Raw genomic sequence first — 72,089 nt, 5'->3', positions numbered from 1 at the left:
TGTCGTTTTTGATTGGACAATTTGAAGCTAACCTATGAACCCTCCAATGGAGACCCTACTGGATTCGAACTGTTGTCTATAAAAACCAGGTGTACGAGAGATCATTACGGCCATTACCAGCTCGATACCCGCCATTTTGCAGACTTCGTAGCTATTATGGCCCACTTTGCTGCGACGCCATTTTGAGAGACTTTGATGCTTTCTCTAATCGAGAGAAAGAGACTTTAATGATTCTTGCCCTAGAGACTTTAACTTTGAAATGCCCTTTGCATGAAGTAGCAGTTTTACCTTGCCGCCGTGAGGCAATTTGCCCGTCCACCCCTGCCCCTTTGCCCCGTCCCATGCTGATCGAGAAACGGTACCTGTGAGACGAAGACTTCCTTGTACGCTGATCGTAATTGGTAAATATGAGAGGAAATTGTAAAATTGCATTGTGTTTCTTTTAGGTACCCAACTGCTGATTTTGATAAGAGCCCTAGCTAGGAGTTTTCTAAATTTATGTTGCTAAATTGTTTTTGCATGAAGTCCCACATGCCGATGCTAATTTGAGGTTAGATGAGGATTCCATATGTTGCACGATGCAATTTGAGATCTTGTTATGCTGACTAGATGTATGCAATTAGTTCATTACAGATTATCGTATTAGTGCTTTGCATTGCCATTATCGAATGCCTTGTGATTCAAATGCTACATAGATTACACTTGTTTCGCCGTTATGGACAGCTATTAATGTTCATTTATGTTTATCATTTGGTGTTGAGACACATATATATTGTGTTAGCTTTGTTAATATAGGGAAATAAATTCACTAACTTTGCAATAAACTGGTGTGGTTATTCCTGACTGAAAGGTCAGGGTTCGCCGAAATGTATTCTGGATTAATTGTTAAGTGTTATGTTGAGCAGGGTATTGCTTATGTTCGCTATTGATTATTGATTTGATACAATTGATCGATATAAGAGTACGGAGAGTTCCCACTTAGTCAAAAGATTCATCGGCCTAAAGAGCGTCCGAACACAGGTAAATTATTACTACGGACCGCTCTATCAAGGCCTAAGTGCGAACTTCCCTCAAATAGCCAAAAAAGGTCTCAGCACTGAACGTGTGTGTGGCGGGGCGGGAGGGGTGGGGGGGGGGCTGGGGGTGGGGGGGCGGGGCGGCCAAGCAGCGAAAGGGTTAAACCAAGCTAAAATACAGAGCTACGGAAATTCTTAATCAAATACCAACATCTGCCCTAGTTGGACATCGAAACGGAAAACGGTTGTATTTTTCCTCATCAAAATAGTACAGCGTCCTCTGCGAGATTGTGTGTTTGTCCTTGTATTTTGTAGAGCAGGGCACGCCGCGGATCAAGAGGCTTTCCATCACCTGCCGGGTCATCCATGAATGATGGCGAATTGTATTTGAAGCCAAAGCAGACCTTTTGGATTATGAATATAGGAGTGTGTAGAGACTGCATTTTAGGCTTGATAGTGATGGCACACAGCGCTATTCATGGTAAGCGTTATGGGGTTTTCTCTGAAACGAGTCCACGCAAGCCAAATAACAGATTCAGGTCGGTGCCAGGGCGAGCGAAGCTCTATTGCCATGCATAGGGAAGCAAAAATACCTTCTGCTAACATTGCAAGCCAACGTAAATAAATAAATAATCTCCTGCTGGTATAGCAGCATGCGGAAAAGAGATTATCTCTATGAGAGCCCTGTAAAGGAAAGTTGCTGACAGAGTTGGACAATCACTGGAGTCCAGGGGAAATTAAGTCACTGAACACTCCTTCACAGACTCTATACAGAACACCTCTTCAACAACTGACCAATCCATCAGCTCTCAGAAAGTGCCCACTAGCACCCAATCACGCGCTGTGAGTCCAGGAGCCACCGGCATCCTCTGCGCATGACAGAAGAGAGGGGAGCCCATGACTCGGGTCTGCTAAAACTGCAGGTCTCTGAAAAGCAATGTAGTCTTGAAGAGAACGAACTACGTTTCGAGACGGCAGCATTAGCTAAAGATGGATGTTAGATTCGCAGCACTGTTCAGGTACATTTATGCCTAGAATTCATTCCAAGCGGTCAGTCCTTCCCCACAGGGCTACAAAATACCCTGCTGTCAGTGTTCGATTGGCCTAGAAGAGCAATTTACAGTGCAGTGAGGTGCCCAAGCTCTAACAGACGGAGACTCAGGAGAGCTGTGTGGAAGGCAGATGTGGGCCCCCACCACATCAGCAGCTACCACAAGACTATCACGCAAACCGGAAGTTTGGACTCCTGGTCATAGTGCTAATGCACTTCTGTAGCCTGAAGCTTGTCTCTTTACGGACTTTTGGTGCCCTACATTAACAAGATGGATGAACACCGAAGAGGGCCGACCCGGAAACTGAAACAGACCGATATAAAGGCTTGGCACAGTAGCATCACCAAAATGCATGTCTTGGAGGGTGTTAGGGATGGGTGGCGAATGAGGGAACATGCATGAGAAGGTTGTTGGAGGAGATTGACAGGCAAGACGAGTAATGAGATTGTCACTGGGACAGCAGCAACTGGACTGCTACAAATATGGTCTCTTTAAGACTTAATAGGATTCACTGATAGGATGATTTTGACTCTCTGCGTCAGGATTGCTAATATTAGGACAATCAATGAAGAGGTGACTATCAATTGGACACACTGTCAGGGCTGCCACTAATCAAACTGTCTATGTTAAGACTTCCTCTGATAAGACTACCGCCAATGGGACTATCATGAAAGGGACAGTCACTGTTCAGTCTCAGTGATCTAATTATCTGTCTACCGATAATGGCATTTATATCGTGCAAATTACACATATAATTCCTTTGGCACCACTGCTACCTAGTCAATTTAGAAAATGTATGAAAGCACATTTTACAATAACCAGACAAGGTGAAGGATTGGCTAATCTGATCTCGCAGTCTAAAAAGGTCAAACCTACTACAAAAAGATTTTGACTTAAAATGTACATTAGGGAATAGCTAGTAGTTTTTGGATTAGTTCAGTGACTGACCTTATGGTATGTTGGGGAGTAAGAAGCTGGTGAAGGAGTGAGGATCAGCTCATTAAATGGTGGGGTGCTAGATTAATGAAGTACTTGTCCAGCCAGCCCTTACTTTGAAGCAATGGAAGCTAATGGCCATGACATCCTATTTTAGTAATATTATTATCTCTTGTATTGAGACAAAAAATTAGGTGAACAGCAGAATTTTGTGTCATATGAAGTTGATTAAGCTGGGTATCAGGAAGGCTGCCACTAACGCAACAGTATTCTTTCTTGGTATGTACTGCAGGTACTTACTACCAAGTCTCTGTGTGATGAACACAACAGACACAGGCTGGGTTTCAAGCTAGGCAATTGTTGGAAGCAGCTTCTCATCGTCGAACTGATCTGAGTGCGAAGAAACATAGCCGCATCAATCATAACCTCAACATTCTTGACATTCGTTGCTCTTATGTTTTGCATGTGATTTTATGATATGGTCAGCAATAGCAAATTTGATCTGCTTTTAGTACTAAAGAGGATAATTTTCATCTTGGTGTTACTGAGCTGCAAATAGTTTGTACCTGTTAGACCTGACAGCCTTAGGGTGGTCACTCCTAACTTTTTGCCTGCCTCCCTCCACTTTTTGGACACTGTTTTTGCTGGCTTTTAGACTCTGCGCACTTTACCATTGCTAACCAGTGCTAAAGTGCATATGCTCTCTCCCTTTAACTCATGGTAACCTTGGATCATACCCAATTGGACTATTTAATTTACTTATAAGTCCCTAGTAATGTGCACTATATGTGTCTAGGGCCTGTAGATTAAATGCTACTAGTTGGCCTGCAGCACTGGTTGTGCCACCCACTTAAGTAGCCCCTTTACCTTGTCTCAGGCCTGCCATTGCAAGGCCTGTGTGTGCAGTTTCACTGTCACCTCGACTTGGCATTTAAAAGTACTTGCCAAGCCTAAACCTCCCCTTTCTCTACATATAAGTCTCCTCTAATGTGTGCCCTTGGTAACCCCTAGAGCAGGGTGCTGTGTGGGTGAAAGGCAGGACATGTACCTGTGTAGTTTACATGTCCTGGTAGTGTAAAACTCCTAAATTCGTTTTTACACTACTGTGAGGCCTGCTCCCTTCATACGCTAACATTGGGGCTGCCCTCATACATTATTGAAGTGGTAGCTACTGATCTGAAAGGAGTAGGAAGGTCATATTTAGTATGGCCAGAATGGTAATACAAAATCCTGCTGACTGGTGAAGTTGGATTTAATATTACTATTCTAGAAATGCCACTTTTAGAAGGTGAGCATTTTTTTGCACTTAAATCTTTCTGTGCCTTACAATCCATGTCTGGATGGGTTTAGTTGACAGCTCCTTGTGCATTCACTCAGACACACCCCAAACACAGGGTACTCAGCCTCACTTGCATACATCTGAATTTTGAATGGGTCTTCTTGGGGTGGGAGGGTGGAGGGCCTGCTCTCACACAAAGGACTGCCACACCCCCTACTGGGACCCTGGCAGACAGGATTGAACTGAAAGGGGACCTGTGCACTTCTAAGCCACTCTTTGAAGTCTCCCCCACTTTTGGGTATAAAACAGGGCCTCTGCCCTACCACCTCAGACACTTGCTGGAGAATAAACCTGAACCTGCACCCTGACAAAAAGACCTGCCTGGATGCCTAAAGGACTCACCTGACTGCTTTCTACAGAGGACCGCTGTCTTGCTGTTGCCCTGCTGCCTTGCTGAACTCTTGCCTTGCTGCAGAAGTGCTCTCCAAGGGCTTGGATAGAGCTTGCCTCCTGTTCCCTGAAGTCACAGGACCAAAAAGACTTATTTCTTTCGACTGGACTCTTAGTGCGGCAAAAAATTCGGCACACAGCTTGCTGCGTGGTGAAAAATTCACCGCTCGCCGACCCGGTAAGACGCCGCTCGACTTCGCCAGGAAAAGATCAACGCAGCGCCTGCCGTGAGGAAGAAAATTCCACGCACAGCCCACCGGAACGACGCGCAGCCGGACCGCAAGCCCAGGATTCCACGCACAGACCCCGGGGCATCTGAAAACCCCGCGACCCACAGAGGAGACCTGTCCACGCGCCGGAAATCAACGCAACGTCTTCCCCGCATGGAAAATAACGACGCAAGTCCGTGTGTGAAGGGGCGAAACCGACGCACACACCATTTTCCATGCATCTCCTCCTCTGCGGCCCTTTGCGGAGATTTTTCACTCCAAACCAGGTACTTTGTGCTTTAAAGAGACTTTGTTTGCTTTTTAGACTTAAGACACTTTATATCACTTTCCAGTGATATCTTTACAATCTCTTATTGCATCTTTTATCATTTTGACCTGCAAATACCCAGATAAATATTATATATTTTTCTAAACACTGTGTGGTGTATTTTTGTGGTGCTATATAGTGTTATTGTATGATTTATTGCACAAATACTTTACACATTGCCTTCTAAGTTAAGCCTGACTGCTCAGTGCCAAGCTACCAGAGGGTGGGCACAGGATAATTTGGATTGTGTGTGATTTACCCTGACTAGAGTGAGGGTCCTTGCTTGGACAGGGGGTAACCTGACTGCCAACCAAAGACCCCATTTCTAATATTTGTGATCAGCGGTGAGGATAGGACTTGTATTTGTGCAGTGACATGCATTAGCTAAGTATTTCACTACCTACCCACAGTTGAAGGTCAACTTGATTTTTATCTCTTTTTGCAAATGTGTTTTTCCTGACAATTTTCTAAACCTAAATCCTCACTCAACATGTCTCTGGCTGGGTGTCAAGCAGGAGATTTTGACCTAGCCCTGGTAGAGACATATACTGTCAAACAGCTAAAAAGGTTCTGCAGGGAGATGAGTGTAGCCACCCAAGGGGCCTCCAGGAAGGAGGACTTTCAAGTGGCGCTGAGGACCTGGGCAGAAGCCCATTTAGAAGAGGATGTTGAGGAGGAGGAGCCAGAAGATGCCCTCCCAGAGGATTTTTTGCCATCAGTGGGTAATGTTACCACTGCAATTGTGCCCCCTTCCAGACCAGGGAACAATGTCTCTAAGCAAAGCCTGACTGCAGAGGAAAGGAGAGAAGAGAGGGAGTTCCAATTACAAATGGCAAGACTGAAAATTGAGGCTCAACAGGAGGAAAGAAGGGCAGAGAGAGAAGCCAAGCAAACTGAGGCTGAAAGAGCAGCCAAACAGATTGAAGCTGAAAGAGCTGAAGCTGCAGCTGAGAGAGCCTTGGCTGAAAATAAACTTTTGTTGGCTCATGAACTGAGTCTCAAGGAGCTGGATCTTAAGGCAAGACAGTCTGAATCCAGCAGTAATGGTGGCAGCATACAGACAGGACCTGCTTGGGAAAAGAAGGTTCATACACCCAAAAATGTGGTGCCCAATTTTGTGGTGGGAGATGACATTGAGAAATGGTTAGCTGCTTATAAAGCTGCACTAAGGGCTCATGAGGTTCCTGAAGGGCAATTGGATACAGCTATATGGAGTTATATGCCACCTTTGGAGAGGGACACACTTCTCACATTGGACAAACCAGATCAAAACACATACCCACTTCAGAAAGCCATTTTACTTGCCAAGTTTGGACTGACCCCTGAGAAATACCGTCAGAGGTTTAGGGACAGCACCAAACTATCCACACAAATATGGGTAGATTTCTTTGACTTTTCCAGTAAGGCACTGAATGGATGGGTTCGGGGCTGCAAAGTAGATGATTACACAGGATTGTATAATTTGATTCTGAGAGAGCATATGCTCAGTATTTGTTTAACAGAGTTGTGCCAGCACCTAGTAGACAGTAAGCTGACTGATCCCAGGAAGCTTGCTGATGAGGCGGACCTCTAGACTAGTAATAGAGTGTCCAAAAAGGTATCTGGGGGGGACACCCTCAAAGGTGGTCAGGGTTCCTATCAGAAGAAAGAGGGGGGAGAAAAACATAAAAACAAGGAGTTCTCAGAAGGCCCCCAAAATAGTTCCAGAGGGAGTAGTGGTAACCAGTCCCGGTCTGATTTTCAGAAGAAAGGTTTTACTGACCATAAGACAGGGAGGTATGTACCCCACTGTGCAGAGTGTAATGAGTATGGGCACTCTGAGGGCGACTCCAAGTGTCCCATGAGGGCACAGCCCCCCAAAGGAGGGCAGACATCTGGGTTGGCTAGGGTAGCACTCGGGGAGGAGATGGTCCCAGTCCGTTTTGGGGAGCAGACAGAGGTAACACTAGTATCCCTGGGGGATGCAGAGATGGTGCCAAAAGCCCACATGCCTGCCAATACTTCCAAGTATAGACAGTGGGTCACCATCACTGGGCAAAGGGTGGAGGCTCTGCGTGACACAGGAGCCAGCATGACTACTGTCAAGGGTCAGCTGGTGTCAGCAGAGCAGGTCATCCCCAATACATTCCACCAAGTCATAGTCGCCAACAATCGTGAGAGCCACCTACCGGTAGCACTGGTTCCCTTTGAGTGGGGGGGGGTCTCTGGTACTCCAAAAGTAGCTGTGAGTCCTGCCATGCCTGTAGATTGTCTGTTGGGCAACGACCTTGAGCACACTACCTCTAAGGAGGTAGAGCTAAGGTCTCACTTGGAGATGTTAGGATTGCCTGAATGGGTCTGCATGACCACACGGTCCATAGCTGACCGAGAGTGAATTCAAGGGTGTCTGGAGCCTGGAACAATGGCCCAGACAACTGCCAAGAGGAGGGGCAAGGGGCGCGAGAAACTGGTCCCAGAAGTTCCCGCAGTAGTTGAAGGGGTTGCTGAGGAGGAGGCCCCCGAACCAACTGGGGAAGACATTGCCGCTCTAGGTGCCCTACCTGAGCTTGCTGGCTAGCAAGTTGAGGGTGGGCCCACCAGGGAGGAATTCTGCAAGGCGCAGAAAGAATGTCCCACTCTAGAGGGCATGAGGCAGCAAGCCTCAGCCCAGGCAGCAGATGAAGCCTCTGGCGATCACCACATATATTGGGAGAATAATCTCCTCTACAGTGAGCCTAAGGTTCCGGCCATTGGGACAGCGCGTGCGCTGGTGGTCCCCCAGTGTTACCGAACCTTCCTACTGGGACTGGCTCACGACATTCCCATGGCAGGACATTTGGGGCAAGATAAGACCTTTGCCAGGCTTGTCACCCACTTCTATTGGCCCAGAATGAGGACAAACTCAGATACGCTCTGTAGATCCTGTCCTACCTGCCAGGCCAGTGGTAAAACAGGAAAAAGGGTTAAGGCTCCCCTAATTCCACTACCTGTCATTGGCACCCCCTTTGAAAGGGTGGGCATCAACATTTTTGGTCCCTTGGACCCCAAAACTGCCCTAGGCAACAGGTTCATCCTGGTTTTGGTGGACCATGCCACCCGTTACCCAGAGGCAATCCCTCTGAGGACCGTAACTGCACCGGTGGTGACCAGAACTCTGATGGGGATATTTACCCATGTGGGATTCCCAAAGGAGATAGTGTCTGACAGAGGCACTAACTTCATGTCTGCATTCATGAAGTCTATGTGGGATGCGTGTGGTGTAACCTACAAGTTCACCACACCCTATCACCCCCAATCTAATGGTCTTGTGGAGAGATTCAACAAGACCTTGAAAGGCATGATCGTTGGCCTCCCTGAGGCCCTGAGGCGTAAGTGGGACATCCTCTTACCATGCCTTCTCTTTGCTTACAGAGAGGTACCCCAGAAGACGGTAGGGTTCAGTCCCTTTGAGCTCCTCTATGGGTACCCTGTCAGGGGACCCTTAAGCATTGTCAAGGAGGGGTTGGAGAAAGCTCCAAAGGAACCCCCTCAGGATGTGGTCAGCTACATGCTGGCCCTTCGCAACCAGATGAACCGCTTCTGGAAAGAGGCCAAAAGTAACCTTGAGGCCAGTCAAGAGGTAATGAAACGCTGGTATGACTAGAAGGCCACCCTGGTAGAGTTTCAACCTGGAGACAAAGGTGGTCATTCTGACCTCGGCGGTAAAAGGCGCCTACCGCCGGTCAGAAATCCTCCATAATCCCGCCGCGGTCGCGGAAACCCGCCACGGTCATTCTGACCCGCAGAAGGCAAACCTCCGAAAATCCGACCGCCACAACAGACCGCCAGACCAGCGGTCGGCGGAAAGGTGGAGGTGACCAAACCTCCACCGCCACGCCAACAGAAATACGCCCATCCCATTACGACCCACGAATCCACGCGGCGGTCATTCAAACGCGGTATTCCATTGGCGGGACACACCGGCGCGGTCAGAATACACACCAACGAACAAAACTCACCCACATTGGACGATTTGAATCCCACACACCTGATACACATACACACACCACTCCCACACACACAATACAATATAAAACACCCACCCACATCACCCACAAACCCCTACGCTTACAAAATCGTAAAGAAGGCAAGAGTGAGACACCAGCATCCAAAACATAACAGCCACAGCCACTCAACACCATCACCCACACACTATCCACACACAAAACAACACACACCACCACACTCAACTCACTTAAATACACATACTCCACCCCACACATCATACACACCACCCCATGGCACCCCAAAGACAACCCCGCTTCACAGACGAAGAACTCAGGGTTATGGTGGAGGAAATCGTTCGTGCAGAGCCCCAGCTGTTCGGCACACAGGTCCAATACACCAGCATTGCCCGGAGGACGGAGCTATGGCAGAGGATTGTCGACAGGGTGAACGCAGTGGGACAGCACCCCAGAAATCGGGAAGACATCAGGAAGCGATGGAACGACCTACGGGGGAAGGTGCGTTCCATGGTATCCAGGCACAACATCGCCGTGCAGAAGACTGGCGGAGGACCCCCACCTCAACCCCCACAATTCACATCATGGGAGGAGGAAGTCTTGAACATCCTGCATCCTGACGGCCTCGCAGGAGTCGGCGGAGGAATGGATACTGGTAAGTTGAAGCTTCAATACTGCTTCCCCCCCACCTGCATGCCAAATCAGACCCCAACCCTCACCCCCATCCTCGAACCCCACCCTCACCCCCACCCTCACCCCCACCACCATCCTCACCCCCACCACCATCCTCACCCCCACCACCATCCTCACCCCCACCACCATCCTCACCCCCACCCCCACCACACCTATTCCCCGCCAATGTCTCACCATCACAACCCACTCATCCCAAAACCTAGGCCTGCATGCGTCCACTAAGCATGGACACCCATCACCAAAGCATGCCCAATGCATATACACATCCCCCCCACAAGCCACCCTCACCAAAGCCCCCACACACGAATGCCAGCACTTGGGGACACGAGAACCCACAGATACTCCCATATGCGACACATTGAAACTATAACCATACCTCTATACCCCTGCAGGACCCGACCGTCAACACACCGCGGCGGAGGGGCCAGAATTATCCACACCCCCCACCCAAGAGGCCGTCAGCGATGACAGCAGCTCTGTCGATCTGGACACCGATGACCAGCCCGGACCATCGGGGACCTCTGGACAGTCGGTTCCCCTCACACAGGCACAGGCCACTATAGACCCTAACCCCTCTGGGAACACCAGCACAGCTGCCACCCAGCGGGCCCATGCCTCTGTCTCCAGGGCGCGTCAATCTGCGGTGTGTCTACCACTACAGGGCACCCAGGATAACCCACCACCCCAACAACAACAGGGACCTGGGGGCAGTGGTAGTGGGCACACCGGCCAGGGGGCAGAGGCCCAGGGAAACAGGGCAACTCGGCGGGCAGCTGTGCGACAGGGGGGGGAGGAGAGGCCCAGGGAACCCACTCTCCACGAGGTCCTCACCACCATCATGGGAGCATACAACCGCTCCCAGGAGACGATGGCGACGGTACTGGCCCGGTTCCAGGAGATCCAGGTGCTGCAGGAGGAACACTATCGGGGGTACAGGGAGGACATCCGAGCCATCAACACCACCCTGGTTACCATGGTAGGGCTGCTGCAGGACCTCGTAAACAGCAGGGCGGACACTGAACAACACCCAAGGGCCCCTGCCACTAGCCGGGACCAAGAACAGCCATCCACCTCCGCCGGCGCTAGTGGACAGGAGGCCCCCGCACAGCAGCAGCCCACCAGACCCCCACCTCCTGCAGGAGAAGAACCACCCCGCAAGAGGGCCCTGAGATCTCGCAAGACAGAGTAGGATGTCAAGACCCCCGCCAGCAATGGATACCACCTGATGTCATCCCACTGTCCCACATTGTCACCCTGTCCATCCTCGAACTGCCCATGCTCCATCTCTCCACAGGCCTCTGGACAATGCACCTGTGTGACTGTTACTCTGGACTCTGCCATGGACATTCCTTCACCATAGCCCCCACCCACTTGAAACCACCCATCCCATTTTGAGCACTTCAATAAACACCTATTTTGCACCAAAATATCAGGAGTCTGGCTGTGATTTCAATAGATTGTAATTGACATGACAGTGCAAATATGTCCTTGTACATGGTGAAGTCAACAAACAGCTGCCACAAAGCTGTAGTCCATGGGGAAACGAAGCACAGGACTCGTAGTGGGGACCCCAGATCTGAAATAGGGAGGGAAAAGCCAAAACTCAGTCATCATACACTGGGGCAAATAGACAGGCAGCAGAGATGCTGCAGAGTAGTTAACTTTTACTAAATTATCTTTGAAATGTTACCTGTGTCCTATTGGAAGTACTGTTCAATGATTCTGTCCCTGTTGTCTGTTTCAGCCCCGTCGTCTTCCTCCTCGTCACTCTCCTCAGGTTCCACCGCTGCCACAACACCACCGTCTCGACCATCCTCCTGCAGGAAAGGCACCTGGCGGCGCAAAGCCAGGTTGTGAAGCATGCAGCAGGCCACGATGATGTGACACACCTTCTTAGGTGAGTACATTAGGGATCCACCGGTCATATGCAGGCAGCGAAACCTGGCCTTTAGGAGGCCAAAGGTGCGTTCGATCACCCTCCTAGTACGCCCATGGGCCTCATTGTACCGTTCCTCTGCCCTGGTCCGGGGATTCCTTACTGGGGTCAGTAGCCACGACAGGTTGGGGTACCCAGAGTCACCCACTAGCCATACACGGTGTCTCTGTAGCTGTTCCATCACGTAAGGGATGCTGCTATTCCTGAGGATGTAGGCGTCATGCACTGACCCTGGGAATTTGGCATTTACATGCGAGATGTACTGGTCAGCCAAACACACCACCTGGATGTTCATTGAATGGTAACTTTTTCTGTTCCTGTACACCTGCTCCCTGTCTCTTGGGGGAACCAAAGCCACATGGGTCCCATCAATGGCACCAATTACGTTGGGAATATGTCCAAGGGCGTAGAAATCACCCTTCACTGTAGCCAGTTCGCCCACCTCAGGGAAAATGATGTAGTTCCTCACGGATTTCATCAGGGCAGACAACACTCTGGATAACACCTTTGAAAACATGGGCTGAGACATCCCAGAAGCAATTCCCACGGTTGTCTGAAATGACCCACTTGCCAAGAAATGGAGTACTGACATGACCTGCACCAGAGGGGGAATCCCTGTGGGTTGGCGGATGGGGGACATCAGGTCGGGCTCCAGCCGGGCACACAGTTCATGGATAGTGGCACGGTTAAGACGGTAGGTCAGGATAATGTGGCGTTCTTCCATTGTCGACAGGTCCACCAGCGGTCGGTACACGGGAGGATTCATCCGTCTCCTCGCCCAACCCAGCGGACGGTGCCTAGGAAGGACAACATGGAGCACACAGTCAGGCAACCCTCAGGTACGTACTCACAGCTAGCACAGTATACGATTCTCTATGCAGTGAATGGCGTGTATGAGTGGCTATGCAAGGCCTAGGCCTGTGTGACGCAGTTGAAATTGAGCCATGTGGGCCCTGGAAATGGCGGCTGCCTGACCTGTGAAGTGTGACAATGGGATGTGAGGTCAATGCGCTGGCGTGGCACACCGCGGCGGGCGGCGGGCCAAGACCGCGGCGCGAAGCCGCATTGGTTAACATTGAAGCCTATGGGTTTCAGGAGCCAATGGCGAAGGGCGCCGGCGGTGGCGGGACACACCGCCGCGGTACGCACCGCCGCGGACGTGACCGCCATTTTCTATCTACTTATCCACTTGCGACTTGAACTTTCACAGGAGAGGACCTATACTGCAAGTGTTGCTGTGACCTCGGTCTGGAAGGGACAATGGCTGCTGCGACTGGGGAAAGGGCCCCTGCCTTCACTGGAGAGGAGTTGGAGAAACTTGTGGATGGGGTCCTCCCCCAGTATGCGCTACTCTACGGTCCTCCAGACCAACAAGTGAGTTTAATTCTATCTGGATTTGGGGCCACTGGCTGGCTTGGGGGCCTGGCGGGGATGGGGGGCATGTTGGGCCTGGCGGGGGGCCTGGCGGGGATGGGGGGCAAGTTGGGGCTGGCGGGGGGCCTGGCGGGGGGCCTGGCGGGGATGGGGGCCATGTTGGGCCTGGCGGGGGGCCTGGCGGGGGGCCTGGCGGGGATGGGGGGCATGTTGGGGCTGGCGGGGGGCCTGGCGGGGATGGGGGGCATGTTGGGCATGGCGGGGGGCCTGGCGGGGGGCCTGGCGGGGATGGGGGGCATGTTGGGCATGGCGGGGGGCCTGGCGGGGGGCCTGGCGGGGATGGGGGGCATGTTGGGGCTGGCGGGGGGCCTGGCGGGGATGGGGGGCATGTTGGGCATGGCGGGGGGCCTGGCGGGGGGCCTGGCGGGGATGGGGGGCATGTTGGGGCTGGCGGGGGGCCTGGCGGGGGGCCTGGCGGGGATGGGGGGCATGTTGGGGCTGGCGGGGGGCCTGGCGGGGGGCCTGGCGGGGATGGGGGGCATGTTGGGCCTGGCGGGGGGCCTGGCGGGGGGCCTGGCGGGGATGGGGGGCATGTTGGGCCTGGCGGGGGGCCTGGCGGGGATGGGGGGCATGTTGGGCATGGCGGGGGGCCTGGCGGGGGGCCTGGCGGGGATGGGGGGCATGTTGGGCCTGGCGGGGGGCCTGGCGGGGATGGGGGGCGTTGGGCCACTGGAAAGGAAAATGCTGAGTAACTTGAACGTGGTATTTCTCCCTCCCTGTACGTGTCACATAGGTCCGCGCCCATGAGAAGATCGGGATTTGGCGTGCAATCGCCAAGGAAGTCCGGGCCCTGGGGGTCCACCATCGACGGGGCACCCACTGCCGCTAGAGATGGGAGGACATCCGCCGCGGGACCAAGAAGACCGCCGAGTCTCTGCTGGGGATGGCCTCCCAACGTAGGCGGGGTGCCTGCCGTCAACTGAGCCCCCTGATGTTCCGGATCCTGGCGGTGGCCTACCCTGATTTGGATGGGCGCGTGAGGGCAGCACAGCAGACACAAGGGGGTGAGTACAAGCATCATCTACTCTGTTGTCGTGCAGTGGAGGTGTCTGGGTGGGGGAGGAGGGCTGTGGGTCCCCCTAGGCCAGGGCGATATCTGTAGGCTGGGCACCCCCGTAAGCCCCTGTGTCCCCAGCCACCACCCTCAGTAGTGTGTCAGTACAGCCATCCCTGGGCCGTGTCATCCATGGGTGCAGTTGTCAACTCTAGGCGTGTAGGGCATGTTCCACGGAATGCGTAGCGGACCCCAAGTGCGCAACTTAGTGCAGGGGGCATCTGTGTCTGTCATGTCCGCTAACTGTACCGGAGATCCATGTACTCAATATCCCTTTATTTATCTCTCCCCCCCCCTTTTTGTTTGTCTTTCTGTGCTTGTGTGCATCAGCATCATCAGGCGGAGGAGAAGTGGCATCGGGGCAGGAGGGAGCTGCATCTCACATGGCCCAGGAGGGCCATGCCACAGAGTCAGACTGGACCAGTGAGACGGAGGGCGAGGGGAGCTCCACGACGGGGACGACTGGAGCCTGCAGCGACACGGACACGTCCTCGGAAGGGGGCTCCCTTGCGGGGGTGGCACCATCCGTGCCCCCCGCCATTACAGGTACAGCCGCCACCCAGCGCACCATCTCCGCCCTCCCAGCAGCCCCTCCGCGTTCGCCCCGTGCCCGCTCTGCCAGGAAGCCGGGCATCTCCTTTGCCCCAGGCACCTCAGGCCCTGCCCCTGTTACCCCCGCTGCCCTCAGTGAGGAGGTCATTGACCTCCTCCGAACGCTCATTGTTGGGCAGACTACCCTTTTGAATGCCATCCAGGGGGTGGAGAGGGAGGTTCATCGCAGCAATGCGTACCTGGAGGGCATTCATTCGGGTCAGGCTGCCCATCAGCGATCGTTCCAGGCTCTGGCCTCAGCACTGACGGCAGCCATTGTCCCTGTCTCCTGCCTGCCTCTACTAACTCCCTCCTCCCAGTCTCCTGTTCCTCTGCCTGTCCCACCCACACCATCAGACCAGCCTGCACACACCTCAACACCCAAGAGAAGCTCATCCAAACATAAGCACCACAGATCACGCAGACATTCACACACGCAACATTCCGATGCAGACATGCCAACAGTCACTACCACCTCTGTGACCCCCACCTCCTCGTCTCCCTCCTCCCTCCCTGTGACGTCTACACTCACACCTCCATTCACCTCACCATCAGCCAGTGTTTCCATCACCAGCACACCCTCCACTCCAGTCCGCACACGTGCAGTCACCACCCCCACTGCCATTTACACGTCCCCTGTGTCCTCTCCCACTGTGTCTGTCACCCCCTCTTCCACACCACACAAACGCAGCCACCCACCCACCCAACAGCCATCCACCTCACGACAGCCTATCCCTCCTGCACCTGCACCCAAAGACAGCAAACGTGACTCACCTACAACCACATCCTCTCCCTCCACTCCCATTCCCACTGTACCTACCACTCTCCATTGTCCCAAGAAGCTCTTCCTCGCCACTACTAACTTCTTTCCTGACCCTGAGCCCCCCCCTCCTTCTCGTCGGGGTAAGAAGAGCACCTCAGCCACCACCAGCCCTGCAGCCCCCTTGACAAGGGTGCAGGGGTATTGGAGCCCGCCAGCCCGCATGTCTGGATCTTCGCCCAGCAGCAAGGGGACAGCCAGCCCACCCCCTGGGAAGAGGAGCAGAAGGCGGAAGGGGCGCCGCAGGAGCCCGCCTTCTACATCCCCCCCGGACACCACCCAGAGACAGTCACCAGCCACAGCTCCAAAGGGAGGAAAGGGCCACAGGCCGACGACTAAGGAGGGCAAGGGCAGCAAGTTGGAGAGGTCAGGCAGCAGGCCTGCTGCCCAGGAGGAGCCCACAACCCCCATAGCCGCTGCCCCGGGAGGAACCGGCACAGCTGCCCCGGGAGAGCCCACCAGCCCCATAGCCGCTGCCCAGGGAGGACCCAGCCCAGCTGGCCAGGAGGGCCCCACCACCCACAGCCCAGGTGGGCAGTGAAGGAGCACCATCCCCGCTGCCCAGGAGGGCACCACCAGGCATTTAGCAGTTGGCCATAGACCGTCCGCCGTCTCAAGAACCGCTGAACTGGGCCCTTCAAGGCAAGAACCGCTGAACTGGGCCCTTCAAGGCAAGAACCGGTGAACTGGGCCCCGCCGTCTCAAGAACCGCTGAACTGGGCCCCGCCGTCTCAAGAACCGCTGAACTGGGCCCTTCAAGGCAAGAACCGGTGAACTGGGCCCCGCCGTCTCAAGAACCGCTGAACTGGGCCCCGCCGTCTCAAGAACCGCTGAACTGGGCCCTTCAAGGCAAGAACCGCTGAACTGGGCCCTTCAAGGCAAGAACCGCTGAACTGGGCCCTTCAAGGCAAGAACCGCTGAACTGGGCCCCGCCGTCTCAAGAACCGCTGAACTGGGCCCTTCAAGGCAAGAACCGCTGAACTGGGCCCTTCAAGGCAAGAACTGCTGAACTGGGCCCTTCAAGGCAAGAACCGCTGAACTGGGCCCCGCCGTCTCAAGAACCGCTGAACTGGGCCCTTCAAGGCAAGAACCGCTGAACTGGGCCCTTCAAGGCAAGAACCGCTGAACTGGGCCCCGCCGTCTCAAGAACCGCTGAACTGGGCCCCGCCGTCTCAAGAACCGCTGAACTGGGCCCTTCAAGGCAAGAACCGGTGAACTGGGCCCCGCCGTCTCAAGAACCGCTGAACTGGGCCCCGCCGTCTCAAGAACCGCTGAACTGGGCCCTTCAAGGCAAGAACCGCTGAACTGGGCCCCGCCGTCTCAAGAACCGCTGAACTGGGCCCTTCAAGGCAAGAACCGCTGAACTGGGCCCTTCAAGGCAAGAACCGCTGAACTGGGCCCCGCCGTCTCAAGAACCGCTGAACTGGGCCCTTCAAGGCAAGAACCGCTGAACTGGGCCCTTCAAGGCAAGAACCGGTGAACTGGGCCCCGCCATCTCAAGAACCGCTGAACTGGGCCCCGCCGTCTCAAGAACCGCTGAACTGGGCCCTTCAAGGCAAGAACCGGTGAACTGGGCCCCGCCGTCTCAAGAACCGCTGAACTGGGCCCTTCAAGGCAAGAACCGCTGAACTGGGCCCTTCAAGGCAAGAACCGCTGAACTGGGCCCTTCAAGGCAAGAACCGCTGAACTGGGCCCCGCCGTCTCAAGAACCGCTGAACTGGGCCCTTCAAGGCAAGAACCGCTGAACTGGGCCCTTCAAGGCAAGAACCGCTGAACTGGGCCCTTCAAGGCAAGAACCGCTGAACTGGGCCCCGCCGTCTCAAGAACCGCTGAACTGGGCCCTTCAAGGCAAGAACCGCTGAACTGGGCCCTTCAAGGCAAGAACCGCTGAACTGGGCCCCGCCGTCTCAAGAACCGCTGAACTGGGCCCCGCCGTCTCAAGAACCGCTGAACTGGGCCCTTCAAGGCAAGAACCGGTGAACTGGGCCCCGCCGTCTCAAGAACCGCTGAACTGGGCCCCGCCGTCTCAAGAACCGCTGAACTGGGCCCTTCAAGGCAAGAACCGCTGAACTGGGCCCCGCCGTCTCAAGAACCGCTGAACTGGGCCCTTCAAGGCAAGAACCGCTGAACTGGGCCCTTCAAGGCAAGAACCGCTGAACTGGGCCCCGCCGTCTCAAGAACCGCTGAACTGGGCCCTTCAAGGCAAGAACCGCTGAACTGGGCCCTTCAAGGCAAGAACCGCTGAACTGGGCCCCGCCGTCTCAAGAACCGCTGAACTGGGCCCCGCCGTCTCAAGAACCGCTGAACTGGGCCCTTCAAGGCAAGAACCGCTGAACTGGGCCCCGCCGTCTCAAGAACCGCTGAACTGGGCCCTTCAAGGCAAGAACCGCTGGCCCTTTGGCAGACGTGGCAGGGCAGGATCTATCTCGGGCAGGGCTGCAGGATGTCCTCTGGCCAACTTGCCTCCTCCAGTGGCAGTGGGGTCTGTTATGGACTGTTTGGACTGTGGCTTTGCTCTCCCCAGGATGGCCCAGTGGGCAGGCCACCCACTGTATGGACTGTATGGACTGTGGCTTTGCTCTCCCCAGGATGGCCCAGTGGGCAGGCCACCCACTGTATGGACTGTATGGACTGTGGCTTTGCTCTCCCCAGGATGGCCCAGTGGCAGGTCACCCACTGTATGGACTGTTTGGACTGTGGCTTTGCTCTCCCCAGGATGGCCCAGTGGGCAGGCCACCCACTGTATGGACTGTATGGACTGTGGCTTTGCTCTCCCCAGGATGGCCCAGTGGGCAGGCCACCCACTGTATGGACTGTTTGGACTGTGGCTTTGCTCTCCCCAGGATGGCCCAGTGGGCAGGCCACCCACTGTATGGACTGTATGGACTGTGGCTTTGCTCTCCCCAGGATGGCCCAGTGGGCAGGCCACCCACTGTATGGACTGTTTGGACTGTGGCTTTGCTCTCCCCAGGATGGCCCAGTGGGCAGGCCACCCACTGTATGGACTGTATGGACTGTGGCTTTGCTCTCCCCAGGATGGCCCAGTGGGCAGGCCACCCACTGTATGGACTGTATGGACTGTGGCTTTGCTCTCCCCAGGATGGCCCAGTGGGCAGGCCACCCACTGTATGGACTGTTTGGACTGTGGCTTTGCTCTCCCCAGGATGGGCCAGTGGTCATGGAGTCCCCTCGTGGATCTGGCGTCGTGTACTCAAGTGGCTGAGGTGCCCCCCCTTCCCTTCCCCCTGAGGTGCCTGTCCTATTTTCTTTCTGATGCCCCTGCAGTGTTCTCTCCGTGGAGTTCTTGTCGTGGGACTGGGCCTTGCCCCTTTGCACAGGACCCCTGTGATCCACGGACAGTGGTTGGACTACATTTAGTAGCTGTATATATTTTGTACATAGTTTATTTATTTATTGGGATTAATGGCGTACATATTTCAATATATCTGCCCGTTTATGATCTCTTCTTTTGGTCTTTGCATTATTTCGGAGGGGGGTGGTTTGTGGGTTGTGACAGTGATCTGTGGGAATGCATTGATGTGTGTGTTGTAGTGGGTGTGGGTGGGTGGGTGTGTGCCGGTAATCTTTTCCCTCCCCTGTGTCGTAGGTGCAGTACTCACCGATGTCTTCCGCGCCGCCGGGCGTGCTCCTGGTATATGAGGAGGAATAGGAGTGCGGGGATGACCTGTAACTCTGGCTCCATACTGCCGGAATCTCGCGTGGAGTGCGTAGAGGTGAGCGTTTTCCCGTTCGTAGTCTGTTTCCGCCGTGTTCTTATCGGCGGTGCTCCCGCCCCGGAAAAGGTGGCAGATTGGTGGGTCGTAATAGGGTGGGCGGTACTTTGTCTGCCGCCGGGCTGTTGGCGGGAACCGCCACGCTGTTTGTTTGTACCGCTGTGGCGGTCGGAGTGTTAAGTTGGCGGGCTGTGTTGGCGGTTCCCGCCAGGGTCAGAATGCCATTTTTAATACCGCCGGTCTGTTCGCGGTCCGACCGCCGCCTCTCCGCAGACCGCCAAGGTCAGAATGAGGGCCAAAGTCTGGGTAATGGAGCCAGTAGAGCCTAGAGCTCTCCAGGACCTCTGCTCTGGCCGATTTGAAGTGAAGGAGCAGAAAGGGGAGGCCATTCACCTAGTGGACCTCCAATCCCCTCGGAACCCCCTAAGGGTGCTCCATGTCAACTGACTGAAGCTTCATTTTGAGAGGTCTGAAGTCAACATGCTTCTGGTCACAGATGAGGGCATGGAAGAGGACCTCCTCTCTGCCCAAGAAGGTGATGGGTCAGTGGGGGGGTGTCATTCTTTCTGACTCCCTGACTCTAAACCAGAGAGGAGACTGCTATGAGCTGTTGGAGCAGTTCTCCCCCCTGTTCTCCCTTACTCCTGGACTGACCCACCTCTGTGTTCATGACATTGACACCGGTGACAGTCCCCCTATGAAGAACAACATTTACAGGTTATGAGATAAGGTGAAGGCCAGCATCAAGGAGGAAGTCTCCAAGATGTTGGCTTTAGGGGTTAATGAAAAATCCAGTAGTCCCTGGGCCAGCCCTGTGGTGTTGGTTCCTAAGGCTACTCCCCCAGGTGCGAAGCCAGAACTCAGGTTCTGTGTGGACTACCGGAGTCTCAACTCAGTCACACAGACTGATGCTCACCCCATCCCCCGAGCTGATGAGCTCGTTGACAGACTAGATGCTGCCAAGTTCCTGTGTACATTTGATCTTACTTCAGGGTACTGGCAGATCACCCTGACTGAGGGGGCTAAAGAGAGATCAGCATTTTCCACACCTGATGGCCATTACCAGTTCCGGGTGATGCCATTTGGGTTGAAAAATGCCCCGCTATCTTCCAACGGTTGGTTAACTGGGTTCTTGCTGGCAAGAATGCCTACTGTGCAGCCTACCTGGACGACATAGCTGTCTACAGTTCCAGCTGGGAGGAACACCTGCTCCATCTCAAGGAGGTGCTTCTGGCTCTGCGACAGGCAGGCCTGACCATCAAGGCTAGTAAGTGCCAGATTGGGCAGGGTTCTGTGGTGTACTTGGGACACCTAGTAGGTGGTGGCAAGGTGCAGCCACTCCAGGCCAAGATTGAAACTATCAAGGCCTGACAACCACCTAGAACACAGACTGAGGTGAGAGCCTTTTTAGGCCTCACTGGATACTACCGCAGATTCGTCAAGGGCTATGGTACCATTGTGTCACCCTTGACAGACTCACATCCAAAAAGCAACCTAGGTTGGTGAATTGGACAGAGGCTTGTCAGAAAGCCTTTGACTCCCTGAAGGAAGCCATGTGCACGGCCCCGGTGCTCGAGGCCCCTGACTACTCCAAGGAATTTATCGTGCAGACAGACGCTTCAGAGCATGGCATAGGGGCGGTCCTAGCACAGCTAAACGAGGAGGGCCTAGACCAACCAGTAGTCTTTATTAGCAGAAGACTAGTACCACGGGAACAGAGATGGAGTGCTATTGAAAGAGAAGCCTTTGCTGTGGTATGGGCACTGAAGAAGCTGAGACCATACCTGTTTGGGACTCACTTCCGGGTTCAGACAGACCACAGGCCCCTCAGATGGCTCATGCAGATGAGGGGTGAGAATCCAAAACTCTTGAGGTGGTCCATTTCCCTAGAGGGGATGAACTTTACGGTGGAGCATTGCCCAGGGGTTGACCACGCCAATGCTGATGGTCTCTCCAGATACTTCCGCCTTAGCGATGAGAGCTCCAAGGAGGTTGGGTAGCTCTCCCCACTTTCAGCTGGGGGACACATGTTAGACCTGACAGCCTTAGGGGGGTCACCCCTAACTTTTTGCCTGCCTCCCTCCACTTTTTGGACACTGTTTTTGCTGGCTTTTAGACTCTGCGCCCTTTACCACTGATAACCAGTGCTAAAGTGCATATGCTCTCTCCCTTTAAACATGGTAACCTTGGATCATACCCAATTGGACTATTTAATTTACTTATAAGTCCCAAGTAATGTGCACTATATGTGCCTAGGGCCTGTAGATTAAATGCTACTAGTGGGCCTGCAGCACTGGTTGTGCACACCCACTTAAGTATCCTTTACATTGTCTCAGGCCTGCCATTGCAAGGCCTGTGTGTGCAGTTTCACCGTCACCTCGACTTGGCATTTAAAAGTACTTGCCAAGCCTAAACCTCCCCTTTCTCTACATATAAGTCACCTCTAATGTGTGCCCTAGGTAACCCCTAGAGCAGGGTGCTGTGTGGGTGAAAGGCAGGACATGTACCTGTGTAGTTTACATGTCCTGGTAGTGTAAAACTCCTAAATTCGTTTTTATACTACTATGAGGCCTCCTCCCTTCATAGGCTAACATTGGGGCTGCCCTCATACGTTATTGAAGTGGTAGCTGCTGATCTGAAAGGAGTAGGAAGGTCATATTTAGTATGGCCAAAATGGTAATACAAAATCCTGCTGACTGGTGAAGTTGGATTTAATATTACTATTCTAGAAATGCCACTTTTAGAAAGTGAGCATTTCTTTGCACTTAAATCTTCCTGTGCCTTACAATCCACGTCTGGCTGGGTTTAGTTGACAGCTCTTTGTGTATTCACTCAGGCACACCCCAAACACAGGGTACTCAGCCTCACTTACATACATCTGCATTTTGAATGGGTCTTCCTGGGCTGGGAGGGTGGAGGGCCTGCTCTCACACAAAGGACTGCCACACCCCCCTACTGGGACCCTGGCAGACAGGATTGAACTGAAAGGGGACCTGGTGCACTTCTTAGCCACTCTTTGAAGTCTCCCACACTTCAAAGGCACTATTGGGTATAAAACAGGGCCTCTGCCCTACTACCTCAGACACCTGCTGGAGTAGAAACCTGTACCAGAACCTGCACCCTGACAAGAAGACCTGCCTGGCTGCCTAAAGGACTCACCTGACTGCTTTCTACAGAGGACCGCTGCCTTGCTGTTGCCCTGCTGCCTTGCTGAACTCTTGCCGTGCTGCAGAAGTGCTCTCCAAGGGCTTGGATAGAGCTTGCCTCCTGTTCTCTGAAGTCTCAGGACCAAAAAGACTTCTTTCTTTCCACTTGGCTCCTTGTGCGGTGAAAAATTTGACGCACAGCTTGCTCCTCCTGTCACCTCACGTCGACCCGGAAAGACGCCGCTCGACGTCGCGAGGAAAAGATCGACGCAGCGCCTGCGGTACGACCAGAACTCCGACGCACAGCCCGCCTGGACAACGCCACCCAACTTCCAGAGGGGAAATCGACGCAGCGCCTGCCGTGAGGAAGGAAATTCCACGCACAGCCTACTGGAACGATGCGCAGCCAGACCACAAGCCCAGGACTCCATGCACAGACCCTGGGGCGTCTGAAAACCCCGCGACCCACAGAGGAGACCTGTCCACATGCCAGAAATCGATGCAACGTCTTCCTGCGTGGGAAATAACGACGCAGGTCCATGTGTGAAGGGGCGAAACCGACGCACACACCATTTTCCACACGTCTCTACCTCTATGGCCCTTTGCGGAGATTTTTCACTCCAAACCAGGTACTTTGTGCTTGAAAGAGACTTTGGCGGTCATTCTGACCGGGGCGGTCGGCGGTCGCCGCCCGCCAAGCGGTTCCCGCCGAAAGACCGCGGCGCCCATTCAGGCTTTCCCGCTGGGCCGGCGGGCGACCGCCAGAAGACCGCCGGCCGGCCCAGCGGGAAAGCCCCTTCAACAATGAAGCTGGCTCGGAATGGAGCCGGCGGAGTTGCAGGGGTGCGACGGGTGCAGTGGCACCCGTCGCGATTTTCACTGTCTGCAAAGCAGACAGTGAAAATCTTTGTGGGGCCCTGTTAGGGGGCCCCACGGCACCCGTTCCCGCCATCCTGGTTCTGGCGGTGGACACCGCCAGAAACAGGCTGGCGGGAAGGCGGTCGGAATCCCCATGGCGGTGCTGCAAGCAGCGCTGCCATGGCGGATACCCTGGGCCCGCGGGAAACCGCCGGGAAACCGCCGGCTCCCCTTTTCTGACCGCGGCTTTACCACCGTGGTCAGAATCGCCCAGGAAGCACCGCCAGCCTGTTGGCGGTGCTTCCGCCGCCCTCCGCCATGGCGGTCATGGACCGCCAGGGTCAGAATGACCCCCTTTGTTTGCTTTTTAGACTTAAGACACTTTATATCACTTTCCAGTGATATCTTTACAATCTCTTATTGCATCTTTTATCATTTTGACCTGCAAATACCCAGATAAATATTATATATTTTTCTAAACACTGTGTGGTGTATTTTTGTGGTGCTATATAGTGTTATTGTATGATTTATTGCACAAATACTTTACACATTGCCTTCTAAGTTAAGCCTGACTGCTCAGTGCCAAGCTACCAGAGGGTGGGCACAGGATAATTTGGATTGTGTGTGACTAACCCTGAATAGAGTGAGGGTCCTTGCTTGGACAGGGGGTAACCTGACTGCCAACCAAAGGCCCCATTTCTAACAGTACCTATCAATGGTTCAGGGGTACCTAGGATTTGTTTTACGTCCACAACCAATAGGATAGCAGTTAGAAATGGCGTCCTTGGTTGGCAATCAGGTTACCCACTGTCCAAACAAAGACCCTCACTCTAGTCAGGGTAATAAAGAATCAGCCTCAGCTAACCCCTGCTTACCTTCTTGGTAGCTTGGCACGAGCAGTAGGCTTAACTTCAGAGTGCTACGTGTAAAGTATTTGTACCAACACACACACAGTAACTTAATGAAAACACTACAAAATGACACAACAGAGGTTTAGAGAAATCGAAAACATTTATCTAAACAAAACAAGACCAAAACGACAAAAATCCACAATACACAAGTCAAGTTATCAATAAAAATGTAAAGAGAGTCTTCATGTAATTTAAACACAATGCTAATGCTGTTAGCGTGAAAATGTACTTTGGGTGCGTCAAAAATAACCCCACATGGGCGAGTGTGCATCAAAAGGGCTTGCGATGCATCGCTTTCAATCACGAGCGAGACCGTGCGTCGTTCCCCCTTTAGTCGGGTCGGCTTGCGTCGTTTCTTCTCTCTGCAAGAGAGCGATGCGTCGATCCGGTCAGCACTCTGGGGTCCGGGCAGGTCTTGCGTAATTTTTACACGCCCAGTGGTGTTTGCGTCACAAATTCAGTCGCACAATGGTCCAAAAAACACACAGCATATGTTGCAATCTCACCAGCCTCCGTCAGCAAAGCTGCGTGTTGTTTCTCCCGCCGCGGTTTAAAGTTTTCCAGACCTCTCTCGTCATATTTTCCTTGTTTCTTTTCTACCCGTGACAAAACACTCTTCACATTGCACACTTTCTTTCCTGCTCTTCCCATCCATCCAGGGACGGCTTTCATACAAGGCTTCCTACCCTTTAATAACACAAATGGGGTTTCTAACGTCGTTGAATGTGGAGTAGTGCGATAGTTCCATAAACATTTTTTTATTTCAGATATCCAGTTCAAATTATTTTGTAATGAAAGTTGAATATTATCACCTAAAACTCTATTAAATCTTTCAACCAATCCATTTTCTCTAGGATGTGCTACAGCAGTCCTAATATGTTTGACACCACACTCCACTAAATAACTTTCAAATTCCTGTGACGTAAACTGTGTGCCATTATCCGTCACAACCTCTTCTGGATAACCCTCCCTTTTCCAAATTTCTTCACAGAATTCAACCACTATATCAGACCTAGTATTCCTTACTATACTCACCTCCGGCCACTTTGAGTGATAATCCATCATGACTAAAGCAAATTGTTTTACTCCATCACTAAAAACAAACGGCCCACACATATCCATTCCCACTTTTTGCCATGGTTTCCTAGGAAAAGGTATTGGTACCACAGGTGTTTTTTCTACAAATGTGTTTTGTCACTGCAAGCACAATTCATGCAGTTTCTGACAAATTTTTCAACTTCCCTGTCCATACCCGGCCACCAAAAATCCTCCCTGGCTTTCCTTTTCATACCTGACATGCCACCATGCCCATCATGTAATATTTCTAGCACCCTCTGTCTCAAACCATGAGGTACAATTAACTTGTCACCTCTTCTAACCAGGTTATTTTGAATCGACAATTCCGACCATACATTCTTGTAATTCCTTACCGCATTTACATCATCACCTAAATCAGACCAGCATTTGTTCAGATACTTTTTCACCGCTTGTAACTCTCCATCTTCCATTTCTGCCTTCACCCACTCCTCTTCATTTATAGCACTAATCTTCATGTCCTGAATACTCGCCACAATCCAGTCTTCTTCTTCGTCTACATACATATTTTCTAATGGCAATCTAGAAAGACAGTCAGCATTGACATTCATTACACCAGGAACATATTTCACAGTGAATGTATATTCTTGCAATCTATATAACCATTTTGCAATCCTTGAAGATGCACGACTCGCTCCAGAAGTAGTAAAAATATCTACTAATGGTTTATGATCAGTATGCAACTCAAATTTCCTTCCCCAAACATAATTTCTAAAATACTGAATGCCCCACCAACAAGCCAGAGCCTCTCTCTCTACAGCCGAGTACGTTGCTTCAGCTCCCTTCAGTGTACGTGAAGCAAAAGCTATCACACGCTCTTTCCCATCATGCACTTGTCTCAACACAGCACCTAGTCCATACATGCTAGCATCATTTGCTACAATCGTGTGTTAATGTGACACAAATGGATTTAATTCAACAGCATCCACAATGTTTTTTTTTAACTTGTCAAATGCTTGTTGACAATCCTCAGACCACACATACCTTTGATTTTTTTTCATCAACATCCTCAAAGGTTGTGCAATATCGGCAAAATTCCTTACAAATTTAGCATAGTATTCAGCCAGACCAAGGAAAGACCTTAGTTGATCTTTACTTATCGGCCTAGGTGCTCTTTCAATTGCTTCCATTAAGCTGACCTTAGGCTTAACACCTTTTCCAGAAATCGTATGTCCTAAATATTCCACACTCTGACGTGCAAATTTACATTTGTCAGGTTCGACTGTTAAACCAGCATCCTCCAAAACACGACATACCTTGTTCATGACGCGATCATGCTCATACAAATTTTCTGCCCAAACTAATACATCGTCCTGAAAGAACCTCACACATTTCATGTCTCCCAACAATTCCTGCATAACTCTCTGAAAAACTGCCGAGGCAGATGCAAGTCCAAATGGCATGCGTACAAACCTAAAAGCCCCTTCAGGAGTAACAAATCACGTGAGATGACGAGAATTTGGATGTAGCATGATCTGGTGATACACATTTGAAAGGTCCAATGTTGAAAACACTTCACCCCCTTGAATTCCACACAACAACTCATTAATGTTTGGAATTGGATGCCTATCAATCCATATATTTTCATTTAGATCTCTCAAATCCACACACATTCTTATTTTTCCATTCGGTTTGCGGGCCAAAACAACCGGACTTAACCACTCCGATGCTTCAATTCTCTCAATTACACCTAAATTTAATAACCTTGCTAACTCCTCTCTCAATGCCTCTTTCAGAACAACCGGCACACTCCTCACCTTATGCACGCTCGGAACTGCCCCATCCTTTAACACAATGGAGTGTTGAATTTTTTTTAGGTACCCTAACTTACTACTAAAAAGATTTGGAAATCTCTTTCTCCACTTCTCAGAATCCTCTCATATAAACGATACCACTTGTTCTTTACTATTAGGGTCCAAAACCACCTTTTAAACTCCTCTGTTCACCCCAGCCCAATAGACTTTGCCCACACTCCACTACATACACATCACAAACCACTTACCTATGCTTGAACATCAAATTTCCTTGGAAATACCCCAAAACAGGAATTTTGTTACCTCCATAACCCACCAAATCCACATCGGCCTTAACCAACTCTTGACCCCCTACTTTCTCCCATGTAGTTTTATCAATAAGAGTATATGGCGAACAGGAATCAGCCCACAAACATACTATTACACCATTTACACAAACTTCACACTTGGGAGGTTAGTACTTAGTCAGTTCCAATGCAGAAATATTTTTTTCCTCACACACAGACATAACATCAAGCATCAATATTTCAATATGGTCATCTTTTAACTCCTCACCACTGCTGGAACTTCCATGTTCACCTTTTGTTCGTGCACTATCATATAGATAATTCACGCTTCCTTTTTCATATAACCCTTTCTTTTGATTGCACATCTTTGAAAAATGCCCCTTCTTGTCGCATGAGAAACACTTGACATCTTTTGCAGGACAAGTTGTTGAAGATGCCAAATGTCTTATGCTTCCACATTTATAACATCTTTTTTTTCCATCCAACTTATTCAAATTTCTAGAAATTTTAACAGAATTCACAGCGTGTATTAATGCATCCTCATCATCTTTCGTATTTAATTCTCTTACATACTTCGATGTACTTTCTACCCGTTTTGCAACCCTTATTGTCTCATCCAAAGATGGATTCTTCAAATTTAATAATTTTTCCTGAATCTTTGAACACTTTGTACGATTAATCAATTGATCTCTAATGATTTCCTCATGTAAATCTTTGAATTTACATGTATTCGCTAATGTGCGCAATGCACTTACGAATTGATCCACAGATTCATGCGCAGCTTGAGTTCTGGGAAAAAAACGATGTCTCTCAACAACAATGTTCAATTTCCGACCAAAATGTTCTTCTAAAGCTTCCAATGCCCTAGTATACACATTGTCAACATCACTATTCTCATCCTCATCAGAACCCCTACCTTCGCTAGTAGATAAATTTGTAGAAGGTAATGTTTTCAAAATTTTCCTACCTTCCACCCCCAAGTTGTGTTTTAATAAAGCAAGCTTCCTCTTATCAGTAAAAATTGCCCCTCCTAATGCTTCTAAATAAGTTTCAAAAGTCTCCCTCCAATCCTCCCATGACATGCTTGGTTCACCAGGAGCGCCTAAAAATACAGGTGGAGGTGCAATAGACTGCATTTTCCTACTTATACAGTATATTATATTATGACGTATGTAATGTAAACTGATGAATTTGATGACTTAACCAAGTATACACAAAACAACAAACTAACATAAAAAATGTAGTCACCGTTGTCTTTTGAGAAAAAAAATCCACATGAAACTGCAGTAACATAAATGTTCAATAACACCCAAGTCTTGTAGCTCAATGCGCGATCAGCATAAAATAATTTTGTACAATATCGCAAAAAAAACAGTGCTCTTCCACTTAGAACAACCAATCCATGTCTTTGTAAGAAAACAAATCAATAGGTCTGTTTCTATGGGCGGTTTCCCTTGATTGTTCCTCCACGCAGCGTTGTGACGACAGCCTCACCGATCTGCACTTCCCACGCGGACCCGGAGAGTCAACACGCGAGGTAAGAGACACGCGGAAGACGCGCGACTCATTAACCGCCAGTGCGCGTGAGCTGTGTAACGGCAAATGCGCAAGCTTAAGCGCGCTAGCTTGAAAGATTAAAATGAATATCTCTCCACACAACGCGTTTTAATAAAACATTGCGTCAATCACATAGGAATAGTGTCAACAATCTCCGTCACAATCTCCTCTGTTTTTCCTCACAACGGCCGCCCAAACAGCTCCTTCCGCTCCTCACCAGGCTTGTCCACTGCCTCCAATCATTTCAGGACTTTGCCATGTCGCAATCCAATTCCAGGCCGTGAATATTCCATGAAAAATAAATCCAACAGCTCACTGAACACGTTCAGCAAAATAAGCAGAAGGAAAAAAAAACAAAAAAAACACGACATCCTTCTAAACCAAACGCTCTGCCAGGGTTGATCCTTATACATGACATCCCATCCTCGTCGCCACTAAAGGAACCGACAACGTAGTATTCCTTAAATATATCTTCTTTATTCCAGACCAGATGTATACATCCAATCCTGGCAGATCACAGCAACCAACTGAGTCCGCCTCACATTCTATTCCACATTCCACAAGTTGCTAAGCACTCATAGAATCTAAACGAACACCACTACAATACAACAGTTAACATAGATGATATTAAGACCATTGGCATTTGTTATTGAGATGAGTGTGTTCACTTGGAAGTTGACCAGCTCAAACAGCTCCAGCATGACCAGCAGGCAGTTTTGAGACTGTCATAGTGAGTAGTCACTAATAAGACTGTTATTTGTCGCTGACGCGATTGTCATAAGCAGGACAGTCAATATTAGTACTGTTGTTCTAAGGGCTCTCACTGATGAGACTTTTATGAAAGGGACAGTCACCCACAGGACTCGGTAAAGTTGCTGTACCCGTCAGTAGTATCTCAAATAACACTTTTTCTTGTTACTGATGGTATTGTCACTGAGGGTTTAGTTATTGCCGTATCTGTCACTGACTGGAGTGTCACCACAGAGAGAGTCTCTGTTGGGGCACTCATCAGTAGGACAGTCACTTTCAGAATAGTCACTAATCGAGTTGTCACTTACAACAACCTAGCAGTCAGTTTCTGAACAGCCACTAACAGGCCTGACATTGTCAACTGCCTCTATTTACACTGTTACTTATGCAACTTTCATTAAAATGATCTTCACTAGGAGAACTTTCCCTAATTGTCATGAATGCTACTGCTTGTCATAAGCAAGACTGCCACAGGACTGCCATTCATGGGGCAGTGACTTTTCCGTCTGTTAATATTAGATCTGCTACTATCACGATTTTCATGAAGACGATTCTGACTAAAGAGCATCTCATTTTCGGGTCTGCCATCCTTGGTGGCATCCTAACGGCAGTCTCGGTAATATGGCTGTCACTGTGAGCCCTTCACAGACTGGGGCTGCCAATTCAAGGACTGTCAGTGTCAGCACTCTTATTAAAGGTACTGTCATGTCAGCGATATTGTCTTTATCAGGGCAATCACTGCTGAGAACGGTTTACTAATTGCACTGTTGTAAACTGTCACTAATTTCTTTAGAATGTGGAATAATGAATGCACAATACTCAATGTTTTTTTTTAAAGCAGATTACTACGTGGTGCACCAATGCTTGTTCCTGCTTGAAACAACGACATTTATTAGTCTGTATGACCATTACTGTAGGGACATTAACGTTGTCACTGTGCAGGGCAATTAATGCTCGCTACAGTGTGGGAGCAATACCGCTTGTTAGTCTGTAGGGCCATTAAAGCACAAAATGAGTGTCCATGTATGCATATTAGTGACTGGGGCTGTTGATGAAAATTGATGCCAGTAATGTTGGGCTACTGATGCTATCAGGATTCTGTGAGTGGATAGACAAATACCAGAAACCAGTATCAGCGCACACAAAACGGCTGCACGGGCTCCCACTAAAGGACAGAATCACATTCAAGGCTCTTTTTGTTCAATATACAGTAACTTACAACCTACCCATTGCTGATGACAGCTTTCTAATCACACCTAAGACGAAATGCAAGAAAATAGGGGTGACAAAAGATTTCTTTGGGGCAGCTCCCCACTTTAGTAGTAACCTACTTAGCCATATATACCATGCCTTTTCACTGATCCTAATGTGTTGACAGCTTTCCCTATCTCCTATACGTGGTATTTTTTTCAGGATTGCTCGGCCAGTCCAGGATTTCATGAAGAAGATTGCAAGATTTATGGCCAGTCACTACTGGTGTAGTGTGGCCTAAGGCGCTGAATGACCCAAAACAGAGCACCAAATACACTAATTTCTGTGCTTATCTCTCAGTGAAGCATGGATGAACAGTCCAAAGCATACTCAGGGAGGTGGTGTGGTGTTACAGACTCTGAACTCAATAAACAGCAAACAGCTGTAAATACATCATTGTTTAGCCAGTATGTTGGTTTATCAGTATAAAAATACTTTACTGCTCTATACACGAATAAAAGAAATGTACATAACAAAGGATGTTCCCTAGTACAAATGGGCAAGTACTCACAAGGCTTACGGGGACAGTCCTTGAACGTAAATAGCCATGACCCATAGCCCTTTAGTTGGAATCTCAGTGAAATGATGTGGGGAAGCTGACCCTGCTGTTTTGCTTACATACACTCACCGGTTATTACCTTCAAACAACTACCCACTTGTTTGAAGGTCAAGTTCACCATACCTGCTGGATGGATAAATTCATGCAGGCTCCTTGGCAGGACCTGACTGCTGTGTCACTGTCAGCAGTAGCAAACCTGATCCGGGTGGTGTGGTGCATGGCCTGCTGTGCAGGGTGGCTCCAATTCCAGCTCAGCCAATGAAGTGTGCAGGGAGTGCCAATGCCTGTGATAATGATTTTATTTTAAATTGACACTCTTTTATTTACATTAATCTGAAGGATGCATACATATGTGTTGTGTGATATACACTCAAAAGTGACCATAATTAGTGTACATCTCAATTTAAAAAGGCTCATGTTAAGTTGGTGGTTTCTGTCTGCTGTGTTTTTCTTTTTTCTCTTTGCAGGAGCCAAGCTGTACCAGCCAACATTAAATAAAATGCACTTATTGTTCAGTTTCTGTGTGCAAGTTTCTCTGTGTATGTTCCTTGGAGAGTGAAATAATGTGCCATGTATCTGCAAGCGGGAGCATCCTGACTGAATTATATAATCCAGATGTAGAAATCCAGGTGAAAGTTATGCAGAAAAGACTCTATTGGGTAGTAGCTGGGAAGAAGATTGAAAACTTTATTATTGCAACATGTTCAATCCTGATTGTTAGACCTAACCGCCTTAGGGTGGTCTTCTCCCAACTTTTTTCTTGTCTTGCTTCCTTCCATTTTTCTGATCTTGTTTTTGGACTTTGCACACTTTACTACTGTTGACCAGTGCTAAAGTGTTTGTGCTCTCCCCCTAAACATGGTAACATTGGCTCCTACCCAATTGGCATATTTAGTTTTCTCAAAAGTCCCTAGTAATGTTGACTAAATATGCCTAGGGCCTGTAAATTAAATGCTAAGTGGGCCTGCAGCACAGGTTTTGCCTTCCACGTAAGTAGCCCTTTAACCATGTCTAAAGCCTGCCATTGCAAGGCCTGTGTGTGCATTTCTTCTGCTGCATCGACTTGGCATTTAAAATCCTTTGCCAAGCCTTAAACTCCCCTTTTATTACATATGTCACCCCTACAGTAGGCCCTATGTGACCCACAAGGTAGGGTGCAGTGTATTTAAAATGCAGGACATGTACTTTTAAGTTTTACATGTCCTGGTAGTGAAAAACTCCCAAAGTAATTTTTCACTATTAGGAAGTCTGCTTCTCTCGTAGGCCAGCATTTGCAGTTTCTTAATATACTTTTAAACTGTAATTCCTAATCAAAAAGAAGTAGCTACCTCATGTTTTATATCTTTGGAATGATAATGACAAATCTTTTTTACTGGTAAAGTCGAATTTAACATTACTATTTTAGAAATGCCACTTTTAGAAAGTAGGCACTTCTCTGATCTTACTGCTCTATGGACTACATATGTATACGTTTTTAGTGGTTGCAAATGGTCTGATTCACAGAATTAGGCCATTTGTGACTACTAAAAATCATCTTGGGATGTACAAAGCCTATTTTACCAAATCGTAAAATAGGTTTGCGATTTGATATTAGGTAGGGGTGTGCGATTTGGTATTAGGAAGGGGTGTGTTAAGAGCGTCCCTTTCTAATAGCAACAGGCAGGGGGATGTATGAATGTTTTTTTGACCTGAATGAGGTTGCAAAACATTCACTGGCAAACGGGAAGGAGTCCCTAAGTCACTGCTTCCGCATTGTAAATGTGGGTGCAAACATTTTTGAAGAGCAGGTAGTGGTCCAATGGAAAAAAGCCACCATCCCTGGAATTTTAGGCCATTTCCAGTGTGTCACCAATTGCAACCTAATTCATGAATATTGATGAGTTACTACTATTTGCGACCCACAGGGCATTGCTAAATGAGCTTGAGGCACATTAGTACATCGCAATTTGCAACATCCTAATTGTGACTCACAAAGATTTGCAATGAGGAAGTCACAAACAGAATTCTTTGTACATCTGGCCCTCAGTGCCTTACAGCCTGTCTCTAATCCATGCCTGGACTGTGCTGGGTGACAGCTCCTCTTGTTCATTCTATCCAGACAGCCATAAACACAGGACACTCAACTGCATCTGCATTCTTCTGCATATGGATGAGTCTTCCTGGGCAGGAAGATTGGAGGGGCTCATACTTACACTACCTGAGCCCACACAAAGGACTGATAACCCCCCACAGATAACCTGGCAGATGGAACTAGGCTGAAAGGGAACTGGTGCACTTCAGAACCACTCTTTGAAGTCTTGCCCACTTCAAAGGTGCATTTGGGTATAAGTACTGGGTCTCCGACCCCATTAAATCAGACTCTTCTGGACTTGGAACTGAATCTCAGTCAGAAAAACAAATGGACTGCTTTTCTGGAAGGGCGGCTTTTCTGCTTGTTGCATGATGCCAGTTGCTTTCTGACCCTGATTGAAGGACTCAGCCTTCCCACAGAGTGATCTCCAAGGGCTTGCTAGATTGTCCCTGTTCTCCTGCAGTCTCAGGGACATCAAGGACTGCCTAGCCCTCTCCTGGTGCTACTGCCTTGCGTGAGTCTCACCATTGCCTGAGGTGCCCCCTCAAAGCTCTGGGCCTCAGAATTGGGTTCTGCAGCTGAGTCCTACAAGAATCAACACATCCCCCCAAGTGTGACGTAAAAATTGGCACATCGCATCTCTAACAACGATGCATAAATTGCCCGATGACAGCGGAGTTACAGCCTTCGTGATTCATGGACAACGCTGTGTGTAGCCAAATGATGATTCATCTCATTTATCTCAACAGACTCCGACGATTACGCAGTGACCCGATTGTGTGAAAATTATGGACACATTGTACCCTCAGCCTTACCACATTGCTTCACCAAAAGGCCCGGTTTCTGAGGGTCCTGCATGGGTTCTGTAACCAGCCTACCCTCCATCGCAGTCGGCCTGGATTTTGGATTTGCATCGGTCCCTCACAAACTCAAGTAACCTTTTAACTGCTAGTGACTTTGAAGCACCGTTTTCACCTTTAATCTTTAAACATTTATATCACAACTACCACTCAATGGATATTTGTCATTTTGGTCTTGTTTTACTGAGATGGATATTCTCTATGTTTGTAACATGATGTGAAGTATTTTTGTGGTGTTTTCACTGTGTTACTATATGAGTTATTGTAAAAATACTTTACACATTGCCTGCTAAGTTAAGCCTGCCTGCTCTGTGCCAAGCTACTAGAGGGTCAGCACAGGATAATGTAGGTTGTGTTGTGGCTTACCCTGACTAGGACTGTAGTCCCTACTTAGACAAGGTGCATGCCTCTACCAGCTAGAGACCCAGCTTCTAACACTAATTCATTCTTTTCATGAGAATAATAGGAAATTATAGGTAGTAGAAACTGACATAATAGATATTACGTAACTATGCATTGGTGGGTTAATTAGTTCAGATGCCCTTTCCACTTTCCGTAGAAGAGGTGCTTTCCTTGCTCTTGCCCAAAAGATTAAGACTCAGGGGCAAATTCTTCTCCCATTTGTTTCACTGAATCATTATTGATTCTGCCGTTAGAGGCTTTATCAACTAACACCTTCTCCCTGACTTCTCACGAACTTCCTAGCTTAGCTAAATAGGGTATTTCCCTTGATGGGAACTCTTCTTTACTTATTTTTACTTTATAACAACTTTAAACGGTTTGTAGTTATATTTGTGATTTTGAATTAGTTTGAATCACATTTACTAGTGCCTTCATCTATTGAATATTGATTTTCGACTAATTTGAGTGATTTTAGTTTGTAACTTTTCTACTCCGTTAATAACATTCATGGTATGCAAATATATAACTGTTATTTTTGGGGGCCACCTGTGCTACTTTGCTTCACGATATTTCAATGTATTTGATTTGAACAGTGCAAATCTGCTGCAACACTTGCGTCCTTCCAAAAAAGCAGCAACATTAACACCAGTCTCTTGAGTGTTTGCTGGAGGTAGTGAGGTCCATGGTTGTGCCTTATTTGTGCCCAATCGCAAAAAAATAGATGTCCATCTGTGGTCTCAGCAGTGGTCTTCCTCAGTCTGGTCTTGAATTTTCCTTGGCACTTGTAGATTCTAGAGAGTCCAATTGCATCTGGCAGTTGCAGCATGTCACAGCGCTTAAGTACTTCTTGGTGCTTTGCTTCCCAGCGGAACTGTCTTTTGGTTGAGATTCAGGACACCCTCAATCATAGGGTGTCACTGTGGCTACTGCTGGGGAGACACATCCTGGTCCAGGGCTTCACATTCTGTATCTTGGTCTGGGTCTTATCCCATGTTTGCAGCAGTGTTGCTGGCTCACCATGCCTGAATTTCTCACAGTCCTCATTTCTTGTGAGCAGCATCGTCCTTGTTTGAGGGAAGCTCTAGTGCCTCTTCTAATCATCCAGTCAGCTTTCTCCTTCGAAGATGGATGCAGACAGAGAAGTACAGCATAAAAATAGAGAAAATGAAGCATTTTAAGAGGAGTTACAGATTAGATTTTGAGACTAAAGATTTTGAACACATGAGATCTGTCGGAATGATGGCACACCTTAGGGAATTGCTTCAAAGTGCCCAGACTTGGGGAGCATTAGACAAATGGGAAGGCAGATGGGTGAAGAAAAGAGACACAAGGAAAAGGGACTCTGTGGAGCTGACTGCAAATGCATAGTAAGGCCCAGATCCAGTGAAGATTTTACCAATGAGAGAGGATCCAGGAGGGAATTTTATTCATGTCCCTAGGACAGAAGTGATATTCTATCATTTACAAATGATTATCCAAAAGTGAGGAAGAAGCCATTGGAGTGGTACCAGCAGACAGACAGGGTTGTGAAACTTGCAAAGTGCCTGGGGGGAAGACTTGAACACATTAGTAGAGATAGTGGTCCCGGCTGATCTAGGGATAGAGTGCAAAAGGAGTGGAGACTGTCCAACAAGCGGACCAGAGAGAGATAAAAATACAGGTGTACCATCTCCTGAGGTAATAAAATATTACTATAAGGTGATAACATTTTTGAAAATGAGAATTTCACTCAAGAATATTGATTGGTAGAGAATTGACAGGACAGCTGAGGAAGCAAAGAAGTCGATACATGTGTATTAGGAGAGATTGTTACAGGCGTTCAAGCATTACAGAGACAATTGAGGTGAAGGGCATGATTCATTTTGTGTTCAGATTTGTGGAAGGATTTAGACCTGAAATTAGCCAGATGATTAAGAGTTATTTGATTTGCTGGCAAGCAAAGCCAATTGATGAGGTGTTGCAGTATGCGAAATACTGTAGTGATGAAACTGAGTTGAAGCAGAGAAATCTGAAAGAGAAGGTGATAATGATGCAGATTAAAGCTGTTCAGACAGGCATGCAAGGGAATTTTCCACAACAGCTACTACAGCAGCAGCAGGGAAACATGGGGGCATATTTATACTCTGTCTGCGCCATATTTAAACTTTGACGCCCGAGCCCGCGGACGTTAAAATTCCTCCATGTGAGTCATTGTTTGGATGCGGGAAACTGCCTTGTGTTAATGACATGCAAGGTAGGTGTTCCCACCCAAAAAATGACTTTAAGGCCTGTGCGCCTTATTTATACTCCAGCGTCATTTTGACGCACAGGAGAGGGCGGGCCTTAAAAAATGGGGCACAGCAGGCATTAAGGGATCTGTGGGCTCACTTCCATAGTCTCTGACCATGGAAGGAGTCAGAGGTGCCCTTCCCTGCCCCCTGGGACACCCCCTGCCACCCTCACCCACCCCTGGAGGACACCCATGGATGGGGGGACCCATCCCAAGTAAGTACAGGTAAGTTGAGGTAAGTATTTATTTTAATTTTTTTTAAAGTGGCATGCGGGGCCTAATTTGGGCCCCCCTACATGCCACTATGCCCAATGGCCATGCCTAGGGGACAGAAGTCCCCTGGGCATGGCCATTGGGCAATGGGGCATGAGTCATTTCAATGGGGGTTGTATGTCAAAAAATGGCGCAAGTCCGGTTTGAGGCATGATTTCTGCCTCAAACCTGACTTGCACCATTTTTTGACTCACAACCCCCATTTTCCTCTACGCCGACGCTGTCTGGTTTGAGTCTTTTTTTTTTTACTCTGACCAGTCTGCAGTGCTGGCTAATGTCATTCCTTAAATAAGGCGCCCGCATGGCGCATAGGAATGGCGTTAGCCGGGGGTAACATTTTTGACCCAACCCAGCGCCGGCGCTGGTTTGCGTCAAAACGTATAAATATGGGCCATGGTGTTTCAGCCCCTGATGAGAGGAAGTGGTTGTGGAAGTAATGTGAATCGTGGTCCAGACGTGGGTACTGTGTTGATTTAGAATAATGTGTAGGCAATGAAGGAATTATTGCCTTGTCACGTTTGCGAGCCACTGGACATTGGAAATTGGAGTGTCTGATCATGGTGCAGGAAGGTGTTGTTCTGCAAAGTAATGACATCCATTCGTTCCAGAATATGAGATGACCGAGGATGGGAGGTCCTAATCCGAATTTCCAAATTAATGTGAATCAAGTGCAGAACTTTCAACCAATGCAGCAGGTGCAAATGCCACGTGTGCAAATGACACAGTTGCAGCCAATGCAGCAGCAGGTTCCCATGGTACCTAGATAGCAAATTCAAGTACCTCAATCCCCAATGAAACCGCTGCAAATTATGCTTTCTCAACAGGTCACAGGTCAGAGGCTTAACCAAAGAAATAACACAGTGCACCAATTTCCGTTACACAGTGAGAATGGAATAAACAATGATTGGGGGAGTGAAAGTTCAGATGAGGATCCATGTGTGCTTGCAACCTCCTTAGAAGTAGATCTTCTTGGCTGACACAGGACCTACATGCTCTACAGTGAGGAGTGCAGAAGTCCCAAACTTGCCCCTTTCGGGTAAAACAGTTCAGATTGTAAGGGTGGTGAATCAGTATTTGACCAACCCGATTACAGAACCAGTACAGGTTAAAATTGGTCCTGTATCCCTACTGGAAAGAGACTTGCTGTGTAAAAGCAAATGCTCAATTACTTGTTCAAATGATGGGATTGAGATACAGACGAATAGTGATGATGAAGATGATCAAGCTCCAGAGACCGAATGTGAGACTACAAATGAGGAATACCCTTAGATTTAATTTTTCCCAATGTTCACAGTGAAAGAGCTTCATCCTGATTTGCAGGGAACAGTTAAGGAGAATCTGTGGGATCTGACAGGAAAATAAATAGGTCTGATAAATGGAGTTGAGCCAGTAAAGGTTACTATAAAGCTGAATGCTGTTTTTCCTCAAATTCCACAGTAACACGTGCCCCTAGATGTCCTTATGAAGATCTCCCAAATAATTGCAGATTTTGTGAAGCAAGGGGTTCTGAAAGACGTATTGAGCAGCCCATGTAATTCACCGATAATGGGTTTGCAAAAGCACTGTGGGAAAGTTCAAGTTGTCCAAGATTTGAGAAAGATAAATGATATAGTGGTCAAATGTTGTCCCGTGGTGCCAATTCCAGCTGTGATAATGTTCCAGATTCCATGTAATGCAGAGTGGTTAACTGTAATTGACTTGTCACAAGCCTTCTTTTCTGTGCCTCTTCATGAGGACAGTCAATTTCTCTTTTTTTTCAAAATTTTGGACCAAGTTTATTGTTGGTGCAGAGTTCCTCAAGGGTTTTCAGAGTAACCTTCCAGATTCAATCAGATCTTGAAAAATAACTTGGAGTTGTTGGAATTGGCTTTCCAATAGACCTTGGTACAGTACTTTGATGACTTGCTGACTGCGTCTTAAACAAGGGACTAGTGTAAGTATGACACGATTGCCTTGCTGAACCATTTAGAAAAAAATTGTCATAAAGTGTCCCCACTTAAATTGCAATACTGTCAGAAAGAAGTGAAATACTTCGGTCACCAGATTGAGAAGGGATCGAGAAAGATATCTAGAGAAAGGGTTGCAACCATATTGTAAATGAATCCCCCAGCCACACAGAGAGATGCCAGAATGTTTCTAGGGATAGTAGGCTATAGTCACCAATGGATTCCCAATTTTACAGTCATTTCAAGACCATTGCAGAAGCTGACTCACAAAGAAGTCACTGATCCCTTAGTGTTAGACCAGGCTGGAATTAAAGTGTTCACTGAATTCAGAGAGTCTGTGCAAGTCTCCAGCATTAGGTATGTCTGACTACATGAAACCTTTCACATTGTTTTGTCATGAGCGTGATGCATGTTGTTTGTCTGTCTTGACACAGGTCCATGGAGGTGTAAACCACCTAGTAGCATATTTTTCAGCTACTTTGGACCCAGTTGCTGCAGCCTTACCAGGTTGTTTGTGTGCAGATGCAGCGGTTGGACAGAGTCTTATACAGTGTGAAGGCATTGGGATGGGATATCCTTTGACTATAATGGTCCCACACACTATTAAAATCCTTCTTACAAAGGCGAAAACCCAATATTTGACTGGTGCGAGATTGACCAGATATGAAATGAGTATTCTAGGGTCACCAAATGTGTCATTAAAAAGGTGTACAGTGCTGAACCCGGCAACCTTACTTCCAAATGAGAATGTTGAAATTGAGAAGTTGGAAGACATTGAGCATGATTGTCTTGATGTAACTGACTTGTGCACAAAACTGAGACCTGACATTAGAGACACTCAACTGGAGGAGCATGATCAAATTATCTTTGTTGATGGTTCTTGTCTAAGAGACAGTACAGGAACACTGAGAGCAGGATATGCTGTGTGCACAGTTACTGGTATTTTGGAAGCTTCTTGGCTTCAAGGAGTGTATTCTGCCCCAGTAGCTGAACTGTTAGCCCTTACTAGATTATGTCATGTTTCTGCTCAACTGAAAGTTACAATCTATATGGATAGCCACCATGAATTTGGAATAGTCTATGATTTTGGCCAGTTGTGGTCACAGAGAGGTTTCATGACCTCTTATGATTCACCAGTGAGAACTGTTGTATGCTCCTCAAATGCCTGAAAAGATTGCTGTGGTGAAATGCAGTGCGCATCTGAAGTCACAGGACTTTGTGTCATTGGGAAGTGGACATGCAGTTCAAGTTGCAAGGTTTTGTGGACTGAACAGTATATCGTTCAAAGATAAGTGGGAATTGTTACATGAAGAAGATGAAACATGTCCATGTTTTGCATTGAAAATAATTGATACCGTGGAGGAATTGAAAATGTTGCAGAATAATGCTGACAGGGAGGAAAAACGTTCATGGAGTATAAATGAAATATGTGCAACAACAAGATGAATTGTGGCTTTCAGAAGAGGGTCAATTGGTTTTGCCTAATAGTTTGTTGTCTCAAATGGCTAAGTATTATCATGGTCAGGCACATGTTGGGAGGGATGCCATGATTCGGTTGGTTCAACCCAAGGTTTAGACAGGTTGTTGAAGCAGTTTGCCATCTTTGTATCATTTGCCAGCAAATGAACGCGGGTAAAGAGACAGTAGTTAATCTGAGCCACATTTGAAGAGCAGGAGGTCCATTCAGCAGAATGCAGATGGATTTTATTGAGATGCCTGTGTGTGGAGGTTTGAGATATGTGTTGATGATTGTGTGCATCTTTAGTCACTGGATTGAAGCTTACCCTTCACAAAGAAATGACAGTCTCACATTAGCGAAACTACTGCTTAGGGAACTGATACCACGTTTCAGGTTTCTGATCTCTTTAGAATCAGATAGGGGAAGTCACTTCAACAATGAAGTCTTTAAATTACTGTGCGCAGGCATTGAACATTGAGCAGAAGTTGCATTGTAGTTACCGCCCTAAAGCATCAGCACTAGTGGAACAGATGAACAGTACCTTGAAGTCAAGAGTTGCAAAGGTGTGTGCGTCCAAAAATTTGAAATGGCCTGACCAATTGCTTTTAGTTCTGATGGCTATGAGAAACACACCCAACAGGAAGACAGGATTGTCGCCGCATGAGATCCTTATGGGCCAAGCCATGAAATTGCCAGTGGTGCCTACAAATGCACTTGTCAACATTACAGATGATATGGTGTTGGACTATTGCAAAGGTCTGGCTGATGTGGTTCGCTCTTTCTCTCAGCAGGTGGAAGCCACCACACTGCCACCGATCCATGACCCAGGGCACAACCTGAGAGCCGGTGACTGGATTGTGGTCCGGAAACACGTAAGGAAAACGTGTTTGGAGCCTCGTTGGAATGGACCTTTCCAGATAGTTGTGACAACTAGTACGCTGGAGTTCTAAACTGGATCCACGCCAGCCACACAAAGAAAGAGGCCTGTCATCTGGACAATGAGAATGAGTTGGTGAGAGTACCAAAAAAGATAGGACTAGTCTCAGGGCTGGAAGGCGATCAAAGGGGAACTGAGACCGGATCTGAGCACTTTGAGGACAGTTCAGTCACTCATGTGAGAGATGAAGAAGACCTCCAGGCAAATGATGGAGAACCTATCTCAATTGAAGCAGCAGGAGAGCCTAGGCAGAGGAAGGCTTTCCCAAAAGCCAATGACTTTGAGAGACAGACAGTGCAATTGCCATATCCTGAGGTGGAAGGAGTTGAGGCGGATCAAAGTCATTGTGAACTGACTCCTCCTGAACCTGTTGCAGGTCCGTCAAGAGAAAACACCATAGAACAAGGAGATGTTTCAAGTTCAACATTAAAAGGACATTAACTAAGGATCCACTGAAAGGGGATAAGTGGCCGGAGTCACAAGCAAAGAGAAAGGAAGCAGTTGTTGAAACACCAATTAAAGAAGAAGTGGATACAACAAGGAGAGAAAATTGAAGTGAAGGAGAATTGAATGGTGATCGAAAGTTGAAAAGAAAGAGAATAGCAAGTCAAAGATACACAGGTCCTGAATAGGCGTATGCAACTACAAGTGAATGGCAGCAAGAATTATTGTCTTTTTGTTTTGATAGAGACATTCTGGGTCAATATTTTGGTACTTGAAGGAAGCTGATGAACTGAATTGTTTAAACAATCTGAGAGAAAATATTTGAGAAAGAGACTGTTGAAAGTAACCGGAAAAGACTTTGATAACCTGATTTGACTTTTGAAACCTGATTTTGACAAGCTGCTTACTGACTTTGACAAGGAATCCTGGAAGACAGACTGAACACTGTAAATAACTGCTGAAAGAATATTTTAGTTTTTGATTTTTTGCTGCAGTTTTTCAAAATGTTTCTTCTGCTTTCTGATTCTTTACAACTTATGAGTAATATGCCAGCAGTGTGGGGAAAATAGGTGCTGTAAATATATGAGTATTGGTTTGGCGATTGTATGTGAGATATTGTTTGTGGTATTGATTGTGGGAGTGTCTGTTCTTGACAGAGTGAAGCCAACCAAATTTCTGCTTTTGAGATGACTACTGCACTAACAGCAATAGAGACGTTTAGGTTAGATGAGAAGTATTTACATGAGGGTACTAATGTGCAAGGGGAACTTTCTTCTAATGTCTTCTGTAGCTTATTGAGTGAGTATGTTGAGACAATGGATGCGAAGAATTGTTATGTGTGTACGCAGATTCCTTCATCAGTTGAGGAAGGATTTACTTATTATAGTCTGCCATGAACTGATGGGATAAGTTGTAGTCTGCTACTAACAAGATGCTATAACCAGGAGTACATTCAGTACTTCTACTGCAATTATAATATGGCGTTTCAGTTTGTCCCTATAATTAGGTATTTGAGTAGAGCAGCTAAGGATAATGACATAGTATAAGTTAGAGGTTTCTTCGAACCTACATTGACATTTGGCACTGCTTGTGCACACTGCAATAATCTGACATGCTTGCTTACACCTTTAGAAAAGAGCTTCTTAGATCACACAGATGACAGTGGAAAGGCATTGAAGGAGAAGTTAGAAAAAGGCTTAGAGAAAATAACTTATAAGAATGATTATGCTTATAGTGCAATTAAAACACAAGGGAAATTAGCTCTAGATGCACAACACATAAGAAAACGTTGTATGTATAGGCCTAAATCACCAACTGATACTTTGTCTGTGGGAATGAGTGAATGTAGACATGTGTCTTTGTTTCAGAGAAAATTGACATTTATGTTGAAAGGACAGGACCCAGCTATTCCCGGGATATATTACATCCTAATGCTTATTACCGTATTCCAAGAGAATGGTATGGGACATGGTTTTTTGAGATAGTTCTCAAAAAGATTTTTTAAATGGATAACTTAAAGAAATTTCCAAAAGTGACTGACTTACATCCTATGAGACAGAGGAGGGAGTCTCCTTCTGGTATAGTGGGAGATGTATTCGGAGCAATGATTCCTTCAGTGTGAGTTGTTCTGAATTTGATAAAGATTCAAATGTTGTCTACTACTGTGGATAACATGCTGACAAATATTTCAGGAGCCATACTGAAAGATATTGAATTAGCTGCCGAAAGAGCTATGACTCTTCAAAATTGCCTTGCTTTTTTTTTTTTTAATCTGTTTATTGAACAAGGTGCAAAAACTCGTAACACATTACAATTAGTACAGAAGAATATGCAGCATCTTTGCTTGTATATATTCACCAATATGTTTGAGCTCTAGGCTGCGTAATCAACATTAACTTTACTAATATACATTGAGAAGGAAAGGAAAAATAAAGAAAAAAAAATAACTGTGAGATTTATAACTATAGTCACACTGATTGTAGTTTTTATGTATGTGTACGTAGTGGCATTATGGGTAATGAGGGTAGCATGAAAGCGCATGGGGAGAGGAGGTGTACATCTAATGTGTGTCCAAGCGTTAATAACAGGAGCAAGGTTTGAGTGGGTCCGGCTTGTTCAGGTTAGCTTAGAGCGGTGCTCAGTGAGTGCATTGAGGGCCATGCTATTTTGTTTTCCCTTGGTTTATGTGTTTTATGTAGTATGTCAGGCGTAGCGAATAACATATCTATTCTGGTGTGGAGTTTATGTACTGATGAATAGTAGGAGTATTCGCGATGCGTGGGGTGTCCCGCGCTCCAAATTTCTTTCAGACCGTTATTAGCGGCCCATTCTACTAGGTCAGTGGAAGTGCACTTGGCTGGGGCAGAGGATAATGGGGGAGTTGAGCGGTCCATGTGTATATCTAGTACTGAGTTAAAATCACCGCCCCATATGCTGGCCTCGGATGGGTCTCTGAGTTTGCTGTTGTTAAGCGCCCACAGAAACTCTCGTTGCCCTGTGTTAGGGGTATATAGAGCGATTAATGCTAAGGGATAACCGTCTAGGACCCCTTCCAGTATCACATATCGTCAGTGTGGGTCATTTTGCATTCGGGACATAATGAATGGGACCCCTGGTGCTACCCAGATCAACACCCCACGCGCAAAGGTCGAAAAGGTAGTGCCATATAATTGTCCCCGCCATTTTGCACGTAGGCTTTCTAGTGAGGACCCATTAAGGTGAGTCTCCTGTAGCATGGCGATGTGTATCTGATGTCGCCTGAGGTACGCATGAATCCGTTGCCATTTGTGTGAGGAAGCCATGCCCCTGACGTTCCATGTGATTATTTGGTATTGTGGGGTGTTATGTTGAGACTGAGGGGTCATGATATGTACGCTGTTTAATTGAGCTTGGTGGATGTATTGCCCATGAGTTATGTATACCCGTGATTTCCTCACTGTACTTTGTGAATAGGCAATAGCCGGCTATGGTATTGCCTTCTATGTATGTGTTGAGAGTACAATTGTAACGCCAGTTACTGTGATCGTGAAATACATTTCATATCCAAAGTGGATCTAGTTTGGTGACATAAAAAACATTAACTATGAAAAACATGAACTGTGCATAAAACACGGCCGATGGAGGGCCAGTGTCTGCCAACTTGGAGAACCAGTCCGTATGGAGCGGGGGTGCTTCGGGTGCAAAATCGCCTTGCTTTAAACATTCTTTTAGTGAAGGATGTCGGACTTTTAGGATGCCTAATTCTAGGCATTGTTGTCCGTTCATTCCTCATAATAGTAAAGAAATTAGGGCCATATTTATACTTTTCGACGCTCAACTGCGCCAACGCAGTTGTGCGTCAAAAAATCTAACGCCGGCTAATGGCATTCTGAAGCGCCATGTGGGCGCCGTATTTATTCAATGATGTTAGCCGGCGTTAGCCGGCGGAGCTGCCTGGTGTGCGTAAAAAAAAATGACGTACACCAGGCAGCGCCGGCGTAGGGGAATATGGAGCTTGGGCGCCAAAAAATGGGGCAAGTCAGGCTGAGGCAAAATTTTCGCCTCAACCCGATTTGCGCCATTTCTTTTGACTCCCAACCCCCATTGAAATGACTCCTGTCTTAGCAAAGACAGGAGTCATGCCCCCTTGCCCAATGGCCATGCCCAGGGTTCTTCTGTCCCCTGGGCATGGTCATTGGGCATAGTGGCATGTAGGGGGGCACAAATCAGGCCCCCCCTATGCCACAAAAAAAAAAAAAAAGAAATTACTTACCTGAACTTACCTTATGTTCCCTGGGATGGGTCCCTCCATCCTTAGGCGTCCTCCTGGGGTGGGCAAGGGTGACAGGGGGGGTCCCTGGGGGCATGGGAGGGCACCTCTGGGCTCCTTCCGAGCCCACAGGTCCCTTAACGCCTGCCCTGACCAGGCACTAAAAAACGACGCAAAAGCGGCTGGACGTCATTTTTTTTGACCCGCCCACTCCCGGGCGTGTAAATACGGCGCACATGCCTCGGAGTCAATTTTTTAGACGGGAACGCCTACCTTGCATATCATTAACGCAAAGTAGGTGTCCACGCTAAAAAATTACGCAAACTCCATGGACTTTGGCGCTAGACGCGTCTAACGGCAGAGTATAAATATGGAGTTCATTTTGCGTCGCATTTGCGTAAAAAAAAATGACGCTAATCCGGCGCAAACGGAGTACAAATATGGCCCTTAGAGTCTTACTTACTAATCTGAGTAATGAAAGTGCTGATTTGAAAGAATTGAAAGCACCAGGTGTTTGGGAGAAAGTTAGCAAAGGTTTTGCTTTAGTGGGAAATTGGCTCAGCAACTTTTGGAATTGAATCTTATTGAAAATTATACAGGGTATATTGATTGTTATGGTTTGCCTAATTGGAATATAGGGAATATGTAATTGTCAAAAGGATTACATTTAAGAAGTAAAAGAATGATCAGAGGAGGGAAGAAAAGAAAAGGGAAAAATTGTTTAGGGAAAATTCGAAAAGGGAACAAAAGTATGAAGGGATTGAAATGTCAGAATTTTAGCTGATGCACAATTCAGAGTAATAGTTTAGTGTGATGGCACATTTAGTCATCAGAGGAGGGATTGCTAACGCAGGTATACTAATAAAAATATTAATGAGTATTCATGTATCTTGAGTGTCGGATTTGCGTAGAATATATAATAATGTAGGAAGAATAATGCATGCATTGAAAACGTGATCACGTTGATTGGCCGCCAATGTTCACGAAGTATACTTATTAATGGCTTATTAAAATGAGATGTGGAGCACATGTTGACACTAACCCTACAAAGCACCCAGAGGCCCATTGAAACCAATAGGAGCCTCCCTTTAACACCTGCTCTTAGCAGGCGTTAAAAATGGCAATAGAAATGACGCAAAGAAATCTCCTATATTTCTTTGCGCCATTTCTTCGGTCCCCCTAGTGCTGGAACATCCCCCTTGCATACATTATCCTGGGTGCAGGCATAATGTGGCACAAGCAGACAAAATTGGGGCAATGCAAGCATTGCACCACTTTGTAAATATAGCATTGCATTTTTGGGCTTCCAACACCACATTCGCATAAAGAAAATGCTAAGGTGGTGTTGTAATGGTGTCAGGCCCTATTAAATCTAGGCCTACATTTAGAGAGCCTGAAGACTTTGGCCATCTTGGAATTGCCCAAGCTCATAGCATTTTTCACCTGTATGAAGTAAGGCAAATAGGAATACTGAAAAACTAGATAGGTCAGACCTAGAAACATTTACCCCATTGTTTAGGGAGTGCTCTGGAGTCACTCCCACTCGCTGGCTAGAGCCACCAATACATGTGGTGCCCCGAGCGACCCTCCTCAGAACACAATCTGAACCTGTAGAGGATTAGAAGATGACTGGATCTGCTGTGTGACTTGAGTGGAGCTCTAAAGGAATGGTCCAGATCCCTCTTGAAACAAGGGCAAAGAAACTGACTCCAATGGTCAGTTGGCTTGCCTCCCGTGTGGCAATAGGGACACAACAAATTGTAAGAGATGTTTTCCCTGAAGTGCCCAGCTGATCATTGGCAACTGGACCTAGCCCTGTTATGTTGACTTCTGCCTGATGCCCTGAGAGGTTTAAGTTACTTTCCCTGACGTCCTGAGGGCCTTAGGTGTGTAAACATGTGGTTCTTTGGGCACCAGAAGAAACTTTGAAAACTTTGAAAAATATTTTCTCTAGAGCTTCAGTAAGACTTTCTGGGAAAAGTGTCCAACTGGCAGTTTTATTCCACTCAGAGATCCCTGTATCTCCAGAAAAATAGCTGAGCCATATTCTGCAAGAAATCTTCAAAGTCCCAGATTACCAATGGGCCCAACCTGCTTCAGGTACCAACCTTCAGTTCTTCTGCAGTTACTACAGTTTCAGTGACATCCCATGCAATAAGGATGTTTCTTCTCAAAAGTATCAAAGTCCAATTCTGTACTGAGGCTTTGAAGAAATGTCAATGTTTTGCCCCTTCTGATTTGGGACTTAAAAATGTTACTAACATTTTGACTTGTAGTTTGTCACCAGAGCAATCTACTTGGTATATTCAACCTAGACTCCCATCACAGTTAATCTCAAATCCTGCTTAGATCCCGGCCTACAGTGACCATTGACTACCATTGGTGTATAGTCCTTCTTAGTGCCACCTTTACTTAAAATGTTAAGAATTCATGTGGGAAAGTGGATTATTTGTTGGGGTAGTCCACCACAGGTGATAATGTCACTATTCTTGTTAGGTCAGTAAAGGTTTCAGTAATTTGAACCTGAGCTGAACCCTTGTTAGCTATGGCACAGAGCTGACAGGCTTAATTTAAGAAACTACATGAAGCATTTAGCAGTGCCCAAACAGTTAAAAGTTGAAAATACAACACATAAAAAGTACCACTCCAAGTTATAAAAAAAAGAGAACATTTTTGTGAAGAAACTGATATCAAAACAGCAAAAAATTTAACATGTGGACCAAAGATATGAAAGTAGGGCCAAAAGGAGCAAAACGCCAATTACAGGCATTTGGTTGTGCTATACTGGGTCAAAGTCAAAAGTTAAGGCCAACCGTGATCGAGCATAGATCAGATTCAGGGGCCAGGTTTGCCTTGGTTATATTTAGAAATTTTTCTGGTGGAAAGGTGATCATCAACGAGTTGTCGTCTGGGCATGCTGCAAGCTTGATTCGAGATGAGGTTCAACTAAGGCAGGTAGCTGAACAGAGAGGTCCCAGTGCTGTCATTGACGAACGCAGGAATGTTCCAAGGAGGTGTGGTCCCGTGTCGGTGCTCAGGAAAATCTTGATGTCGATAAGTTTTGACTTTGCTCTCATCTCAGTGACATCCTCTATGTTCATACTTAGAAATTTTGTCTAGAAGTCACATCTCCTCAGCAGGTAGATCAGCAAGTTGGATCCAATTGGCAATATAATGTCAATATCTTCAGCTCAATGGCAGTCCCTGTTCCTTAGAAGAAAAGTTGCCTAAGACTTTGTAACTCCCTGGTTTTGCAGTTTTGGCAGGAGGAACACACTTTAACACAAATGAATGGTTCCAGAACCTTGGGAATTGCACTTGGAAGTCATGACTCACTCCAAGAGATGCTACCAGCAGGGTCCAGCACAGCTCTAGTTGACACTGGTCAGCAGAGCTCTTCAGAGAAGTGGGTTTCTTGCATTTTTATCCCTGTAGATTAACAGGAGGTCAGCAAATTGACCCTTGGAATCTATTTCTTTGTCCTGGGTACAAGTGGGAGCAGGTACAGCCATAGTGTTCTCCTCACAGGTTACAACAGCAGTCAGAGTTTTTCTTTTGTCTTCCAACCGTATTCTCAAGAGGCTCCTGGGGGTGCCACTTCTATGACCAGTGCCAGCCTGTGGATGGGGGAAACTCCTTGCCACTCCCTAAACAATGAAGTAAAGGTTCACAAGGGTGACCCTACCACTTTGGCAGCACTTCCTGGGTGTTTTCTGTAAACTATCTCACAGTGTCTTTCTCTAGTTGAAACCAAGTTGGCAGAACTTTTTTTCCTATGTGCAGAAACCCCTTTGCCCACAGCCAGGTTATGGCTATGATAATGAAAAAACCCTCCCTTTGGGTCATTCAAAACAGTTTCTGGAGGCAGCTGCTCTACCACTCGGATTGGTGCCTGGCTGGCTAGCAGGACAATACAGTGGGGCAAGCCAGGTGTGAGCTACATCTGCCTGTAGCAGTGTAGGCATAATTTGATGTTAAGTTCCTGGGCACAGTCCAGTTATCCATCCTGTCAAGTGAAGGTCCCTCTGTATCAGCTCTGGGAGTCACTTTACACCTGAACAAAGCAGCATTTAGTTCCTCCATGAACACTGGTAAAAGGGAATTTGTGGCTCGGGCAAGAAAATGACAACTTAATGAAAGTTCACAAAAAAGATTGAAGCAAAACAAACATCAGCTGTATGCACTAAGTAGGTGGGCCTGGAACATTCGAAAGAGTTACTGTGACAGCATTTTACTTTGTCTTGACTAAGCGAATACAAGTGTTCCCCTCTTTCTGTTATATTAGATTTCACTCTTGTAGGAAACCTTCTTTAATATGTCTATTTGTGTTTTTATCACAAAGCATACTCAGCTAAGTTTAATTGTCTAAAGGAGGTGGTTTATCTCACATTTACATATAAAGGTCCCCATGATAAGGGCCAAGAGTGAACACCATGAATTTCATCCCTCAAAAGTTCCCTGACGCATTACCCTGCAATGATGGGAGAGATTTCATTTCCTCACATTAGGAAATGTTAACACAAGTGCTTACTATTCAGGATTCAAACAACACACGCCCAATCCACGTGCACTGCTTCAATGCCTTTGGGTGTAAGAATGGAAAATGTTTTTTTTCCAATATTGACTTTCTAGCCTTTATAATCAAGGGATTTCTACAGGGTCAAGTGGGATTTTGCCAATGCGCCTTAAGTAAGGGCTGTAGTAAACGGGGCTCCTTACAGGATTTTCAAACTAATTAAAGCATTCAAATCTGTGGTAGAATTACTCACAACCATGTGCTTGTGAAAATTACAATTCTTAAATCTATTCCTTGAAATATTAATACCTATCGCTCTTTGGGAGTTTGTTAGTGAAAAACAAAATAAATGCAGATGGGGCAGAAAAACTTTGATGAACCACTCATAGCACATCTGTTCCTTAACTAGACACATGGATTCAGGTGGAGCTCAGAGTCCCCGACATGCAGGCGGAGATCTCTACGTACAAGCATTTGATCCGCTTTTGAAGGACCGAGGTGGGACTTCTGCCAGCCAAGCAGGCCTAGCGAGCTGCTTAATACTGTTAGAATTGGGCACATAGTATGTTTCCGTCCAAGAGAGATAATGTGCTTTGTTGTCTTACTCACCACTGGTGTTTTGTTGCCCTTAGTTTTTCTCTGCAAAAAACTACGGTCGTCAGAATAATTGCAAACAATCAGGAGGGCGATGACGCAAACCTCATTCAACTACTTCTAATTATCACTATCCGTTTGTCTGAGTGAAGAGCTCTGTTAAATGCAAGGAAAGGCTGATGAATACCCAACAAATTCATTTTTGATCAACACCGATCAATAGATTTGAAAGCGTCGTAGAAATAACTTATTCCATGTTTAATTCATTCTCCATAACGTACTTCCTTTTAGATATTTTTGGACCATAAGGCACGTGCAGTGTAAATGCCAAGTGTCCTCTTGTATAGAGTTAAAATTATTTGAATGGGGGCCTCAGTGGTATAGTACTTAGAAGGCAGTTTGTGTACATCATTCTTCAGAGGTTCTCAGTCTGTTTATTGCCATACCTGGACGGTCACCGTTCATTATTGAGAAGATAAAGCAGAGGGGCACTTCATATTAAAATACCCAGCAAGAGTTTATTGAAGGTCAAACAGCCACAACCTTTAAGAAATATGAAACCTCTGACTTGCGGCCCCAATCTTAGTTGTTCTTTTATGGCTGCAAACATGAGTTAATAAACAATCACTTTCCTTGGCACTTAAAGTGGTAATGCAACTATGCTTTATTTCCTGTGAAGGACAGGATGAGCAGAAATCAAGGTCTCGGGAGAATCATATGACGCAGAACCAGGCAATTTATAATATATCATTCACCTGCATGGTCTTACTATGCAAGCTGTCATCCTTCCAAGAGCTTTGGGCCCTCATGTAAGGATTGCATTAAAATCCAAACCAGTGGCTCTGGTCGTCATTGAGATATATGGAGCAAGGGATTCTAAAGAGAAACCCAACACCACATGAATAGCTGTCAGTTTCCAGTGACAGTGCCATTTTCGTATTTAGAGAATTGTGATTATTGGAGAGTGGGAGAATTTACTAACTGGTGCAGTACCAGCCATGAAAGTTATGATCTCACCTGTGTCCTGCATTCCACATAAAGTTCACAAGTTTGGCCTTGATCTGGAAACTGAAGGGGTAGAAAGAAGTTTTAGGCTGTTCCTAACCAATCAGTGTGAAGGTGTGTTTCACAAAACTGAAAATGTGTTGGTATGACTGAGGGATGAGGAATGCGGAGTAGGGATGTGGATGAGGAGTAGGGATGATGTCTGAGGCATGTGAAGTAGGAATGATGGATGAGAAGTAGGGATGATGGAAGAGAAGTAGGGATGAGAAGCAGGGATGAGGAGTAGGGATGATGGAAGAGAAGCAGGGATGATGGATGAGAAGTAGGGATGATGGATGAGAAGTAGGGATGATGTATGATGGATGAGAAGCGGGGATGATGGATGAGAAGTAGGGATGATGGATGAGAAGTGAGAAGAAGGGATGATGTATGATGGATGAGAAGCAGGGATGAGGGATGAGGAGTAGGGATGATGGATGAGAAGCAGGGATGGTGGTTGAGAAGTAGGGATGATGGAAGAGAAGCAGGGATGATGGATGAGAAGTAGGGGTGACCGATGAGAAGTAGGGATGATGTATGATGGATGAGAAGTAGGGATGATGGATGAGAAGTAGGGATGATGGATAAGAAGCAGGGATGAGACGCAGGGATGAGAAGTAGGGATGATGGATGAGAAGGAGGGATAATATATGATGGATGAGAAGTAGGGATGATGGAAGAGAAATAGGAATGATGGATGAGAAGTAGGGATGATGGATGAGAAGCAGGGATGAGAAGTAGGGATGAGGAGTGAGGAATGAGGATGTCCTAAAATGGATGCTGTAACGGTGACTACTCTGTCATTGCTGTAGCAAACTTCTTAGACTGCCCGACAAAATAAGAACCATTGGAGAACTAGCTATAAGTTTGTTCACCTAATTAGTACGAGCAGCCACCAGTAGGTAGTTATAGTTAAGACCATGTTTCCATAGGAAAAGCGTTTTTTGACATGCCTATATGTTTGGCACCCTTTGACGAATCTTCACAAAATGATCCCAAAAAAGTGTTGCGGTGATGCTTATTGGGCATGGAAAGTTTGAGGGTGATATGTCAAGCAAGGGCTGAGAAAAAGGTGGCTCAAAAAAGGTTGCATCTCCCATGTTAATTTCCATAGGATTCTTTAGACACGACTACAGGCCAAACCACTGGACGGAATTACACCAAATGTGACAGGAAGCTAGCTGTCGGTATGCAGATCCTGCTTTCGTTTATTTGGTGTGAATCCGTTCAGTAGTTATTGAGATATTCAATGAAAACTAAATTTACATGTCTCTGGCCGCAGCGACTTTGTGACTATTTCGTGGAGACTGTGAAGTATTCATGAATACCTGTGACAAAGGGAGTTCTCTGATTGGATGGCTGCAACCTGACCAGAAAGCTGCTGCCATGATTTTATAAACTGAGGCACGGTCCTCGGGGCTCAAAAGTGGTTTTAAAAATTCAAATTATGGGTGAGAGTGGACTTAGTCTGGCCCCTGGGCTGTCATATAGAATTGTTTGTAGGTAAAGTTAATATGTAAGAAAAAAAATTTTGGGACACCATGTGATATTTGCAAATACATCGAAATGTGGTGTGCGGACCCCCCGTGTAACATCGTGATGAATTTGCGAATGACAGCGACAACAAAGAAATTTGTTTTAGGACATTTCAAATAGATAATTTTGTTTAGTGATACCACTAGTGAGACACTCATGATTGCCCTCACAGATGTGCTCAAATACTGATCCACACAATGAGAGACAAACTGAGACCCTGATGCAGTGATTCACAGAGTGAGTCAGACCCTCATGCACTCACTCACAAACTGTATCAGACCATCAGGCAGTCACTCAAACACTCACTAAATGTGTGATAGATGCACTTAGACTTTCGTGTACTAACTCACACACCCATTCAGCATCTCATGCACTCACTCAGAAACCCACTCATAGTGTTTGCACACAAAGACCGATCAGTCTCATGTGTTCACTCACATATCCACTCAGACCCTAACGGACTCAGTGAGGGACTCACTGACATCTTTATGTACTCACTCACACAGCCAGTGAGACTCTCAAGCACTCACTGACACATCCAGTGAGACCCTCATGCACTCACTCAGAGACCTATCAAGATTATTACATACTCTCACACAGACCCAACAAGAGTGTTATGCACTCACTCACAGACTTACTGACACTGTTGCACACTCACTAAGAGATGTAATCAGACTGTTACGCACTAACTCACAGACTCACTGATAGCATAATGCACTCACTCAGCGATACAGTGAGAGTGAAAGGAGTAAGTGACACACCCATTCAGATGCTTTTGCACTTACTCAGAAACTCACCTACATCATTACACACTCACTCATAAGCCCAATCATACCTTCATGCAGTCACTCAGAAACCCACTCAGTGCCATGCACATAGTCACAGTCACACAGAGGGTCTGATGCACTTACTCGTAGATCAGCTCAGACTCTGACACACTCTCTTACACAACCAGTGGGACCCTCATGCACTCAGTCACAGATGTAATCATTTACATACAAAGTCGGACCCATAGTCACTTTATATGGTATAAAAATAGTTACTTAAACTCATATATATTCACTGAAAAAACAAAGATTAAATGGACGTTATAGTTAGGAAATGGAATTACAAAAACCATAGAAATGCACTGAAAAAAACAAAGGTTACAGGAATGTTATAGTTAGGAAATAGAATTACAAGAAACATAGAAATTCACTGAAAAAAACAAAGGTTACAGGGACGTTATAGTTAGGTAAACACTTCAAACCTACAAAACCAGTGAAATTCAGCAGTTATAGTTAACTGAGCTAGCTATAACTTGCGCCCCCATAATGCACTGCTTATGACCTGACAATTACATCACTCATGACATGGTCAGTGACATCATTGATTACATCATTGTTGGCATCTAAAATGACATCAGTGATGACATCACTGATGACATCGTCCAGAAAGTGTAAATGTCTGTATCGATGTATGTATAGCTATGTGAGTGGTTGTGTGGGTGAGTGAGTAGTTGAGTTATTTGCTTATGACACAGTGAGTGCATCTGTACGTAGGTGTATGTGTTAGCAAGTCACTGTGTGAGTAGGTGTATTTGCTTCACTAAGAGGGTGTGTGGTTATCTGGGTAAGCAAATGGGTGTCATTGTATTAGTGAGTGTGCTGGTGAGTCAGTTACTGAATAGGTGAGTGAGAGGGTGTATGAATGCTGGCACTACACATGAGTAGTTGTGTTAGTCACTTTATGTGAGAGTGAGTCGGTGAATGAGTTTCTCTTTCTGAAAATGAGTTGGTGTGTCAGTTTTTATATGATGAGAGAGTGGATGTGTGAGTACTTGTGCTGGTAAGTGAGTGGATGTGTGAGTGGCTATATGGCGGAGTTACTGGGTGTGTCAGTGCCTGTACATGTGATTGACTGGATGTGTGAAAAGTTGTATAGTTGAGTGATTAGGCGTGTAAGTGACTGTATTGATGAGTTAGTAGCCATGTCAGTGACTGTGTGGGTGAGTGTGTGTGTGTGTGAGGGGCTGTGCAGCTGATTGACTGGATGTGTCAGTAGATGAGTAATCTATGAATGCGTTTTGTGAGCGATTGTAACAGTACACTAGTGGGTGTGTGAGTAGGTATATGGTTGTATGGTTGTATGAGTTGGTGTATAACTAGCTGTATGAGTCTGTGAATATGTCAGTATTGTATGGGTGAGTGACTGGATGTTTCAGTGACTGAGAGCATGAGTGTATGGATGTCACTAGTACTAGATAAGGTGGCTCAACCTTTTTTGAGCCACCTTATCTGTAAATAAGTATGTGAGTAGATGTGTGCCTAGATTTACAAGAGTTTGTGTGTATGAATGAGTTGGTGTGTGAGTGTTTGTGTGGATGATGTCATAAGTGATGTCATCATTGATATCATTTTTGATTCCATCAGTGATGTCATGATTGATGCCACTGACCATGTCATCAGTGATGTAATATGTGAGGTCATAAGCACTGCATTTTGGGGGTGCAAGTTATAGTTAGCTCAGTTAACTATAACTGCTGAATTTCAGTGGTCTTGTAGGTTTCAAGTGTTTACCTAACTATAATATCCCTGTAACCTTTGCTTGTGGGTGTGTGGATGTGTGTGTGTGTGACTCCACTGGCCTGGTCAGCGTCTGTTGCGCTCCTCAGCTACTCCTACTGCTTCTGCCTTGGGAACAAACTGAGAGCCAGCCTGACTCTCAGTTCAAGGCCCTCCTCCACCCCCAGGATCCTACCTGTGTCTCATTCCTGGTGGCCTAGTGCCCATCTACAAGTATCTTCTGTCTCTACTTACACCTGCTTTTATAGTTCTACTTTTTTCCCTCTGTTTTCACTTTGTTTTCTACTTTTTCTTCTTTCTGTCTCTTCTAATTTTCTGTTTCTTCTTCTCTTCTGTTACCCTCTCACTCCCACACCGCTGCTGCCCCTGAGGCCCCGCACTCCACGCAAAATGCTTTTCCCACCCTCCTGCCTCCCAGCTGACCGGACTCCCAGCCTCCCTCCCCTTCTTAATGGGGGTGGCAGCGCTGTGAGAGGGCGACTCCACTGACCTCCTGGTTAGCGTCTTTTACCCTACCCAGCTAATCCTGCTGCCTCTGCCTTGGGAATGAACTGAGAGCCTGCTGACTCTCAGTTCGAGGGCCTCCTTTACCCTCAGGCTCCTGCCTGCGCCTAAACCCTGGTGGCCCAGTGGCCATCTACAAGTAAGTATTCTCTGTCTCTCTCTGTCTCTCCTAACTTCTGCTTTTATACTTCTGCCTTTTTACTCCTGTTTTCACTTCATTTAATATTTGTTCTTTTTTCTGTCTCTTCTCTTACTTTTCTGTCTCTTCTGTTACCCTCTCCCTCCTGTGCCACAGCTGCCCCTGCAGCACCCTCACCCCCCATGTGAAGCGATTTTCCTACCCTCCCACCTCCCAGCTGACTGGACCCCCCACCTCCCTCCACTTCTTAATGGCAGCAGCAACAGTGGATGCTCCGCTAGTGTGCCGAAGACATGCCAAAGGCAAACACATCTGCGCCCGCCCGCACCTGGACCACACCCAGCACCATGGACCCTGCTTCTCGTCCCATCCACCGGTTCGACACCAGCACTCTACGCATCCTCAACCCGGGAAGATCCACAGCCTGCCACGAAGCTGACCTCAGGAACACCCATGGACCTTTTTTTTGCCGCTCCTGGTCTAACACCCTCCACGGACCACCCCATGTTCCCACACCAATCATGGACAGCCACCTCAAGAGCATACTCCTCCCTCATCAAACGATCGGTAGAAGTCTGGGACCACATTGACTCAACAGCCCTGGACGTCACCTTCTTCACAGAGACCTGGATCACCCCCACCGCTGCCCCAGACATCGCCATGGCCATCCCGGACAACTTCAAAACCATCCACAAGGACAGAGTCAACCGGCCTGGAGGAGACATTCCCATAATTTACAAGAACAACCTATGCCTGACTACCAGCACTGAGTCACAGTCTCAGTCAATGCACAGGATCCTACACTCCCAGATCCAGACCAGCCCAAACACCTCCCTACATGGTACCCTCAGCTACAGGCCACCCGGACCGCGACACCAGTTCTGTGAAGAAATCACCGACCTCATTGCCTCCCAAGCACTCACCTCCTCCGACTACATCCTCGGCGACCTCAATTTCCACCTTGACACCCTCAATGACCCCAACACCTCAAACCCTGCGGACAAACTCACAACTCTTAGCCTGAAACAATTCATGAACGTCCCCACCAAAAGAGCCAGACACATTCTCGACCCCGTCTTCTCAGCAGGGGACAACATCACAATCTCCCACACCTCCGAACACCATTGAAACTACCACAAGTGCATCCACTTTACCTACACAAAGAACACTGCACGTCACCACAGTCCCCATCCCCCTGGCAGACACTGGGGAAAAGTCACAGAGGCACAGCTCACCAACGCTCAACCACTCCCTCCACCGGATGCAACAGATGCTTACAAAGCCGCAGCCAACCTACATCAATGGCTCTCAAACTGTGCCACCCTCATAGCCCTCCTAAGGAAATCAGCAGGGAATCGACAGAGCAAAACATCCAAGTGGTTTACGCCAGACCTACAGGAATCCTAGCGCACCCGCAGACAATTTGAACGTAAATGGAGACTCAGCAAATCCACTTAAGACCACACCGCCTACAAAATAGCAGTCACTACACACCACCAGAACCATAAAAAAAGCCGCCTTTCAAGCATGCCTCAACACCAGCACTCACAACAGCAAAGAGCTCTTCGCCATCATCAAAGAGTTCACAGACCCCAGGGCAGACACCTCATCCATCCATCCCTCCCAAGATCTCTGCGATGACCTTGCTGCCTTCTTTTACCCCAAGATCCAGGACATCCACAAAGGCTTCAGGAACCAAAGCTCACCAGCATCATTCACCTCCATAGACCTTGCACCCCACCAGACACTGAACGCCTATACCTCCATTACTATAGAGGACACCCAAAGACTGATGAATTCCATCTACTCAGGAGAACTCTCGGATCCATGCTCTCATCACATCTTCAACTTGGCCAGCGCCTCCATAGCACCAGAGCTCTGCCAAACCATCAACTTGTCCCTCAAGACCTCCCCATTCCCCTCAGGCCAAAATCAGCCACTACTCAAGAAATCCACAGCCAACCCTAGGGATCTGAAAAACTACAGACCCATCTCTTTGCTCCATTTCCCAGCCAAGGTAACGGAGAAGACCATCAACCGGCAACTCAGTGAGTTCCTCGAGACCACCGTCTCCATGACCTTTTCCAGTCCGGCTTCAGAAGCAACCACAGCACTGAAACCATACTCTTAGCATTCACTGATGACATACACATCATACTGGACCACGGAGGCATTGCTGCGCTCATCCTCCTTGACCTCTCAGCTGCATTTGACACCGTCTCCTACTCCACCCTCTGTGACAGACTGCACAACGTCGGCTTCAGAGACAAAGCCCTGAAGTGGGTCAGGTCCTTCCTCACTGGAAGAACACAGAAGGTCGGACTACCACTTTTCACTTCAGAAATTAAAGACACTTGCCGCGGAGTGCCCCAAGGATCCTCACTCAGCCCAGCGCTTTTCAATGTCTACTTTGACCCACTCTCCAAGATCACCAGACAACACGAGCTAAACATAGTCTCCTACGCTGACGACACCCAACTGATTTTCTCCCTGTCTGAGGACTCTGCGTAAGCCAAGAGGAACTTTCACAACGGGATGAGAACAGTCACCACCTGGATGGAGGCCAGCTGCCTCAAGCTCAACTCGGACAAAACAGAGATCCTCGTAATTGGCTCCAGCTCTTCTGCCTGGAAAGACTCCTGGTGGCACACCGTACTGGGTAACACCCCCTCCCCCATGGACCATGTGCGCAACCTGGGCATCATCCTGAACTCCACTCTATCAAAGACCCGCCAGGTTACCGCCGTCTCCTCATCAAGCTTCCACACCCTCCATCTCCTGTGGAAGATCATCAAATGGGTTCCCCCGGCACAAGGAAGGCAGTCACCCACGCACTCATCACCAGCAAAGTGGACTACAGCAACGCACTATATGCCGGCATTACCAAGAAACTTCAATCAAGACTACAATGAGTCCAGAACGCAGCAGCCAGACTCATCCTGGACATCCCTCTACACAGCCAAATCTCCTCCCACCTGAGAGACATCCACTGGCTCCCAGTCAACAAGCGCATGACATACAAACTTCTGATCCACACTTTCAAGGCACTGCACAACATAGGACCAGCATACTTCAACCACCGCTTCACCTTCTATGTCCCCAACAGATGTCTCCATTCCTCCCAGCTCGCCCTTGCAGCCGTCCCCAAGATACGGAAAAGCAAAGCAGGAGGAAGACCCTTCTCCTATGTAGCAGCCCTAATATGGAACACTTCCCCTCAAGCTCAGACAGACAGCATCACTGAAGTAGTTCAGGAAGGACCTCAAGACCTGGCTCTTCGATTGAGCAGCACGCTGTCATTCAGCACTTTGGGACCCTATGGGTGATTAGCCATGCTTTACAAGTCCTGATTGATTGATTGATTGATTGATTGATTTTGTGTGTGTGCGAGTCTGTGTGCGTGTTTTACTATCTGTTATCACCAGGTGGCATGGGACAGTAAAAACAGAAAATGACTTCCATGGTGAAGGGGAACATTATTTTCTTGTTGAAAAGAAAAAAGAAAAAGGTTTGGTGCAAGGTCCGTAATGAACACAGATCCCTGCACCAAACTGTAAAAAGCATTGACAGGAACTGCAGTGATAGTGGTTCCCGCCAATACTTTTGAAAGGACCACCAGCTTGGCAGTTATTTCTAAATTCAGTGGGCAGCACCTCCTTCAGGGCGATGAAGTAATTTCCTCCATCACCCTAGCAGAGAAACAGGCCACCTGCCGAAATATAATTTGGCCCCATAGTTATTACACATTCAATGCATATGAGTGTTCAGCCAAGGTACATAAGATTTTTTTGAATTTTCATAAACACTTTGTAATCATGCTACTTTAAACATTACAAAGAGCACTGGCAGACTCGGGCCCCAGGCTCTAACCATCAAATACAATTTTCAGAAAACAGCTTTTGCATTAGTGGCATGTCCCACATTTTTTTAATAGGTTTATGTTCCTCTCCACTCACTACTCTTTGTTACATAGTTTCACTCATAGGAAATATTTAACACAATGGGTTAATGTTACCCTATATCACTTCAGCACTATGGTTAGATATGGAACTGTTTAGAAAGAAACCCTGTAGGTAATAAGGATAGAATATGTAGGTTCCTAACTTTGAAGAAACTATTGGTATTTATTGCTGAGGTTCTACATGAACAGATACACCTTATTGATGTTTTTGGGAGAAATATGCTTGACTAATTAGTGGAGGAAGGAAAGGCAGGTGAAGATATAGCTTTGGAGATAGTACTTTTTCCAGTGTACTTGAGCTCTTTTCTGGCAATGAGGATATTGAAGTGGCTCTGCAGGGGACAGCTTTGATACACCTCCACCTCTGCTTTGTTAGTTAATTGAGGTACCTTAGCACTTTTACCCTAGGCAGTAATATTTCTCTTGTACTGATCAGTCCATTTACTTCTGTTGATCATACTGTCTCTCTTAACATCTTTGGGCCATTTAGTCTGTGTGCTGAAGGCCTTGAAGTGAACCTTCAGTGATGCATTTGATGGCTCCATTTATCTATTTCTCTGAAGAGATTCTAGGTGACCCTGTGGTGGTGCTCCTCAGTCTCGCTATCATCTGAGGCTAATCTGCCACACTGCAACTGTTGGACACCACTCTCCCATTATGCTGGGTCCTTCAATTAGTGATGTCCTTTTGCCTGTCAGCATGCTGCAGCTGGGAGCCCAAGTTATGGTGCCTCATAACAGTGGCATTGGTTACTTGGAGGACATTCCCTCTGAATGGGCACTACCTGCCTCACAGCCTTTATAATATGCTTAATCATGTATCCTGCCTGGTTCCTCACTATAAAAAAAGAGGACTATAGTGGCTCTGTTTTAACAACAATGTACTTGTGCATCCTCTTAAATATCTACCCAGCACTGGTTACAATCCTCTATGTGCATGGGCCTACAAACTGTTCACCTTGCATGTTGTTATTAGACCACTAGTGAATTTGTCTCTGCTATAAACAACAATGCATGAATAAGAAGAATAAATCTAGTAGGATACACATACTGTGTATTCCCATCCTGTATATTCACGTTTCAAGTGCTTCTTTTTACCACTTGTACTATGGTGTCTGGCAGTATGTCACAATCCCTACCATTTCTGAATGGGACTGGAGAACCCACTCCACCTTAAGAGGAAACGTTTAAACCTTTTGAATCCTATTTGATTGCTAATATAGGAGAGAGGTCTTCACTGTGCAAGCAGCATGTTCTGTTTCATAGTTTGGGTAATAAAGACTGAAACGTATCTGAGAGTCTACCTGCACCGCTGGAAACTGTAGGAGATGCAATGAATGCACAAATGGACACATAACAAGTGACATTACCATAAAATGAAAAAATCAACATTGTCCTGGGGAGGCACAAATTGTTTCTGAGAGTTGAAACAAATAAATCAACCAGCAGCATAGCTGTTCTGAGGGGATTTTCAAACATGTGTGAATTTAAGACACTATGGGGGTCATAGGACCCTGGCGGTCGGCGTTAATGTGGCGATAGTACCCGCCAACAGGCTGGCGGTACTTACTGCCACATTATGACATTGGCGGGTTGGCTGAAGCCAACCCACTAATGTACCACTCCGACCGCCATGGCGGTAGCAGCCACCGGGCTGGAGATAACCATCTCCAGCCCGGCATCCGCCATTGTGCCACCTGTGGGATTATGACCCCGCCTAGCACCATAGCGGTAGGCCCTATCAGTAACAGGGAATTGCTTCCCTGTCACTGACAGGAGGCCCCCAACCTCTCTAAACACCCCCCACCACTCCACCTCTCCAAATTCCCTGCCACCTCCCCTTCATCCATGCCCACCTTTCACACATACACACATGCAGACATACACTCATTCACACATACATACACGCATGCATACATCCAATCACACACACATCTGCACACACTTCAAAACATACACGCAGACACGCATTCCAATTTCTATACATACACTCACTCACACTTTCATACATGCACGCAATCAACACTAAATACAGACCCACAATCACGCACACACTCACACATACATGCACACACACTCCCACACACACACAACACCCCGCCCTCCTCCCCTGTCGGAGAACCAACTTACCTGGATCCAGGGAGTCCTCTGGCAGGAGATGGGACGGGGCACTGCTACCGCCAGCGGCGCTCCCCCAGCAGCACACTGCCAGGCCGTTTTATTTGTCATAATATGGCTGGCGGTGGTCTACTAGCGTGGCGCTGCTGGTGGTAGCAGCGCCACCTTACCGCCATCCGCCAGTATGGCCACAGCTGGATTTCCATCCTTCTTGTGGTGGCAACCCGGCTGTGGTCCTAATATGGCGGACGGCTGGTAGCCGCGGCGATGGTCTTTTGGCGGCTGTCGCCACGGCGGTAGCCGTTTTTTACCACCAAAGACATAATGAGGGTCAGTATGATTTTTTGATTAGATATCTTTTGGTAAGGTACACCAATTAGACCTTCTTTTAAGAGCAATTGTTTGTTCATAGCCCCAAATTAAAGGATGCGCTCTGAGATGTCAAGTAAATTAAACTTGTATCAGAATTAAAAAATTAAGTTAAAGACTTGAAAAAGATGTTTGTAAACAAAAAGACTGACAACCTTCCAAGGCAAAGCAAAGTAGTGATAACTCTACATTCAGATGTTTTAGATCAGGTGTCTCCAACCAGTCGATCATGAGCAACCAGTAGCTCCCAGATACCTTAGCTTGCCTTGAGTTCATTTTTAAATAATCAGGCACAGGGTCACATTTTCCTCTTATAGTTAAGCGAAGGCTGTGTTTACTCTACATTATTATCATCAGCCTGCAGATAGCAAAGCCTGCTAAGGAGCAGTGATCAGTCAGATGTTTGGGTCAGGCTGGGGCACAGAGGTGAAAACTGAAGGACTGAAGTATTTCACTCTCAATTAAAAGTCCTTTCTGATTCAATATAGGAGTGTGAAAACAAAATGACATTTCTGAATATTTTTCAATGGTATAAAATGAAAAGGAAAAGGTTCCTAAATTATTAAAAATCCACATTTACAAATAGCAGGCCTTTTGCTCACAGTGGCCAGTAGATCCTGTGGCATATTTATCACTGAAAAATAGTCATTTTTTAAATGGGAGAAATTAACATTGAAGAGAACATTTTCTATGAAACATTGTCTTAATGTCTTTCTCCAATGTTATTGAAGCCAATTACATCTTAATGTTTTGTGAAGCATGTTTCTTCAGTTAAAATTCCTCCCTTTTAAACAAATGCATTTTTATGTTATAAATATGGCACCATGCCTACAGGCCACTAGGAGCAAGATGCCTGGTGTTTGTAAATGTGACACTTGGAAATGGGAGAAATTTAAAAGATGAGTTTTATTCAGTTTCATTTTCTCAACATAGTGCCATATTTATAAGTGAAAAATGCAGCCATTATTTTGAATGGAAGAAACTTAAAGTGCAGACATTTTTTTTCATATTCTAAACACTTTTGCAGAACATTTTTCTGCACTTTAAATTTCTCCCATTTAAAAATTAATGGTTGTATGTTTGTGTTATACTTAAGCCATGCCACATATGGTGAAAAGTATGTCCTGTTCCACAAGTACATATGACACAGTCTCTCAGTCACCTGTACACATATCTCATTCACACCCACACATGTTCATACATCTCCAAGAACCATCCTCTCACCGACACACATGACAACCCTGTCATACTTTCCCAAGTCAAAGTATTTTGTTCAAACCATAGTATGCAGCTCCGTGGGCTTTAAGTCAAATACGCTGGGTGCGTGGGCTTCTGGTAACAATGCACTAGTTGCTTAGCCTTCAGTAGCTCACAATGATTTTCACTGATCAGAAGTAGCTCTCGCTACAGAAAAGGTTGGAGACCCCTGTTTAGATTTTCCTCCCTCAGTGCTGAGTTTTTATGTTTGGGGCATGTTGCATTAAAATCTTCATAGCTGCTTTTACAAAAACAGCATTTTGGCCAAATTTGTGTCCCTTTTTCCCAACTTGTATTTTGGTAATTCTATAGATTTGTCGATTCTCTTGGAGGAAATCAAGAAAGTAGCCAAAATATAGAAAAAGTCAAGTCTTTTTTTCAAAATTTGGAAAACGTACCACACAAGAAAACAGATGCCTTTTTTCCTAAAAATCCCTTCAACAAAATGTTTGGTGTGTTGAGCTCAGCATCTTTCTAGCTTTGAGAAACAAGCACAGTAGACAAAACCTTTTTACCACAGTGTGTGCAATTTTCCAAGTGGTAGTTGATTTTCCCTATTTTTTGCAGGTTCTATCTACTTGTAGTTTGTGATGCAAACAGGTTTGAAACCCTTGGGTGAACCTGGAAAGCTATGCATTTCAGAAAAGTAAAGCAAAGTACAAATTTAGCAAAGAAGATCATGTATGGTGATCACTCATAGTTTTTAACAAAAAAACTAATTGTGGAGATCAAAAATACTAAAAATAGGCAGAAGGGAAGAGCAACAGGTGGCAACTTTTTCATCTGTAATTTATTTGCCCCAAAGGCTGATTTACAAAAATAATGTATCGTTACACCTGGCAAACTTTTCTCGTATATAGCAAGATAGCAAAAATAGGCCCTCATTACAACCCTGGCGGTTGGTGTTAAAGCGGCGGTAGTACCGCCAACAGGCCGGCGAAAAAAAAATCGAATCACGACCATGGTGGAAACCGCCAACATAGACAGTCACATTAACACTCCAACCGCCACGGTGGAAGAAACAAACACCGTGGCGGTAACTGCCAACAGACAGGCGGAGGACAAAGTACCGCCCAACGTATCACAACAGGCCTATCCGCCACCTTTTCTGGGGCAGAACCAATGCTATCAAAAGCAAGGCGGAAACAGTACAAAGAAGGGAAACCTGTCACCTCTCAACACCCAACGAGGAACCAGGACGCCATGGAGCCCGAACTACACGTACTGCCAATGCTGGTCTTCCTCCTGCTCTATCACGATAAGGACAGACGCCGTCGATGACCACGGTGATTACTGCACCTACAACACAGGGGAGGGGGGAAGGGAAAAGAGAGTGGCACACACACACGCAACACACAATACCCCTACCCCCACCCTCACCCACAACAACATACACACAAATACATGCAGCAACATTACATATACACCCCCCACCCCATGGAAGAACGCAAGGACAAAATGAACTGATTGTAACAATTGTGATCATGAAAAATCTGATAGTGTAAGTTCAAAATTCAGTATATACAAATATGTACACCAACTACACAAGTCCAGATATTGTACCAATCATTGTCCATGGACCAGTGGTCCCAAAATGCATGGGCGAAGCCCACACAAGATACCTGACTTGAAACGGAGAGAACACTGCAGGGGCATCAGATCGAAAATAAACAGCACCTCAGGGGGAAGGGAAGGGGGCACCTCAGCCGGATGAACGCACCACGCCACTGCTGCATGAGGGGGCTCCATGCCCATTGCTGTATCCTGGGGAGTGCAAAGCCACAGTCTCTCAAGTCTTTACAGTGGGTTGTTTGCCCACTGCTACTTCCTGGGGAGTGCAAAGCCACACTCTCTCAAGTCTTTACAGTGGGTGGTTTTCCCACTGCTTTATCCTGGGGAGTGCAAAGCCACAGTCTCTCAAGTCGTTACAGTGGGTGGTTTGCCCACTGCTTTATCCTGGGGAGTGCAAAGCCACAGTCTCTCAAGTGGATAACAGTCTCCACTGGTTCTGGAGGGGGCCTGGTGCCCAGAGTGCTTCATCCTGCCAAGGACTGAGGTAGTGGATGCTTTTCTCAACTGGTTCTGGAGGGCACCTGTTGCCCAGAGTGCTTCACCCTGCCAAGGACTGAGGTAGTGGATGCTTTTCTCCACTGGTTCTGGAGGGGGCCTGGTGCCCAGAGTGCTTCATCCTGCCTAGGACTGAGGCAGTGGATGCTTTTCTCCACTGGTTCTGGAGGGGGCATGGTGCCCAGAGTGCTCCACATGCAGTGTGGCTGGTCCCATTCCCTCACCTGGATGTGTGTGCCATGTGATTGCCTAGGAACAGGTAGCATGATATGCCATGGAGGCAGAGACATACCCCACACTGCTGCGGCATCGCCTTCCACCTGCAGGTGCAAACAGTGATGGAAGTCATGCCTCATGGAAGCTGGGCAGGGTCCAGGAAGTCTCCACCAGCCTCGGACGACTGACCACTGGAGATGGTAGCCATGTCAGCAGTGGTGCCACTGTCTGAGCACGTCACAGGGCTGGTGGCGGTGCTTGCGGTGGTGTCTGTGGCGGAGGTGCTGGCGGTGGTGCATGGGTCAGCACCTGTTAAGGGACACACCAGGACGTCTCCTGTAGCCTTGGACGGCTGCCCACTGGGGAAGATGCTGGGGACTGTTGCTGAGGCTGCAGACGTGCAGGTGGTGGTGCAGGTGGCTGTGCAGATGGCGGTGCAGGTGGCGGTGTTCGCCGCCGTACAGGTTGGTGTAGTCGTGGACAGAAGGGGTGACACTAGTCCCTCAGCCAGTGCCACCGTGCCCTGTCCTTACCTGCTCTTTTGCTTTTGTCCCTTCCCCACATTTGATGGTGCGGCAGGTGTCTTGCCACTGTCCCCTTTTGTTTTGTCGGAGCCCTTGGTGGCTAGTAGGTGCGGCTTCTCCCTCCGTGATGTGGGCACCTTGTTCACCTTGGCAGGTGACGGAATGTCCTTGCCGTCGCTGCGTGGCACACTGGCAGCCCTGATGGGTGGCGCACTCGATGACCCCGCAGTGGCTGTCACCACTGTGCCTGGGGATTTGGTGGCTGAGGTGCTGGGACCTGGAAAGACTGGCCCTAGGGGAAGGACCGGGGGGAGGTGAAGGGAAGAGGTCAATATTAGCCAGGAAAAGTTTTTTGACACCCTGGGACAGGATGATGGAGGGGGTTTGGGAGTGGACGAAGAAGTAGTGGTTGTAGGAGGTGTACGTTTGCTCAATTTGGGTGAAGGTGCATGGGCCGGAGGCTGTTGTGAGGTGGATGGCTGTTGGGTGGGTTGTGTGCCTGCATTTGTGTACTTTGGGAGGAGGGCTCACAGACACACTGGCAGAGGACACTGGGGATGTGTGCATGGTATGGGGGTGGTGATTGCACGTCAGCGGTGTGTGGTGATGGGCGTGCTGGTGATGGAGGTAGTGGCTGAGGATGTAGTGCATGCAGGTGTGAGTTGAGATGAGACAGGGAGGGAGGAGGAGGATGTGGAGGAGGTGGACACAGTGGAGGTAGTGGATGTTGCTGTGTCTGCATGGGTATGGTGCTTGTGTGAGTGCTTGTGGGATGTATTGTGCTTATGTTTGCCATGTCCACTCTTGTGTGTTGATGAGTGTGCATGCTGGTCTGATGGCGTGCTTGGGATAGGGTGAGGTACAGAATATTGGGTCTGGGTGGAGGAAGTTGGAGGGGGGAGGCGGGACACAGGGACAATGGTTGCCATCAGTGCTGAGGCCAGAGCCTGAAATGCTCTCTGTTGGGCCGCCTGCCCAGAATGAATGCCCTCCAGGTATCCATTTGTTTATTGCAAATGCCTCTCAACACCCTGGATGGCATTCAAAATGGTAGATTGCCCAACAGTGAGGGATCTCAGGAGGTCAATAGCCTCCTCACTGAGGGCAGCAGGGCTGACTGCAGCAGGGCCTAAGGTGCCTGGGGCAAAGGAGATGCCCACCCTCCTGGGTGAGTAGGCACAGAACACACCCTGAGGGGCTGCTGGGAGGGCGGTGCTGGTAGGGGGGGTGGCAGCTGCATCTGTTGATGCGGTGGGAACAGAGGTGCCCGCTACCTCAAGGGAGCTCCCATCAGAGGAGGAGTCGCTGTCACTGGTGTATGCTCCAGTCCCCATCGTGGAGCTCCCCTCACCCTCCATCACACTGGTGGCTTCAGACTCCGTTGCTTCACCCTCCAGGGCCAAGTGGGTTGCAGCTCCCTCCTGCACTGTGCAACTGCTCCTCCGCCAGATGATGCTATTGCACACAAGAACAGGGAGACAAAACAAAAAGGGGGGGGAAGACAGAAGAAAACCATGTTCAGTGCATGCAACACCACTACCGTTGACGGACACAACTCACAGGGAGCAGCCCTCTGTACTACGCCATGCACTAACAGTTCCTAGTAAATTCACATGCCCATGGGGTACGAGGCCTAAGCCCAATTGCTGCACACCTGGAAGTCACAGGAGCCTGACTAGGTGTAGATGGCTAATACCACTAGTGGGGTTGGGGTGCCACAGAGCCTGCCTAACAAGGGGCCTTGCCTACCAAGTTCGTCCTGGCCTAGGGGATCCCACTGCCCACCTCCCCCACCCAGACACCTCATAATGTGTGCAGAGTCAGCTGAATGAGAGTGTACCCACCCCCTTGTAGCTGCTGTGATGCCCTCAAGTGCCCATCCATCTCCGGATAGGCCACTGCCAGGATCCGGTACATCGGGGGGTCATGGTGCGACAGGAACCCCTTCCACGTTGGGAGGCCATCCCCAGCTGGGCCTCCACCCACTTCTTGCTCCAGCCGCGCTCCATCTGTGGTAGACCCCCAGGATCTGGACGTCCTTGGCGATGGCATGCCAAATACCCTTCTTCTAGTGGGCACTGACCTAGAAGAAAGGTACAGGAGGAAAGGAAATTACTCACCCGTCCGGACCGTCATACTCATTGCCCACCAGTTCCCACCCATGCCCTGACGCACATACACTCACCATCCGCACATGCAGGCCTCACCCCCCCATGTATCTTTCATCCACACCACGCAAAACAGGCGTTGCCCACGCATCATGCTCACAGTGTACTCACCTGTTTGTCTGGTGGACCGTACAGTTGCGTGTACTGGGAGAGGACCCCATCCACTAGTTTCTCCAACTCCTCCGAAGTGAAGGCAGGGGCCCTTTCCCCAGACACTTTAGCCATCGTCGCTTCCAAACACAGGTCACAGCAGCACTTGCAGTGTAGGTCCTCTCCTGTTGAAGGTCAGGTATCAAGTGAGTGAACAGATAGAAATTGGCAGTCACTTCCGCAGCGGTGCATACCGTCACCGCCGGCATACATCGTCATTGGCTCCTGGGACCCATAGGGCCCAATGTTAACCAATGCTGAATTGTGCAGCAGTCTTTGACCGCCCACCACGATGGTGTACAACGCCAGTGCAGTTACCTAATTTCCCCTTGTTCCACCTTACAGGTCAGGCCGCTGCCATTTCAGGGGGCCACATGGGTTGGATAAAAACTGCGTCACACCTATCCAGGCCAGGAATACAGACAGGTACCGGCACATTGCGAATTACCAACATTTCAGCAAATAACACATTGTGATACCTCAGTGTTGGATGACCCTCTGCTCGCTGTTCTCCTTCATAAGGCATGTCTGCTGGTAGGTGATGAGCTGGCGGCATCCTCCGGTGTACAGACCCCTGGTGGACCTGTTGACAATGGAAGAGAGACACATCATAATAACATACTGATTGATCGTGCAACAATCATGGAACTGTGTGCCCAGTTGGAGCCAGACCTGATTTCAGCTATCAGTCACCCCACAGGAATCCCCCCTCTAGTGCAGGTTCTGTCTGTACTCCATTTCCTGGTCAGTGGGTTTTTTCAAACAACAGTGGCCATTGCATCAGGGATGTCCCAGCCAATGTTCTCTAACGTGTTGTCTAGAGTGTTATCTGCCCTGCTGAAACACATGCGCAGCTACATCGTTTTCCCTCAGGTGGAGGATTTGCCAACAGTGAAAGGTGACTTCCATGCCCTGGGACATATCCCCAACATCATTGGTGCCATTGATGGTACACATGTGGCATCTGTACCCCCCCCCCCCCAGGAATGAACAGGTGTACAGAAACCGGAAAAGCTACCATTCAATAAATGTGCAGATGGTGTGTTTGGCAGACGAGTACATCTCCCATGTGAATGCCAAGTATCCTGGCTCAGTGCATGACGCTTACATTTTGAGGAATAGCAGCATCCCTTATGTGATGGGGCAACTCCTGAGGCACCATGTGTGGCTAATAGGTGAGGCCAAGGTCCCAACACAGTTGTAATAGGTGTCTGGGTATGGAGTTGTCCCTAAGGGCTAGTGTGTGTCTAACAGTTGTCCCTCGACATTTGCAGGTGACTCTGGTTACCCCAACCTGTCATGGCTACTGACCCCAGTGAGGAATCCAAGGACAAGGGCAGAAGAACGCTACAATGAGGCACATGGGCAAACTAGGAGGATTATAGAACACACCTTCAGGCTCCTGAAGGCCAGATTCCGGTGGCTCCATCTGACAGGTGGCTCTCTATACTACTCACCGAAGAAGGTGTGCCAGATAATCGTGGCCTGCTGTATGCTGCACAACCTGGCTTTGCGACACCAGGTGCCTTTTCTGCAGGAGGATGGGCCAGATGGTGGTCTTGTGGCAGCTGTGTAGCCTGTGGACAGTGAAGAAGAGGAGGCAGAAGAAGAAGATGTTGACAACCAAAACAACATCATCATGCAATACTTCCAGTGAGACAGAGGTAAGAAGATGTAACTGCCTCCCACATCTCATACTATTGTTGGAGCTAGCATAGGTCTGTCATTTTCACTCAGTTTATGGACCCTGACTTGTTACTTTGCTTTTCCATTTCACAAATCTGGGACCCACTTTGCGCCCTCTGCTATGTTTACTGCTGGCCTACAGCTGCGTTACATTGGTATGTGAACAAGTACATTGACATTGCTATATTCCAGAGATTTTGCAATTACACATGTGTGAAAGCACAGACTGACTCCAGATTGTTTTGTGATTCAAGTGTGTTTATTTCTGTGCAAATAAGCGGAGGGGGATGGGCTCGGGTGACGGTGGAGAAATGTCCATGGCAGAGTCCAGTCTATTTGTTTCACAGGTGCATTGTCCAATGGGGCATAGGAAGTGGAGCAATGGCAGTTTAAGGTGGACAGGGTGACAAAGTGGGACAGAAAGGTGACATTCAGGGGGGTCTTATTTCCTGGATGGGGTCTTGGCAATGTTCTCTGTCTTGTTCCAGTGGAGAAGTGTGGCTCAATGGTTAGAGCGGCAGACCCTGATGCAGAAATCTGGCCCGGGACCAGGGTTCAATTCCTACCTTGGCAGGTCTTGGGCTCAAT

Source organism: Pleurodeles waltl, chromosome 3_1 (genome assembly GCF_031143425.1).
Source record: "Pleurodeles waltl isolate 20211129_DDA chromosome 3_1, aPleWal1.hap1.20221129, whole genome shotgun sequence".
In the NCBI taxonomy this organism is placed as follows: Eukaryota; Metazoa; Chordata; class Amphibia; order Caudata; family Salamandridae; genus Pleurodeles; species Pleurodeles waltl.
The sequence above is the reverse complement of the archived record's forward strand: the minus strand, read 5'-3'. Positions refer to the sequence as shown.